Below are 72,089 nucleotides of genomic sequence, written 5' to 3'. Positions count from 1 at the left end.
AATTTCACCAGAAAAAGGTCACAATTTCACAAGAAAAACTTGTGAAATTGTCGTAATTTTATTCAACGCAAGTAAACATTTTACAAGAAAAACTGAACATTTGTGCAATATCATGATAAAAGTTGGAATTTGACTCAGTAACCGTCGCAATTTTACAAGAAAAAGCTTAAAATTTTGGCAATTTTATGGAAAGAGTCACAATTTTATAGGAAAACTTTAAAAAGTTGGCAATATTGTAAAAATAATCGGAATTTTACTTGGCAAAATTATGACAAAAGTCACAATTTTACTAAAAAAAGGTTCCCTATTTTACAAGAACAACAAAAAAATGGCAATATTGTGATAAAAGTCAAAATTTTACATGACAAATGTCACCATTTTGCATTAAAAAGTAACTAATTTACATGAAAAAGTTATAATTTTACGAGAAAATATTGCAATTTTACAGAAACAGAAAGAAAATGAGAAATTGTTCCCAATTTTAAAAGACAAAAGTCGACACATTGTGAGAAAAAGACAGCTTTTTGTTAATTTTTTAATGTATTTATTTTTTGGTTTATAATTGGTTTTTAATCTTCATTATTTACTTCAAGTTACTACAGTATGTCTCTATATACATAATTTTGGCCAAAGGGGGTGCATTTTAATTTCTTACACACACTTATTATTACATATGTTGACCAGAGGGGGAGCACTTTTAAAACCGACACACAGTCAGTTTGAAAAATCCCTCCTTTTTGGGACCACCCTCATTTTGATCAATTTCACCACCAGGGAGCAAATGAGACATTCTCTATTATATGCAATGGTTTTCCGTATTGGGACCATGATTTATGTCCTAACTTGTCCACCGGTCCTCATATGGAAGCTATTTTTCCTTGTTGATGTCTCAAGAAGGGTGTAAATACAAGAACACACACACACACACACCGTACAAGACTGTACTTAACACGCTGTTCTTGACTCACGCCTCAGCTGCTTTGAGATGAATCGGAGAAACATTCCACAGCGTGGCGTTCCCAATGACCATCACTGACGCCATAAACAAGCCTTACAGTGACCTTTGACCCCAGGTCAGGTCACAGAGGCTTTGCTCGGAAACTTGAACGACACCCCCTGTTTTGTTCAAATCAAACATAAAGTCTAAAGCTAGGATCACAATCTTTCCAAAGTACAACTCCTCCTGTTCATCCTCTACAACTGTGACGTGTTTATAGAACATTTACAACTAAAATAGTGAAAAACTGCTAGCAAGAGGCAGCAAGTACGAGCGATTCATCTAGTGCTCTTCAAGGACCACCCACAATGCTCCATTTAAATGTTGTGACCTGCGCATTAGCCATACATCATTGTTACTGTAGGAGCTAACCAAGAGGAACTACTTTTCTGGCGTCGTGGCACACAACCTTGTTTACACTGCTCTTTAGACTACTAGTGAGTAGCCAGTTACTCACTAGCTCTAGCTGCTAATAACATTGGTTGTGACCCTCGTAAAACACAGTAGAAGGACCTTGGGCTGCTCCTACTGCTGCTGTCCCAGCAGGCCCAAGACATTGATACACCGTTGATTATACGTACATGTCCTTTAAATCTGACTTTGAAACATCCATCCATTTTCTACCGCTTGTCCCTCTCGGGGTCACAACGTTGCAAAATAGTTGTATTAGTAAATTGAGGCAATGTTGATGTCTAACGTTGGATCCACGTTGTTTGTTGAGAAATGACCAAATTTCAATGGTCAAATCAACGTCACAACACAACATTGATTAAACGTTGTCAAAAAGCCTGTTGTTTCAATATTGTAATTGTGTTGTAGAATATTGGTTGTTAAATTACTACATTTCAATGGTCAAATCAACGTCAGATCCAAACATTGATTAAACGTCGTCAAAAAACATGTTGTTTCAACGTTGTGTTTATATTGTATAATATTTGTTGGAAAATGACCAAATTTCAATGGTCAAAAGATCAGAACGCAACATTGATTAAATGTCGTCAAAAAGCATGTTGTTTCAACGTTGAATTTGCGTCGTAGAATATTGGTTGTTAATTGACCACATTTCAATGGTCAAATCAACATCAGAACCCAACATTGATTACACATTGTCAAAAAGCATGTTGTTTCAACGTTGTGTTTGCATTGTAAAATATTGGTCGTGAAATGACCAAATTTTAATGGTCAAATCAACGTCACAATCCAACATTGATTAAACGTCGTCAAAAAGCATGTTGTTTCGACGTTGTATTTGTGTTGTAGAATGTTGGTTGTTAAATGACCGAATTTCAAAGGTCAAATCAACGTCAGAACCCAACATTGATTAAACGTCGTCAAAAAGCATGTTGTTTCAACGTTGTGTTTATGTTGTAGAATATTGGTTGGAAAATGACCAAATTTTAATGGTCAAATCAACGTCGTCAAAAATCATGTTGTTTCAACAGCGTATTTGTGTTGTAGAACGGAGGTTACCGGTACCGGTCCGTGGATCGATTGGTACCGGGCTGCACAATAATTTTTTTTTTATTAAATCAACATAAAAAACACAAGATACACTTACAATTAGTGCACCAGCCCAAAAAACCTCCCTCCCCCACTCATTCACACAAAAGGGTTGTTTCTTTCTGTTATTAATATTGTGGTTCCTACATTATATATCAATATAGATCAATACAGTCTGCAAGGGATACAGTCTGTAAGCACACATGATTGTATTTTTTTTATAACAAAAAAATAAAAATTAAAAAAAATAAAAATACCAAATTTTAATGGTCAAATCAACGTCGTCAAAAATCATGTTGTTTCAACAGTTGTATTTGTGTTATAGAATATTGGTTGTTAAATGACCAAATTTTAATTATCAAATCAACGTCAGAACCCAACATAGATTAAACGTCATCAAAAAGCATGTTGTTTCAACGTTGTATTTGTGTTGTAGAATATTGGTTGGGAAATGACCAAAAGTCTATGGTCAAAACAACATCAGAACCCAACATTGATTAAGCGTCGTCAAAAATCATGTTGTTCCAACATAGATTAAATGTCGTCAAAAATCCTGTTTCAACGGTGTATTTGTGTTGAAGAATATTGGTTGGGAAATTACCAAAATTCAATGGTCAAATCAACATCAGAACCCAACATTGATTAAGCGTCGTCAAAAAGCATGTTGTTTCAACGTTGTATTTGTGTTGTAAAATATTGGTTGTGAAATGACCAATTTCAATGGTCAAAACAACATCAGAACCCAACATTGATTAAACGTCGTCAAAAATCATGTTGTTCCAACGCTGTGTTTGTGTTGTAGAATATTGGTTGGGAAATGACCAAAATTCAATGGTCAAATCAACGTCAAAACCCAACATTGATTAAACGTCGTCAAAAAGTATGTTGTTGGTATTGACACCAGGACTGTTTAATCCTATTCAAGAGTGGCCCAGTGGTAAAGACTCTTGAATAGGATTAAACAGTCCTGGTGTCAATACCAGACGGTTTGACAGCATTTTTTATTATTATCAAAAAAAAGGAATAAATGAAAGCGCGCACAGTGGCGGAGAATAAACTATGAAACCAAAAGACTATAACAAAAAAGTACAAACAAAAAACACGCACAATGGTGGAGAACAAACTATGAAACCAAAAAGACTATAAATATGGAACAAAAACTTACTTGGCTTGGACAAAAGTCGTTGCTTGAGGAATTGACATGAAAAGAAGTATCAGGCATGAACAGAGCATAAATGTGTTGAGGTCGTCAGGACGAACAACAGAAAATGAATGAACTTAAATACTATGGACATGATTAGTGAAAGCAGGTGCGTGACTCAAAACGTGAAACAGGTGCGTGACGTGACAGGTGAAAACTAATGGTTGCTATGGTGACAAACAAGAGTGCACAATGAGTCCAAACGTGGAACAGGTGAAACTAATGGGTAATCATGCAAACAAGACAAGGGAGTGAAAAGCCAGAAACTAAACAAAACATGACTTAGAACAAAACATGATTACACAGACATGACAATCAGAACCCAACATTGATTAAGCGTCGTCAAAAATCATGTTGTTTCAACGTTGTATTTGTGTTGTAGAATATTGGTTGGGAAATGACCAAAATTCAATGTTCAAAACAACATCAGAACCCAACATTGATTAAACATTGTCAAAAAGCATGTTGTTGCAACGTTGTATTTGTGTTGAAGAATATTGGTTGGAAAATGACCAAAATTTCCATGGTCAAAACAACATCAGAACGCAACATTGATTATATGTCGTCAAAAATCATGTTGTTTCAACGTTGTATTTGTGTTGTAGAATATTGGTTGGGAAATGACCAAAATTCTATGGTCGAATCAATATCAGAACCCACCATTGATTACACATTGTTAAAAAGCATGTTGTTTCAACATTGTATTTGTGTTATAGAATATTGGTTGGAAAATGACCAAAGTTCAATGGTCAAATCTACATCAGAACCCAACATTGACTAAACGTCGTCAAAAATCATGTTGTTCCAACGTTGTATTTGTGTTGTAGAATATTGGTTGGAAAATGACCAAATTTCAGTGGTCAAATCAACATCAGTTACCCGACATTGATTACACGTTGTCAAAAATCATGTTGTTACAACGTTGCATTTGTGTTTTACAATATTGGTTGGAAAATGACCAAAATTCAATGGTCAAATCAACATCAGAACCCAACATTGATTAAGCGTCGTCAAAAATCATGTTGTTCCAACGTTGTATTTGTGTTGTAGAATATTGGTTGGTAAATGGTCAAATCAACGTCAAACCCAACATTGATTAAACATCGTCAAAAAGCACGTTGTTTCAACATTGTATTTGCGTCTTAGAATATTGGTTGTTAATTGACCAAATTTCAGTGGTCAAATCAACATCAGAACCCAACATTGATTAAACGTCCTCAAAAAGCATGTTGTTTAACGTTGTATTTGCATTGTAAAATATTGGTTGTGAAATGACCAAATTCAATGGTCAAAACAACATCAGAACCCAACATTGATTAAGCGTCGTCAAAAATCATGTTGTTCCAACGTTGTATTTGTGTTGTAGAATATTGGTTGGAAAATGACCAAAATTATATGGTCAAATCAACATCAGAACCCAACATTGATTACACGACGTCAAAAAGCATGTTGTTTCAACGTTCAAACTACATGAATATATTTATTAAATACAACAACACGTCCAACTCAAGTCGCCAAGACGGCAAATGGCGGGCTGATGGATCTTTTAGCGGGCTTTCATCCTTTAGCGTCCAACCAAGCGTCACCAGGTTAAAGGTCGGACCCACCTTCAGACCAGCGCTAAAATCCCCTGGCATCCCCTCTTCTGGTCTGTATTTACTGTCAACACTCCAGAAGACCTATTGTGTTAATTCTGTCCGCTCTCCAAGTAAAAGCATCGCTGGGCCGATCGCTTTGAAACTGGATGCAGTTGTCATGGCGTGAAAGTGAGACGCTGAGTGTTTGCACTTAAGGGGTGTCGGCACCTTAACGGACCACAACTCTCAAGTCTGCCGTTTGTCAGCAATATTTTGAATCTGAGCAACTGTTAAGACGGGATTCGAACTAATGCCTTGCTGCAAATAAATACAAGTTGAAACCATAAGTTACAATGGTACGCCGAATAGTAACGCTCGTGGGTATATTTGGGTTACTGAAAGTTAGTATACAGATGAAATATTTCTGGTTTACTTGGGTGATCTATTGTGGCTTCTAATAGAAGCAATTTATTTTTTCACAATTATTACATATGCAAATTATTAAATTCCTTGTAGAAATGTAATTAAGAGTTCATTGCAGTACCGCCAAAATGACTGTTGGACTAGGGCAGGGTTTCGGCAACCTTTACCACTCAAAGAACCATTTTGACCCATTTCACAAATTAAAGAAAACAATGGGAGCCACAAAACTCTTGAAATTTAAAATGAAATAACACTGCATACAAAGTTTTTTTTTTGCTTTGTGCTATGTATAAACCAGGTGTCTCAGACACGCGGCCCGCACTTTAATATGAAAATGTATTGTTAGTGCGGCCCGCGAGTTTTATATGAATGGCGCTACCCCCGCTACCACCAACCCCCCCCCCCCCCCTCCGTGCGTCGGTTGAGGTGGGCGGGGTTGGGGGCGGCAGGGTTTGGTGGTAGCGGGGGTGTATAATGTATCCCGGAAGAGTTATGGATGCATGGGATTCTGGGTATTTGTTCTGTTGTGTTTATGTTGTGTTACGGTGCGGATATTCTCCCGAAATGTGTTTGTCATTTTTGTTTGGTGTGGGTTCACAGTGTGGCGCATATTTGTAACAGTGTTAAAGTTGTTTATACGGCCACTAGAGATGCGCGGTTTGCGGGCACAACCGCGGAGTCCGCGGATTATCCGCGGATCGGGCGGATGAAATTAAAAAAAATTAGATTTTATCCGCGGGTCGGGTCGGGCAGTTGAAATAAAAAAAAAAAAAGATTTTAAATAGATTCAGGCGGGTGGCAGTTAAACCAATTGGGAAATATATATACATAGTTAAATGTTGTTACCCACATACGAAAAACGAGCAGGCACCTGCAGCATATGCCACAACAGAAGAAAAAAAGAAAGAAGAGATGGACACTTTTACGGAGCGGAGAAGGGACGCCTCGCCGGGGTCCGGGACCGAGGCTCCTTCCCCCGAGAGGGCCCCACCGGGAGCCGTAGCTGAGGCGATCCGCGAGAAGGGCCCGACGCACGTCCAGGGTCACCACCGCGCCCACCGCACCGACACCCCGCCTCGTCCGCCTTCGCCGTGGCCGGGGGCTCGTAACAGGGGTCACTCCGCGCGCTCTGCGCGCGCAGCTTACCTGCCCGCCACCCCTGTTGCCGGGGGCGCGTAACAGGGGTCACTCCACGCGCAGTGCGCTCACGAAAGGGGTGGGGCTCACCCTGGTTGATATAGACAGCAGGACGGTGGCCATGGAAGTCGGAACCCGCTAAGGAGTGTGTAACAACCCACCTGCTGAATCAACTAGCCCTGAAAATGGATGGCGCTGGAGCGTCGGGCCCATACCCGGCCGTCGCCGGCAGCGAGACGCGCTTGGAGGTGCGCTCAGCGCGGCTCCCATATGATTGCGCACTGGTGTGCGTCTGGGCCGTGACAGCTTGGCACGCGAATGTCTGTGCTGCATTGGATCAGTCTCCTTTCTTTAACAGGCAAAAGCTTTATAACCTCACATCGTCTATATTAGATATATAACAACGGGCGGGTGCGGGCGGATGCGGTTCTGATTAAATGTTAGATCGGGTGGATGGCGGATGGTTGACGACTTTCTGATGCGGTTGCGGATGAAATAATTGCCTATCCGCGCATCTCTAACGGCCACCCTCAGTGTAACCTGTATGGCTATTGACCAAGTATGCCTTGCAGTCACTTACGTGTGTAGGCCATACTTGCCAACCTTGAGACCTCCGATTTCGGGAGGTGGAGGGGGGCGTGGTTAAGAGGGGAGGAGTATATTTACAGCTAGAATTCACCAAGTCAAGTATTTCATATATATATATATATATATATATATATAAATAAGAAATACTTGACTTTCAGTGAATTCTAGCTATATATATATATATATATATATATATATATATATATATATATATATATGTGTGTGTGTCTTAATAAGGTTATCCAAAAAATAGTGCTCGATACCGTGGTAGAGCGCAATATATGTATGTGTGGGAAAAAAATCTCCTGATGATTGAGGGAACCCCTCATGAAACAGGCCTGTAGAGATGAAGTAGTCTTGTGATTTTTTCCCACACATACATATATATATATATATGTATATATATATATATATATATATAAGAGAAATACTTTAATTTCAGTGTTCATTTATTTACACATATACACACACACAACTCTCATCTACTCATTGTTGAGTTAAGGGTTGAATTGTCCATCCTTGTTCTATTCTCTGTCACTATTTTTCTAACCATGCTGAACACCCTCTCTGATGATGCATTCTGCTTCGTCTCCTTGTTGTGTGCGCAGTTGTGCACTGCACTCTCTAAAAGTCGTAGATGTTAATGTCACATATGCATGTACAGTAGATGGCAGTATTGTCCTGTTTAAGAGTGTCACAACATTGCTGTTTACGGCAGACGAACTGCTTTACGGTAGACGGAAACATGACTGCTGTAGTTGTGTGTTGTTGCCGCGCTGGGAGGACGTTAATGAAACTGCCTAACAATAAACCCACATAAGAAACCAAGAACTCGCCCTCGATCATTCTACAGTTATAACGTGATTGGGCAGGCACGCTGTTTATATTGTGGGAAAGCGGACGTGAAAACAGGCTGTCGACACGTCACTCTGGTCCGCCTGAATTTCCGGAGATTTTCGGGAGAAAATTTGTCCCGGGAGGTTTTCGGGAGAGGCGCTGAATTTCGGGAGTCTCCCGGAAAATTCGGGAGGGTTGGCAAGTATGGTGTAGGCAGAGGCAGCATACAACATGTGACTGGGCCGGCACGCAGATAGTATGGTGAAAAAGCGGACGCGACGACAGGTTATAGAGGACGCTAATAAAGGCAGTGCCATCACGGCACACCCACAATATTGTTGTCCGGTTGAAAATCGGACAATATTTGCCCCGGGAGAGGCACTGAAATCCGGAACTCTCCCGGAACAATCAGGAGGGTCGGCAAGTATGCAGCTGAGTCGCATCAGAGTGGTCAAAGAGCCGCGGGTTGCCGACCCCTGGACTAGAGGGTTAGCCATAGCCCTCTGGATCCTTGGATCAAGGTGATACAAGGATCAATAAAAAAAATGAATGCCCCTGACTCAGCCTAATGGGTGTCTAACATATCCTTGACACCGCGCTGATTACCGGCAAAGACAAATAGCGAGGAAGGCAATCTGACAGGAAATGCCAGCGGAATTCCCCAAAATGCCGCCCCCTCCCACTACTTTCCTTCGCCGTTCCCAAATCCACACGGCGCTTCAGCGCCCGGCACAATGGACGAGGCGAGAGCTATTCTGCGATCATAATGCGAGGAAACGTTACCTCAGTCCACAACTGGAGAGGCCCTGGCGGAGGGAACAATGCGGGAGGAAGACGAGGCAGGTGCCCACCTCCTGTAAAAATACACCCTCAACACACACACACACACACACACACACACACACACACACACACACACACACACACACACACACACAGAGCCATTTGCAGTAATGACATCACATTATAACGGCAACACGCAGTAACGATCATGTGGTGTAACAGTGAAAAAATTTATAGATTGTATGTTTAGATACCTCACACTGGTAACAACTATTTCTTGAATCAATGAATATATCAACTACTTTTTTTTCAATTAGTGGTGCAACACTTTTTTTTTTTTTATTAATTCCCCCCAAAATACACCAACAAATTCCTTGAATGTGGAAGCTTTAAAGGGGAACATTATCACAATTTGAGAATTGTTAAAACCATGAAAAATCAGTTCCCAGTGGCTTATTATATTTTTCGAAGTTTTTTTCAAAATTTTACCCATCACGCAATATCCCTAAAAAAAGCTTCAAAGTGCCTGATTTTAACCACCCGTCCATTTTCCTGTGACGTCACAACACAAACAAACACGGCGCATAGAACTGCAAGCTATAGCGACATTAGCTCGGATTCAGACTCGGATTTCAGCGGCTTAAGCGATTCAACAGATTACGCATGTATTGAAACGGATGGTTGTAGTGTGGAGGCAGGTAGCGAAAACGAAATTGAAGAAGAAACTGAAGCTATTGAGCCATATCGGTTTGAACCGTATGCAAGCGAAACCGACGAAAACGACACGACAGCCAGCGACACGGGAGAAAGCGAGGACGAATTCGGCGATCGCCTTCTAACCAACGATTGGTATGTGTTTGTTTGGCATTAAAGGAAACTAACAACTATGAACTAGGTTTACAGCATATGAAATACATTTGGCAACAACATGCACTTTGAGAGTGCAGACAGCCCAGTTTTAATCAATTAATATATTCTGTAGACATACCCTCATGTCAGCAGGCCAGGGAAGCTAGGGTCGATATTCTTCTCTTGATCATCTTCGGGACGGTGTGAGCCAAGACATCCAGGGGGTTTAGCTCGCTCGTCTGCGGGAACAAACTGCCGCCATTGCTTGCCGTGTTAGCGAGGTCCTTTGTCCCTGAATTGCTCACACACTCCGGCAGATTCAATGGGGGTCTGGCGGCAGATTTCTTTGACTTTATCGTTGGAAATGCATCTGCTTTGAGTGTCACAGGATATCCACACATTCTTGCCATCTCTGTCGTAGCATAGCTTTCGTCGGTAAAGTGTGCGGAACAAAGGTCCAATTTCTTGCCACTTTCGCATCTTTGGGCCACTGGTGCAACTTGAATCCGTCCCTGTTCGTGTTGTTACACCCTCCGACAACACACCGACGAGGCATGATCAACAAGTGACAAGGTACGGAAGTGACAAGTGACAAGTGACAAGGTACGGAAAACAGTCGAAAAAACGGAAAATAACAGAGCTGATTCGACTCAGTGTTTTGAGAAAATGGCGGATTGCTTCCCGATGCGACGTCACATTGTGACGTCATCGCTCCGAGAGCGAATATTAGAAAGACGTTTATTTCGCCAAAATTCACCCATTTAGAGTTCGGAAATCGGTTTAAAAAAATAGATGGTCTTTTTTCTGCAACATCAAGGTATATATTGACGCTTACATAGGTCTGGTGATAATGTTCCCCTTTAAATGCATGTTGTTTGGTCGGAGAAAACAATGAAAATGACTTTGAGACATACTTGCCAACCCTGAGACCTCCGATTTCGGGTGGTGGGGGGTGGGGGCGTGGTCGGGGGTGGGGCGGGGCGTGGTTGGGGGCGTGGTTAAGAGGGGAGGAGTATATTGACAGCTAGAATTCACCAAGTCAAGTATTTCATACAGATATATATATATATATATATATATATATATATGTATATATATATATATATAGATATCTACATCCTGAAAATATGCAAACAAAACTGTGTTTAGATAATTGATACTTCAAACTTGCATAAATAAATATTAAGGAACATAACATAACTTGGCTTCTGAGAGTTTCAAAATGTAATGAATAAAATGCTAAAGTTGTTGATAAACAAGCAATTATTTTAATAATTAAATATGGTCATTTTAAATGAATTATTATGATAATTTAAAATCAATTATTTCAAATATGTTTATTTCAATGTATAATTCTATGGCTGGATGTAATAAGGAGTCACAAAAAAATACAAATAAAAATGCAATTAATTTTGATGTTTTTAGCAAAATATAGTAGAAATGTATTTAGTTTTTTTTTTTTTAAATTAATAAATATATTTATTTTTAGGTAAAATAAACATAATAATACAATTTATCTCTAGTCTGGATGATTTAGTTCTTGTCACCCTGTTGTCCTCCCGTCATGAAAAAAGGCTGTCCTCACTCAGGTCCGCATGGAGCTGGAGGGGGCGTGGCTTCCAGCTCCGGCTGAAAATCGGGAGATTTTCGGGAGAATATTTGTCCCGGGAGGTTTTGGGGAGAGGCGCTGAATTTCGGGAGTCTCCCGGAAAATTCGGGAGGGTTGGCAAGTCAGCTTTGAGAATTGCCCTTGACGACATTTTCAAGTGCTCATGCATTACAGTGTGCTGCTGTGAAAAGCTATTTCCAAATGCAGTTTACAGAGCCGATCCAGGGGTTTTATGCTGCCAATTCCGATAATCCATTAGTGATATCGGTGTCTTATGTTGCGTTTGTTAGTGTTCTACTTTGTTTAGTGTTAGTTCTTGTCCTGCACTCTTATTTTGTTGGCACTTTGTGTTGTGTTGGTGGTTTTTTTTCGCATTTTCTGTACTGCATTTACACACCTTTACTTGACTCTTTGTCCTCTTAGACACAGCAGAAGCAAATCTTATTGGACTGCATACTGGTCCTTCCTTAATCCAGTAAGTCCACCCTCTTCCCAGTGAACGTTGGCCTCTGCCAAGGCTGCCTTTTGTCACCAGTTCCATTCATGTGTTTTATGGATAGAATTTCTAGGCGCAGTCAAGGCGTTGAGGGTGTCCCGTTTTGGGGCCTGTTGATCTAATCTCTGCTATTTGTGCTGATGGCCTCATGGAGATGTGACCTCCAGCGTTTGCTGCAACGGTTGTCAGCTTCCTAGATGAGACTCAGCACCTCCCGAATCTGTGCTCATGGTTCTCAGACGAAAAAGGGTGGAGTGAGGTCTTTCTCCAGGCGGAGGTGCTGAAGTGTTTCGGGATCTTGTCCTCAAACTAGGAAAGGGTGGAGCGTGATATCGACGGGCAGCGTCTGCAGTAATGCGGTCGCTGTACCGAACTGTCGTGGTGGAGAGAGAGTTGAGCCAAAAGGCAAAGCTCTCGATTTAGCAAAAACGCTACGTTCCTACTCTCACCTATGGCATACTTGCCAACCCTCCCGGATTTTCCGGGAGACTCCCGAAATTCAAAGCCTCTCCCGAAAACCTCCCGGGACAAATTTTCTCCTGAAAATCTCCCGAAATTCAGGCGGAGCTAGAAGCCACGCCCCCTCCAGCTCCATGCGGACCTGAGTGACGTGTCAACAGCCTGTATTCACGTCCGCTTTCCCACAACACACGTTATAACTGTAGAATGATGGAGGGCGAGTTCTTGGTTTCTTATGTGGGTTTATTGTTAGACAGTTTCATTAACGTCCTCCCAGCGCGGTAGCAACACACAACAACAGCAGTCATTTTTATTCTACCGTAAATCAGTTCGTCTGCCGTAAATGTTGTTGTAATATATTGAGTTAGAGGCAATAACCAGGCGAGGTGATGAAGTACGTCTCTTTACTGTAGACTTCAGAACAGACTCACACACTTGACGTCAGGTGCGCAACACCACGTAAATCGTTGGCCAACCAAAAACTAACCCCAGTACGCTATAGCCAACATTCACCAGGAGATGGCAACAGACAAACATAGATCACTATTACATTCCTCCCCTTTTAGAAATGGAGAAGTTCCTCAAAATAAATAAACAACCCAACCAAAAAATGCAGCAGCTCAATTAAAAAACTGTACTTAAGCCACATTCTTTTTTTTTTTTTAGTACTGAACTCTTAACCCTCATTTGTAAACAATAACATGCTTATTATACAAACAATATTTGTACACCTTTAACACAGACTTTTATACTGTCTTCAGAGATTCAGTTTTTTTGGTGGTACTCGAAACCTTTCTGGGTACCTGCGAGAGGGTGTTCAGCATGGTTAGAAAAATAGTGACAGAGAATAGAACAAGGATGGACAATTCAACCCTTAACTCAACAATGAGTAGATGAGTGTTATGTGTGTGTATATGTGTAGATAAATGAACACTGAAATTCAGGTATTTCTTTTATATATATATATATATATTAGAGATGCGCGGATAGGCAATTATTTAATCCGCAACCGCATCAGAAAGTCGTCAACCATCCGCAATCCACCCGATCTAACATTTGATCAGAACCGCATCCGCCCGCACCCGCCCGTTGTTATATATCTAATATAGACGATACAAGGCATTAGTGAGGTTATAAAGCTTTTGCCTGTTAAAGAAAGGAGACTGATCCAATGCAGCACATTCGCGTGCCACGCTGTCACGACCCAGACGCACACCAGTGCGCAATCATATGGGAGCCGCGCTGAGCGCACCTCCAAGCGCGTCTCGCTGCCGGCGACGGCCGGGTATATGGGCCCGACGCTCCAGCGCCATCCATTTTCAGGGTTAGTTGATTCGGCAGGTGGGTTGTTACACACTCCTTAGCGGGTTCCAACTTCCATGGCCACCGTCCTAGCTGCTGTCTATATCAACCAGGGTGAGCCCCACCCCTTTCGTGAGCGCACTGCGCGCGGAGTGACCCCTGTTACGAGCCCCCGGCCACGGGGGTGGCGGGCAGGTAAGCTGCTTACCTGCTGCGCGTGACGCCGGCCGCGGCGAAGGCGGACGAGGCGGGGTGTCGGTGCGGTGGGCGCGGTGGTGACCCTGGACGTGCGTCGGGCCCTTCTCGCGGATCGCCTCAGCTACGGCTCCCGGTGGGGCCCTCTCGGGGGAAGGGGCCTCGGTCCCGGACCCCGGCGAGGCGTCCCTTCTCCGCTCCATAAAAGTGTCCATCTCTTTTTTTTTTTTTCTTCTGTTGTGGCATATGCTGCAGGTGCCTGCTCGTTTTTCGTATGTGGGTAACAACATTTAACTATGTATATATATTTCCGAATTGGTTTAACTGCCACCCGCCTGAATCTATTTAAAATCTAATTTTTTTTAATAATTTGAACCACCCGACCCGACCCGACCCGCGGATAAAATCTAATTTTTTTTAAATTTCATCCGCCCGATCCGCGGATAATCCGCGGACTCCGCGGTTGTGCCCGCAAACCGCGCATCTCTAATATATATATATATATATATATATATATAATAAAATAATGATATATATATAGCTAGAATTCACTGAAAGTCAAGTATTTCTTATATATATATATATGAAATACTTGACTTGGTGAATTCTAGCTGTAAATATACTCCTCCCCTCTTAGCCACGCCCCCAACCACGCCCCCACCTCCCGAAATCGGAGGTCTCAAGGTTGGCAAGTATGACCTATGGTCACAAGCTTTGGTTAGTGACCAAAAGAGCAAAATCCCTGGTACAAACGGCCGCAATGAGTTCCCTCTATATGGCACCGTAAGACTTGGCTATTCAACTAACTAATTCTCAAAGCCACATTTCCAGAAAGCCAAGGACTGGGGGCGTGGGGCATAGTCTTCATTTCACTACTATTCTGCAGTGTTTTTTGTGTATTTCTTTTGTCTGTTACAAGTTTCTGAAGAAAAGAGCCCTGTTATGCAAAAGTATCCACTGTAGTGGATGCTCAGTTCCAGGAGGTTAAAATGTCAATGCAAGGACTCGCTAATACGTTTAGAGTGGTCCAGGTTCCTCTGTACAACAGGAGCATTCTAGTGTTTTTTAGGAATTTACGGCAAAAATATTTGTCACACAAGTTTTGAACTGAACACAAAAGACTGTCTGGTGAGATTTGGCCGCTATTGGTCGCCAGCTGAAGAGCCCTGCTCGAAGAGATAGGGTTAGGACCTTTGTGATCTAGTAGGAACCTAGAGTAGAGCCGCTGCTCCTTCAAATCAAAAGGGGCCAGTTGAGGTTGCTCCATGGTAAGGTGGTCTGAGCATGCCCAGCGGGGTGTAGGGGACCCTCAATCCGGATTTCCTCTGGGTGCTTAACAGCTGCGGATGCTTTCTGTTTCCGTTCAAGTCAACGTTTTAGTTTCCACCGCCGGTGGAACCCCAGCCGAGGAGCAGCAGGAAAGCGTCTAGCGGGGGTTGAATGAGATGTGTGTACTGTTTGTTTTTCTATTTGCAGCTAGCAACAACACAAGTTGTTGTTCTGGAAGGCAAAACGGTCGTCTTTTCCACGCGTCGAGTCAGTGCCGTCACAGATGCCCGCCTGTGGGTACTGGTGGAGGGCAAAGCTGGAGACGCTCCACGGTCTTGCCGTCCAGCAGGCGTACACGTATCTCAAATGGCGGGACCGAGTTAATTTGTTTCTGCTCCTCTGGAAGGACATACAAACTGTTGTCGGCTTTACTGCAACTCCCCTTATCTCACGATTACACACACATTTGCGAGATCTTGAAAGGTCTGCTCTGCACTAAGAAAAGCAGAAAAAATGGTTTTCGTAAAAAAAGCACCACCTGTATGGCTATACTCGACCTTTTGGAAAAGGTCAATGACTGTATTGAAGAAGGAAAATGCGGTATTGGGATTTTTTTGGATCTATCCAAGGCCTTTGACACAATAGACTTTGAGATCTTATTGTATAAGCTATATCACTATGGTGTCAGAGGGATACCTCTCGATTGGTTCCGCTCTTACCTATACGGAAGGCAGCAATGTGTATGCGTCAATGATCACAATTCACCCTGTATGACCATAAATTATGGGGTTCCCCAGGGATCCATCTTGGGGCCTCTCCTTTTTATCCTATACATAAATGATTTTGTAAACTCCTCCGAAACTTTTCATAAAATAATTTTTGCTGACGATACAAATTTGTTTACCTCACACAGGAGCCTACACCATCTACAAGTAACTGTCAATGTAGAGCTTGTGAAAGTAGATTCCTGGTTCAAATGCAATGAGCTCTCACTTAATGTAAATAAAACAAATTTGATTCTATTTCGTTCTAATAAAAACCGGACAAATACTGAGCACTGCCATATCAACATCAATGGGCAGGAAATACAGAGAGTGTACTCCACAAAATTCCTGGGGGTCATCATTGACGAATACCTCCATTTCAAATGTCACATTAGCCATCTGTTAAACAAATTATCCAAATATGTTGGCCTGTTCTTTCACCTTTGTCATTATCTTCCTCTTTATGCTCTACTCACACTATATAAAACTCTCTTTGAACCACATCTAAACTACTGTAATGTCATCTGGTGTAACACCTTCCCCACCTACCTCCACAAATTAGAATCCATGCAAAAGAAAATTATACGGGCCCTGTCATGGTCCAAGTTTAATGCCCCCACTCGACATCTATTCCATAATTATCATCTCTTAAGACTGACAGAGTTCAATATTTATCAAAATGCTTGTTTAACCTATCAAGTCATTTACAGGCTGAATTTAAGGCTCTGTAGCTTGGTTCCTATCTACCATCCCCAGCATGCCCTCAACACTCGTAACTTAGATTTGATATCAGGGAAACATCGTTTACTGGATTGTACCGCTCTAAGTGTTGTATGCAGGGGACCAAAGATTTGGAACCGGCTTAATGAGAGCCTCAAGATGCTGTATCCATTCTCCAACTTCAAAAATAAACCAAAAACGTATCTATTAACCACCTATATTTAATGCCTCATGTGGGGTAGACTACTGTTGGGTTTTGCATGGTTGAATGAATGTATGTATGTATGTGTATGCTTGCTTTAGTACTATTATCTTGTGTTAATCATATAGCGTTGTTTTTTGTTGTTGTACTTGCTACCATGTTCCATCATTCCATGTATATACTATCCTCTGGACCCCCTGTCAAAAGCTTCTTCTAGCTTATTTGGGGGACCCTTTCACGTACCAACATCTTTAAATGATGATATTTCACTACTATTGAGGCAGGTAGCGAAAACGAAATTGAAGAAGAAACTGAAGCTATTGAGCCATATCGGTTTGAACCGTATGCAAGCGAAACCGACGGAAACGACACGACAGCCAGCGACACGGGAGAAAGCGAGGACGAATTCGGCGATCGCCTTCTAACCAACGATTGGTATGTGTTTGTTTGGCATTAAAGGAAACTAACAACTATGAACTAGGTTTACAGCATATGAAATACATTTGGCAACAACATGCACTTTGAGAGTGCAGACAGCCCAGTTTTCATCAATTAATATATTCTGTAGACATACCCTCATTCGCGCTCTTTTCCTGAAAGTTGATCTGTCCAGTTTTGGAGTTGATGTCAGCAGGCCAGGGAAGCTAGGGTCGATATTCTTCTCTTGATCATCTTCGGTGGCATAAGGGACGGTGTGAGCCAAGACATCCAGGGGGTTTAGCTCGCTCGTCTGCGGGAACTAATTGCCGCCATTGCTTGCCGTGCTACCGAGGTCCTTTGTCCCTGAATTGCTCACACACTCCGGCAGATTCAATGGGGGTCTGGCGGCAGATTTCTTTGACTTTATCGTTGGAAATGCATCTGCTTTGAGTGTCGCAGGATATCCACACATTCTTGCCATCTCTGTCGTAGCATAGCTTTCGTCGGTAAAGTGTGCAGAACAAACGTCCAATTTCTTGCCACTTTCGCATCTTTGGGCCACTGGTGCAACTTGAATCTGTCCCTGTTCGTGTTGTTACACCCTCCGACAACACACCGACGAGGCATGATGTCTCCAAGGTACGGAAAACAGTCGAAAAACGGAAAATAACAGAGCTGATTTGATTTGGTGTTTGAGAAAATGGCGGATTGCTTCCCGATTCGCTCCGAGAGCGAATAATAGAAAGGCGTTTAATTCGTCAAAATTCACCCATTTAGAGTTCGGAAATCAGTTAAAAAAAATATATGGTCTTTTTTCTGCAACATCAAGGTATATATTGACGCTTACATAGGCCTGGTGATAATGTTCCCCTTTAAGGTCCCCCTCCTTGGATCATTTTTTTTACAAAGCTCTTAGCTTTGTATGGACTCATCGATCGTTTACAAACTGAGTTCGGAGAGGAAGTGACGTCAGAAAGAACGCACCACAGCCAGCTTCATAAAAGACGCTTGTGGAAATCACAAATTACTACCTTAAAGAAGGACACGCGCGATTGCATTTCATTATTTACATAATTGATTGCATTACTTTGGATACAACACATCTCAGATGTCAACAATGCAATGTTGAGCGACGGTTTTGGATAAGGCCTGGAAGAACGGCAGCCTGGTGGGATAGGTTTGTCAACGAGTGTGTTGTGCCACAGGAACGGCAAGAGAACTTTCAAATGTCCAGGTCAGCTGTGATTCTACTTAGCGAAAAACTTTGTCCATTCGTCGAAGGGGAGACGACGAGAATGCGGGCTCCCGTGGATGAAGGAGTACTACGGAAAACAGCGAATGCATTTGGACTGGCAAAGCAGACTATCAGTTATTGTCCGCGATGTATGTCGAGCGATTACTCAATGTCTAGTTTTGTATTTCATAATTATTGTGAAGCCATGAAGTGGTTGCGGCCGTTAAGTATGACCGCCAATTTCAGCTTACAAGCACAGTGTCCTGACCAGATATCTAGATCCCTAGATTGATTGTTGCAAAATGTTATTTATCACATTGTTTACTTTCACACGTCCATTAAAGATATGATTCATGTACAAACCCCGTTTCCATATGAGTTGGGAAATTGTGTTAGATGTAAATATAAACGGAATACAATGATTTGCAAATCATTTTCAACACATATTCAGTTGAATATGCTACAAAGACAACATATTTGATGTTCAAACTCATAAACATTTTTTTTTTTTGCAAATAATCATTAACTTTAGAATTTGATGCCAGCAACACTTGACAAAGAAGTTGGGAAAGGTGGCAATAAATACTGATAACGTTGAGGAATGCTCTTTAAACATTTATTTGGAACGTCCCACAGGTGAACAGGCAAATTGGGAACAGGTGGGTGCCATGATTGGGTATAAAAGTAGATTCCATGAAATGCTCAGTCATTCACAAACAAGGATGGGGCGAGGGTCACCACTTTGTCAACAAATGCGTGAGCAAATTGTTGAACAGTTTAAGAAAAACCTTTCTCAACCAACTATTGCAAGGAATTTAGGGATTTCACCATCTACGGTCCGTAATATCATCAAAGGGTTCAGAGAATCTGGAGAAATCACTGCACGTAAGCAGCTAAGCCCGTGACCTTCGATCCCTCAGGCTGTACTGCATCAACAAGTGACATCAGTGTGTAAAGGATATCACCACATGGGCTCAGGAACACTTCAGAAAACCACTGTCAGTAACTACAGTTGGTCGCTACATCTGTAAGTGCAAGTTAAAACTCTCCTATGCAAGGCGAAAACCGTTTATCAACAACACCCAGAAACGCAGTCGGCTTCACTGGGCCTGAGCTCATCTAATATGGACTGATACAAAGTGGAAAAGTGTTCTGTGGTCTGACAAGTCCACATTTCAAATTGTTTTTGGAAACTGTGGACGTCGTGTCCTCCGGACCAAAGAGGAAAAGAACCATCCGGATTGTTATAGGCGTAAAGTTGAAAAGCCAGCATCTGTGATGGAATGGGGGTGTATTAGTGCCCAAGACATGGGTAACTTACACATCTGTGAACGCACCATTAATGCTGAAAGGTACATACAGGTTTTGGAGCAACATATGTTGCCATCCAAGCAACGTTACCATGGACGCCCCTGCTTATTTCAGCAAGACAATGCCAAGCCACGTGTTACATCAACGTGGCTTCATAGTAAAAGAGTGCGGGTACTAGACTGGCCTGCCTGTAGTCTCCCATTGAATATGTGTGGCGAATTATGAAGCCTAAAATACCACAACGGAGACCCCCGGACTGTTGAACAACTTAAGCTGTACATCAAGCAAGAATGGGAAAGAATTCCACCTGAGAAGCTTCAAAAATGTGTCTCCTCGGTTCCCAAACGTTTACTGAGTGTTGTTAAAAGGAAAGGCCATGTAACACAGTGGTGAACATGCCCTTTCCCAACTACTTTGGCACGTGTTGCAGCCATGAAATTCTAAGTTAATTATTTAAAAAATAAAGTTTATGAGTTTGAACATCAAATATGTTGTCTTTGTAGTGCATTCAATTGAATATGGGTTGAAAAGGATTTGCAAATCATTGTATTCCGTTTATATTTACATCTAACACAATTTCCCAACTCATATGGAAACGGGGTTTGTATGATGGCTCAGGTGTGAATCACTACAATAGTCTAACAGCTGCTGATGGTGAGGCAAGCAAGGTTTACTGTTAAGAGAAATGTGGCAATAGGCTACATTTAAACACATGGTAAGAATATACTTCCAGGTCAGAGGTGACTATGACACGCACATTTTTTTTTACCGCGCATGCGTACTAGGTTTATGGAGGGGGGAGGAGGTCTTAAACGGTGGCATTGTGTGTGTGTGGACAAGGATATGGTTAGGTGGGATGTACCCTGGATAACCTTAGCCAGCTTAGTGTAGAAGGGGCGATGAGAAGAAGTGTCGGGAGCAGCAGGTCAAAAAGTCAAAGCAGCATGACTTCACTTTATGTTGAAGGGTGTGTACCAGGGCATTTATCGCACCGAGCATTGTTACAGTCCACTAGTCTGAGTGACAGACAGCTTGAAATGTTCCTTTGCAAATAAGGGCGGGTTCTGTGTGAGGAAATGACACTTTTTCCGAAAAAGATCTCAATCAGGCGTAGGACCTGTTGAAAGTGCGGTGCGCTGACGTCACCCGACGCTCGTCCCGACTTGGTTTTGAGTCGAATGGTGTGGTCCGACTGGTGGTCCTGATAAGCACCTGCTGTGTTCTGATTGAGCCTTGTGGACTTATGCATACCTGCCAACTTTTGAAATCAGAAAAACCTAGTAGCCAGGGTCCAGGGGCCACAGGCCCCGGTAGGTCCAGGACAAAGTCCTGGTGGGGGGTTCAGGGGGGCTTCCCGACGCAAAATGATTATTAGCATTCAGACAGGTTAAAATGTTGCTAAAACCATCACTTTTCTATCAGTCCCAGTGACTTTTCAAAACAAAAATATTACAGCAAAAATCATATGGGTTGATTGACATGTTTATTCTGTAAGCTAACTTCAATAGTTTGAAATTATTTTGACAGTTAATGCCAGTTATCCTGTCAACCTTTCACAAGACTTCAATTTGTTAATTGAAAGTATAAACAGTATAAACACTTTTTACAGTAAATAAATGGTAAAACAGTACTAAACAATTCCATTAAAAAAAAAATGTTATGATTGTAAATGTATTCAAAATCTTTTGACATTAACTTTATATGTTGAAACTTTCAACAACTTGAAAGAATAATATTTTTGAGAGTATTTGGTTCAAATTACACAATATAAATAAGACATGTCATTATTGATATTGCAGACATTATTGTAACAAGAAACTTCAGGTCGAAATTTTGGTTTATGAAAGAAATATAAATAAATATAAATATAAAACTTCATGACGACATTTTTCAAATTACCCGGTAATAAAGAGTAATAGAAGAGTATGATAGTTATATGTTACTTGTTTTGAACATGTTATCGTTATCACAAATAAAAAGATATACTGTACACAGAAATTATTTTTGATTTGATTTATTGTTTATGTAATAAAAGATTTACTTAAAATTGTATGTTTGGTGAGTTTTTTTATGCTACGAACTGTACTTACCGGCGATGTAAACCGAAGGAGACATTTGGGCGACGAAAAACGTTGAAAGTTTTCCACTTGTATCGCTAGCAACGGCATTAGACTTGTGTTTTTTTGTCCCAACGTGGTCTTTTACATCGCTAATTCCTCCGTGTCCGATCGAAAAATCTTGTCTGCACAAGGTGCAATTCGCGTAGTTTTCACCCTTTTTGGAACGGATAATTATTCCCGGATAGGCTTTTGAATATTCTTCACGGAATGACTGCAGTTTTCTTTTCGGTTTAAGACTCGTTTGCGATTTTTCTCCGCCTGATTCCATGATCGTTCGCTCGTTTGGAAACAATGGCAACTGGTGCCTCGTGCTTGGCAGCGGTGCTATAAATAGCCTCGCGCATGGCATTCGGAATGGCTCGATAGGAAGTTACGGGAAGCAGTGTCGATTGTCATTGTTGTTACGCGATTTCGTGAATAAAACTTTTTTTTTAATATTTTTTTTTAATTAATGAAAAACCGTATTTTTTATCACTGCAACCGTAACCCGGAATAGGTTGATGAAAACCGTACTAATTACGGGAAAACCGGAGTAGTTGGCAGGTATGACTTATGTAACGATAATTACAGAACACGTTTTGGAGAAATGTGACTCACGCCTACGAGCTGGACAGAGAGAAGGGGGAGGCAGTAACAGGACAATATTCCTGTTTTCCACAGGATTGCAATTTATCTGTGAAGCTCCCAGATGATATCACCATTTCCTTTGCATTCTTGCATTGTGATGTTTACAGACGTGAGCATAATATAAAAAGCAAAACAAATATGTTTACAAGGACAGGATTTACTTTCTTCCGCACTTGTCATGGTGAAGCCGTCTGGATGAAAACCAAGGCTTCCCGTCCAACCTGATGGAGCTTCAGAGGTGCTGCGAGGAGGAATGAGAGAAAGTGCCCAAAGATAGGTGTGCCAAGCTTGTGGCATCGTATTCAAAAAGACTTGAGGCTGGAATCGCTGCCAAAGGTGCATCAACAACGCCCCGAGCAATGGCTGTGAATACTTATGTCCATGTGTTTTTTTAGTTTGAATAAATTTGAAAAAAATAAATAAACAATCACATTGTCATTATGGAGTATTGTGTGTCGAATTTTGAGGAATAAGGCTGTAACATAACAAAATGTGGAAATAGTAGGGGTGTATCGGTACGTGTATTTGTATTGAACCGTTTCGGTACGGGGGTTCTGGTTCGGTTTCGAGTTTCCACACGGACATATTAAGTAGCGAAAACGCACGTTGTGTAAACAATGCACACCGAGGCACAACACCCGGCATGCTAGCAGCTAACGGGCTACGATAGACTGACCATACGTCCTCTTTTCACCGGACATGTCCTCTTTTGCGGAGCTGTCAGGGCGGAGTTTCTTAAATGCCTCAAATGTCCGGTATTTTGAGTTAAGGTTGCGTGTATTTTCAATGTACGTTTAGGGTTAAGAAGGGGTTAAAAACAAAACAAATTGTGCGAGCACCAGCATTGGTGAGGGAGGGGCAGAGACAGAGAGGGAGAGAGAGAGAGTTATGATAAACGCGCATGCGTCGCCAGGCTCTGCTTTTTATCCATAGATTTATCACATTTAATTTTTTATTATTATTATTTATTATTATTGGGCGGTATAGCTCGGTTGGTAGAGCGGCCGTGCCAGCAACTTGAGGGTTGCAGGTTCGATCCCCACTTCCGCCATCCTAGTCACTGCCGTTGTGTCCTTGGGCAAGACACTTTTTTTTTTTTTTTTTTCTTTAGTTTATTTCGAACATGAACACACTTACATCATAATACATCACACAATTTCATATCATTTCATTTTACATCATGCCCGAAAAGGAGTAGGAAGAAGCAAAGCTTATTTAATCCTACCCCTTTCCCACTTCAAAGTGTTTACAAATATATAGAATCATTTACTGACCTTTTTATATAATAAAATAACATCTATGAATTAGTATACAACAGTTTTGTAATATGTAATTAATTAATTAATTCAGTCATTATTAACATACTGAGATGAAGAATATCTTATTTTCAATAAGGTTGAAAGTATTTCTCATAATTCTTCTTTTTTGTACTCTGTAAGCACTATTATTTTGAACAACCTCTTAAACTGGATCATATCAGTACAATTTTTAACTTCTTTACTTAATCCATTCCATAATTTAATTCCACATACTGATATGCTAAAAGTTCTAAGTGTTGTACGTGCATATAAATGTTTTAAATTATTTTTTCCTCTAAGGTTATATTTCTCCTCTTTAGTTGAGAAGAATTGTTGTACATTCTTTGGTAGCTCAAACCACCTGCTCCCAGTGCCACCCACACTGATTTAAATGTAACTTAGATATTGGGTTTCACTATGTAAAGCGCTCTGAGTCACTTGAGAAAAAGCGCTATATAAATGTAATTCACTTCACTTCACTTATCTATAGCAGGGGTGTCAAAAGTGTGCCCCGGAGGCCATTTGCGGCCCGCAGCTAATGTTTTAAAGGCACATTCTAAAAATACTATTAAAATAAACAAAAACATCAAAAGTGAAATAAAAAAGCTTAAAGGTTAAATGTAATTTAGAAAAAGCTGCAATGTTGACTAATAAAACAAAGCAGTTTTTTTTTCTTTCAAATGTTATTGCTCAAAACATAATATTGAATCAAAATCAATGTTATTATGAATTATTGACCTATCCACGGTCCCCATTACTTCACATCAAATAATCCAGTAAGAAAAATATTTTTGGTGGAAGATTTTGCAAATTTGGTAAATAAATAACTAGGGATGTCCGATAATGGCTTTTTGCTGATATCCCAGTGTTTCCCACACATTCATTTATTTGTGGCGGCCCGCCACGAAAGAATTATGTCCGCCACAAATGGATTTTTCGGCTTTTGACTCGCTCGACCGCTCATAAAAGCAATGGGACTGTCTGTGAATGTTGCTTGTAGTTACACCTCCGGTGCAGTAGGTGGCGGTATGCATTGTAACTCCGCCAATTGCACTTAATTCACCTGGTGGGCCAGAAGAAGAAGAAGAAGAGGGACGGACGGACGGGACCAAAATACTCGCCGACTACTTTTCATAATGATGGCGCTTCCTACGTTTCTACCTCAAACGTCCAAAAGCTGCTGAAAGCCTTGATCCAGGATGCCATGGGGAAAAAAACTTAAATGGTGCCTTTTGGCGACAGTTAGCAGCTTGGTGGCTCATAGCCGGCTAGCTAACGCTTGCTAGCGTGGTAGCATTGCTTCATTTTTACAGGTGTTATAGGTAGATAGGTTATAGCTGCATCGCTCGCGGCTCGTCACATATTTAATGTTAATCCGCGATTTCACCGAGCGTTTCACTGACGGTTTCGCCTGACGCTGTTTGACTCGGTCACCTGTTTTCATACCGACGAGCTAACGTGTCCAGGTTATAACCCTGTTGTCAATAAACACACATGGACTGAAGCTAAATTGTCCACTGTCCACTGCAGCATGTGAATGCAATGAAAAGAATAAAATCTGAGCCAACCAGCTGTTAAAATGTTGTCCAGGTTAATGTTTTATTAAAGGCCCTTCATTTCAAGATTTCAACTGTGATTGGGCTTTAAACAGGTGGATGACCTGTTCAGATGGGTGTAACTCCTACTGGTCAAATAATGTGAAATAGCATTTAATTTTACATGTATGCAATGCCATTTAAATGTAATTATAGATAATAATAATAAATACTGTGTAGTGTTGTAAATAGTCAACGGGAAGGATTCTAGTAATATATAAGCCATGAGCACTACACAGCCAGAAAAAAACCTAGGCAGGACAAGTAAAAATATTGGGGCAAGTAGATTTGAGAAGTCGGGCAAGTAGAAAAAAACCTTAACGTTGAACCCTGCATGTGTTGAGCTGCTGGTTAGACGGCACTGTACATAGAGCGCTTCTGCTCCTTAGTAATAAATTCTAATGTTGGATGTTCACTCCTTCACACAGATGAGTATAGAAAAATATTTTCAACGGCCGAAAAGGGCTGGACTTGGAGAGGAGGTAGGCCTACAGTCTGGACCACAGGTGCGACCTGTTCAGCAGGAGGAGGAGGAGGAGGTTGACTGACTGTGGCAGGACACCTCTGCCTCTGTTTCACTTCATGTTGCTGGTAAATAATATGGTTGTAGTAGTAGGCTAAAGTTAAATTATTTAGTATTCACTAATTAAAGGGGCAGAGCTTTAAGAGACATTTTAGCTTTTATATTTTATAAGATATATTTTTTGTAAGAACCACAATTAATAAATATATTTCAGTGAATCACTAATTGTTCAAATCTGTATATAAATATGTACATAAAATGTTGTAATTATATTCCAACTCCGCGTTCTTCTTGGTCATCGCCGCTGCCCCCCCCCGCCGACCACACCACCACAAATAGATGCCTATCCTGTGGGAAACACTGTATCCGATATTCCGATATTGTCCAACTCTTTAATTACCGATACCGATATCAACCGATACATGCAGTCGTGGAATTAACACATTATTATGCCTAATTTGGACAAGCAGGTATGGTGAAGATAAGGTACTTTTAAAAAAAATTAATAAAATAAGATAAATAAATTAAAAACATTTTTCTTGAATAAAAAAGAAAGTAAAACAATATAAAAACAGTTACATAGAAACTAGTAATTAATGAAAATTAGTAAAATTAACTGTTAAAGGTTAGTACTATTAGTGGACCAGCAGCACGCACAATCATGTGTGCTTACGGACTGTATCCCTTGCAGACTGTATTGATATATATTGATATATAACGTAGGAACTAGAATAGTAATAACAGAAAGAAACAACCCTTTTGTGTGAATGAGTGTGAATGGGGGAGGGAGGTTTTTTGGGTTGGTGCACTAATTGTAAGTGTATCATGTTTTTGTTATGTTGATTTAATAAAAAAAACAACAACAAAAAAACGATACCGATAATAAAAAAAACGATACCGATAATTTCCGATATTACATTTTAACGCATTTATCGATAATATCGGCAGGTCGATATTATCGGACATCTCTATAAATAAACCAAACATTTATACTTTGTTGTTTTCTTACTGTACCGAAAATTAACCGAACCGTGACCTCTAAACCGAGGTACGTACTGAACCAAAATTTTTGTGTACCGTTACACCCCTAGGAAACAGTGAAGAACTGTGAATACTTTCTGGATGCACTGTATGAAGCAGTTTTTGCTGTTGTTTAGGTATTGTGTACTATTGATTTTGCTACGCTCAAACAGTTGTAATTATAGAAAATAAGGAACAAGTTTACATATTTTGTTGATATTGTTAAACTGCATTTTGTACTCACTATAATACCGTATTTTTCGGACTATAAGTCGCTCCGGAGTATAGTCAAAAATGCACAATAAAGAAGCAAAAAAACACATATACGTCGCACTGGAGTATAAGTCGCATTTTTGGGGGAAGTTTATTTGATAAAATCCAACACCAAGAATAGACAATTGAAAGGCAATTTAAAATAAATAAAGAATAGTGAACAACAGGCTGAATAAGTGTACGTTATATGAGGCATAAATAACCAACTGAGAACGTGCCTGGTATGTTAACGTAACATATTATGGTAAGAGTCATTCATGCTAAACGTTTACCAAACAATCTGTCACTCCCGATCGCTAAATCCGATGAAATCTTCCTCCTCGGTGTCGCTCCTGGTATGCGCCGCTAGCGTCCATTCTTTCTGCTGCTCGATCGCCGTTTTCTGGTGCATATTTCACTACGTCCAGCTTGTAATCTGCAGTATATGATTTCCTTTTCGGTGCCATTTTAGTTCAGCCCTTCTCAGTTTTTATAAGTTACCGCCAATGTTGCTGTGATCTATTTTAATAGCTCCGACAGTAGCGTATAGCATATAGCAGTTAGCATTCCAAAACCCACAATGCACTTCTGCCATGACCCGCCCCCGCCGAATTCTTATTGGTTGGCGTGTGAGTGACGATTGCTGACGTGTGTGTGACGATTGCGGACATTTTCTTCGTCGTTCACGCGAATTAGATAAATAATATTATTTGATATTTTACAATAATGTGTTAATAATTTCACACATAAGTCGCTCCGGAGTATACGTCGCACCTACGGCCAAACTATGAAAAAAACCTCGACTTATAGTCCGAAAAATACGGTACATATGATCGGTATCGTTATTGCAGTGAAGTGCAGTCAGGGGAGGCAGGTGAGGCGGGGCCTCGCGTGCCATCATGGAAAGAAAAAAAATGTAAAAAGAAAACAAATTAATTAAATTGTTATATGCATCCAGTGATTATACTATAAAGTTATTTTCCATTTAACTTCACCAGTTTTAGATTATTTTTATTCAAAATCGCTGAACTTTCACATTTGCCGTTCAAATACTGAGAAGAGACGGTGCTGTGATCAGCAGCCAGTTGAGCCTCAACATGGATTGCGCAATGACTCGGCTAACTGCTGGCCTGCTGTGCAGTGAGACCGTATTGCTATATGAATTATATTATACATTTCCATAGTTTAGTTAGCTGAGGTATATAATGTACTGTGTGTTTTGTCAACAACTGTATGTGTGTAACATATTTCTTGTGCTGAGCAATCATAAAACGGCTGCGAAGACGCACTGGCTGAGGCTCGCAGTAATCCCGCCTCATGGTGGTAGAGGGCGCTAGTGATCCCAGCGATCATTTTTGCGACTACTCGGCTGCAGAATAAGTGACAACAAGCAGCAACAGTTAGCAGCGATCATTTATTTTTTCCTCTCGCCTGGACTTTTAACATGGAGGATTACATATCTAAAATAAAACAAGTTTTCTAAACTGGACTTTCAATCCAAGCAGGAGGTAATAATTAAAGGAAGATCTCCATCGAGACAGAGAGACTTCTAAAACTGAAGAAAGATAAGGAAGACTTCTATAAACAAGTTATCGATGCTTTTGTTTAGAAGGAGCGGCGCATGGACTTCATTTATAAGTAAAGGTAAGACCATATTAACGTTTTTTTAATTAAATGTGCTTTTTTGTGTGCTACAGTTTGTATGTGTAAAGTTAAAGTTAAGTTAAAGTACCAATGATTGTCACACACACTAGGTGTGGTGAAATTTGTCCTCTGCATTTGACCCATCCCCTTGTTCACCCCCTGGGAGGTGAGGGGAGCAGTGGGCAGCAGTGGTGCCGCGCCCGGGAATCATTTTTGGTGATTTAACCCCCAATTCCAAGCCTTGATGCTGAGTGCCAAGCAGGGAAGAATGCTGGTATGAGCTTTTAAACATAACCCGTTAACTGCTGCCAATCAAATGGTGAATAAGATACTCTTTAGGGTTCATATGTTTGTAAATCTGACTGTGATGAAGTCAGTGCCTCACCAGCCATCAACCTCACCGCACGTCACTGCGGTATTGGTATCAGCCGACTACTCACTCGCGGAGGATGGCATCGGAATTGGAACATCCTACGAAGGCACTCTGAGCAGAAGTGTACATTCATTATTTCCCTCCCAACTGTGGTGATCGTTAGCCGGGAGGCGACATCATCAACCTGGTCCGTTAAGCACCGGGTCCGCTTGGCTCCCAGAACCAAATTAGAGAGGTTGAGCTGCGAGGGGAACATGTTCCAGCAGGTCGAGGCACCCTGTGATTGGGGGCTGTTGAAAAAAAGCTTGGTCAGGGTTTCTGCTCGATTGCTTTCTAGTTGAGAGGACAAGAAACTCCCAGGAGGACCACCAGGACCCTGAGCCAAGGGTCATCCCCAGGAGAACTGGGTCTATATCCAGATAAGGATTAGGGGTTGCTCGGGTAATTCTTGACTTGTTAAGATGATGAATACAGTTTGTTGCTTGACAATCCTGGAATCTTTTTAGCGTGAGGAAGGGTGGGGGGGGGGAGTGTTAATGGGAACCTGAGCAGAGCACAGGGGTGTGTGGGGGGGGGGGGGGGGGGGGGAGTGTCTGGTCCATCTTTTGTGAAGAAGCTCTTCAAAGCGTTGGCCCTCTTGTTTGTCCACCGGGACTCTTTGTAACGCTATCCTCCACTGTCATTTTGTCCTTTTATTTTTAGGCAGGGCTATTATTGCAGCCATCGGCACCATACGCCCCCCTCCCTGCGCCTCGGGCTTTGTGCGTCTGCTCCGGGTCAGGCCTGAACTTTTTTTTTTTCCCCTTCTTTCGCCTCTTTTCTTCTGCTCCCTCGCAAGCGGACCGGACGACCATATTGGACCGGCGCTAAGTCCTGGACTGCGTGGGATTGTTGGAGGAGGGGGGCTGAGGGTCTGCCGGTCTTGGGTCCACACCGTCAAAACACGACGGAACTCACTCAACTATCCCATAATATGCAACGATTTGACCACTAAAACAACAGCAGACAACACAACCACATTAGCTAGTCAGACGCACAGAGGATCATGTTCCCTTAAGAGCTCGCTGGCTCATTAAAAATTGAGCTACACCTCCCTTGTTACACCTGCTCAAAACAATTAGGGCCAATCAGCAGCTTTGTTGCAGCGTCGACCCGGCAACAGCGTGAGCCACTTGTGTTAATGGAATTAGCCGCCAACGTTAGGCGCTACAGTAGGAAAGGGATTCATACGGCCCCATTCTACGCGGTTTACCTGACATATGAAACGTGACGAATCAGGGGAGTGCACCATCCACTTTTGAATATCTTAAAATGTGTTTTGTGGCGTCAGGTGCTATGTAGAGTGGCGCTTTCCATCATTTTCAGCAGACTGAATTGCAAAATGATGAAAACTCCCTCTTCCTCTCACACGAGACCGACCCAAGAATGGGGTCATATGAATGCCTTCCGTACTGTAGGGGTGGGCGTTAACATTTTAACCGATATTGGTGCTTTGAAAACAGGGTCAGTGCTTAAACAGTAGGGGTGTCAAAAAAATGTTTTAATTTTTTTAATTAATCGCGATTCTTACATGTAACGATTCTTAATCGATTAAAAAATCGATTTAAAATGTTTTTTGTTTTTTTTCTAGTGTCCAGCCACTTTATTAAATGTTTGGGTAAAATTTTATCAAACAAAACCATATTTATTTTAAGTAATATACACACTTATCAGAGTTGTTTATGAAGGAATATAGTTAATCATAGAACTGGGACCCAATGTTCTTTAAAAAGGTATTGATTTTTCAATCGAGAATCGACTCTGAATCGAATCGTTACCGACAAGAATTGAATCGAATCGAATCGTGTGAAGCCCAAAGACTCGCAGCCCAAATCGGGACTTAACATTTTTTAAACATGCACATTTTTGACAAAAAAGGGCTTTTTATTTGCATGGATTTTATGTGTCATTCAAGTTAAACATCCATCCAACCATCCATTTTCTACCGCTTGTCCCTTTCGGGGTCGCGGGGGGTGCTGGAGCCTATCTTAGCTGCATTCGGGCGGAAGGCGGTGTACATTCTTTAAACAGATTAGTAATTTAAATATTTCAATGATATAAATTAAGTACACACCAAAAACAATACATTCAAAAAAAAGAAATCCGCCATAAATTGTCATAATTATTGCATACAGAACATGGGAAGTGGCCAAAAAAGCGAGTAACTTGAGTTGGGATGTTCGATGCTCATAAATCTGGGTGTTCCTGAATGCAGCCTCGCTTTACCATTACAGTCATTGGTGCATAATTAGGAAGTGCTGTGGTGGTGTTGTTGATTTGACTCGCCCTCTTCTAATGGCGACAGAGCCAAAACCAAACAAAAAATGACCAAAAAGGCCAAAGGGAAAGTGATGAAGAAAATTAAACCATATGTCTGACCGACAGTGCTTAGAGCATGGGTGTACAGACTACAGCCCGTTGGCGTCTTTAATTTGGCCCGAGAGACAGCACGAGTTCAATAATCAATGGCGGAGAGCAATATATTTTGCCATCTAGTGGCCAATGAAAGTACCTCAACCATTAGTTCCACAAAGCATTCACTTATATGACTCAATCCGAACAACATTCTCTAGTCATAAAAAAAAAAATCAACTAGCACAAAATGTCAACAAACAGTCACACACAACACAACGTGCTCATTGAACTTTGTGGATATTATTAAAAAAATCAACATAAAAAAACAATGAAAATTACACCCATTTAAATCCATTACAAGGGATGATGGGAAAAATGCAAAGCACTCTCTCCACACTTATACTTACCCATGTTTGGTGCATTTTATCTGCTTGATATTTCTGATTGATTACAAAACTTTAAGGAGGTCGTCACGGAAGTAAACAAGGTAAGAGTTGCCATCATGTCTCCACCTCGTCGCTGCCACCACAGCCTGGGGGGCCAATAGACTACAGACTGCGGTGAAGTAGGCCGGCTTCGTCGCATGAAGAAGCCTACAACTTTTGCTTCTGTTTTCCGCTCCGTTTGCTGAATGGCGATATACCATGTACATACCTGCCAACTATTGAAATCAGAAAAACCTAGTAGCCAGGGTCCAGGGGCCGCAGGCCCCGGTAGGTCCAGGACAAAGTCCTGGTGGGGGGTTCCGCCCCCCGACGCAAAATGATTATTAGCATTCAGACAGGTTAAAATGTTGCTAAAACCATCACTTTTCTATCAGTCACAGTGACTTTTCAAAACAAAAATATTACAGCAAAAATCATATGGGTTGATTGACATGTTTATTCTGTAAGCTAACTTCAATAGTTTGAAATTATTTTGACAGTTAATGCCAGTTATCCTGTCAACCTTTCACAAGACTCCAATTTGTTAATTGAAAGTATAAACAGTATAAACAGTTTTTACAGTAAACAAATGGTAAAACAGTACTAAACAATTCCATTAAAAAAAAAATTGGTGTCATTAACTTTCTGTCCAAGCTTGTATAATCTACTGCCTTGTTCAATTGTAAAAAATATTCTGTGCCTAAAATTCACATTTCTATCACATTATCATACTGTAAACATGGTAAGCTAACTTCATTAAAATTAATAGTCCTGTCAATAGCATGGAATTACAATTCAAATGTAGTTTTTTTGTAAGCCTTTCAAAATAATTCAAAATATGAAAAATTAATGAAAATTAATTTAAGCCATCAGACACTTGAAAAGTGGCACATCACATCTCTAATGTAATCATTTTCACTTGTCAACAGAAATAGCACTGCAAAAATATTAAGGACATACTTCTGTATTTTGGTAGTTATGCTGTCAACATTTAACAAGATTTCTTCAACTTGGACTTGAAAGCATAAATAGTATAAACACTTTTAACAGTATAACAGTACTAAACAATTCCAATAGATAACATTGGTGTCATTACCTTTTTGTGGCTAAAATCCAAATTTATTCTAGTCCATGCTCAATTGTTGCCTCCGTAAATAAAACTTCGGCATTTATCACATCCAAAGAATCTGTTTGGGCGACGAAAAACGTTGAAAGTTTTCCACTTGTATCGCTAGCAACGGCATTAGACTTGTGTTTTTTTGTCCCAACGTGGTCTTTTACATCGCTAATTCCTCCGTGTCCGATCGAAAAATCTTGTCTGCACAAGGTGCAATTGGCGTAGTTTTCACCCTTTTTGGAACGGATAATTATTCCCGGATAGGCTTTTGAATATTCTTCACGGAATGACTGCAGTTTTCTTTTCGGTTTAAGAATCGTTTGCGATTTTTCTCCGGCTGATTCCATGATCGTTCGCTCGTTTGGAAACAATGGCAACTGGTGCCTCGTGCTTGGCAGCGGTGCTATAAATAGCCTCGCGCATGGCATTCGGAATGGCTCGATAGGAAGTTACGGGAAGCAGTGTCGATTGTCATTGTTGTTACGTGATTTCGTGAATAAAACTTAAAAAAAAAAAAAAAAAATGTAATTAATGAAAAACCGTATTTTTTATCACTGCAACCGTAACCCGGAATAGGTTGATGAAAACCGTACTAATTACGGGAAAACCGGAGTAGTTGGCAGGTATGCATGTATATCTCGATATTTTTTCCCGTAAAGTAAAAACAAAACAGTCCTGGTTACCTGAGATACTAAGTGCGTCATTAGTAATTTACAAAATAATGACAAAATAATGGCTTACTAAGTCAAAATAATGACTTACAAAGTCAAATTAATGACTTACTTGTAAGTAAGCGTTTGAGAAAAAGAGTTAAAAGTGGGGCCACATGCAGACATATGTACAACTCATCATGCTTAATTTATTACAGCATTTGGGAAGCCTGTAGTTGTTTTTTATTATGTAAACGTTATATTTTTTATCAACATGTGATAGCAGGGACCCTGCCATTCAAAACTAGGCTGCTACATTACTAATGATTAATGTAACTATAGCTGAAAAAAATGGTACAATAGCAATAGGAGAGACTATTCGCGCTGCGGGAAACCCTGTATGTATATAAATATATATATATATATATATATACATATACATCTAAATGTTTAAAGCCCAATGCGACTCCCAGTCAAAAAGTTTGGACACCCCTGGCTTAGAGTAAGAGGCAGTGTAGTTCCTTATCTAATGACCTATTTTCAACTTCGGTCGTAAATTGCGTTGCCATGGTTACACAAAACTTTACCAAACGTAACAGTGCTCTTGTCCTCCCCATCGAGACCTATCCACCGATACAACATAAGTGGAGGTTGGCGGCAGAAAAGGGCCCAGAACACGCTGTGAAGGCATCACGACACGATGCAGAAATATCCTAACACTCTTTCAGTGTTGTACTGTAAATCCGTCCTACGTTCCAAGTGTTCTCCGGTCTTTCAGGTGTGTGTGGTAGAGCGACGCCCGAGGCCTGACGACTACTTTCTGCGCGTGTGTTGAAATACTGTTCGGCTGTGAGCGCTTGTGTTGTGTGTTACCGCAGCTGCCCCAGACTGCAACGTCTTTACACCCCCTCCCCCCAACACACACACACCAAAACACACACATATGCACACACACACACAGACACCACTTGACCCCCTCAGCCAAAACACTTGTGCGCGTCACTTGAGCAGGGCAGACACTTCCCGTGCATATTGAATTTTACGAGCAAATGAAGATAATGTTTGTTTTGCTTTGAAACGACTCAGCGTCTCGTTAAGAAACGTTCCTGATTACTGTAATATAATCAAGAAACTGGTATCATTTCATATCGCGATTATCTTTAGAAACAATCAGCTTTTTTTCTTTAAAAACAACACACTTTAGGTTTAGGAGCAACAGTGAACACTAGACATCAGGGGTGTGAATCTTTGGGCACCGAACGATTGGAATCCTTGGGTGACGATTCTCGTATCAACACGATTCTTGATTCAAACCGATTCTCGCAATGTATCATTTGGTATAATAACTATCAGGAAACGTTTTTAAAACAGTTTACAGGTTAGAAAAAGGCCTGAAAACGTATTTTTTTTAAACTGATTGTGGAGGTTGCCCTCCAGAGGGTTCTTTGGACCACCAAACACCGACATGAGAGCCTGGTTCAGGTTCACAATACAGTTTTATTTTTCCAATGAAGTCTCTGTGTTGCTTTTCAGCAATTGTCTTTTTGTGGCTGTCCGTCTGGCTCTCGCTCTCCCCGAGCTCCAACCTCTCCCGGTTGCTGCTTATACAGAGCGACAAGGTGATTACCGTATTTTCCGCACTATTAGCCGCACCTAAAAACCACAAATTTTCTCAAAAGCTGACAGTGCGGCTTATAACCTGGTGTGCTTTATATATGGATTAATATTAAGATTCATTTTCATAAAGTTTAGGTCTCGCAACTACGGTAAACAGCCGCCATCTTTTTTCCCCGTAGAAGAGGAAGCGCTTCTTCTTCTACGGTAAGCAACCGCCAAGGTAAGCACCCGCCCCCATAGAAGAGGAAGCGCTTCTTCTTCTACTGTAAGCAACCACCAAGGTAAGCACCCACCCCCGTAGAAGAAGAAGCGCGCGGATATTACGTTTCATTTCATTTGTGTGTTTACATCTGTAAAGACCACAAAATGGCTCCTATTAAGAGACACGCGTACAACGCAGAATTCAAACTCAAGGCAATAAGTCACGCAGTAGAACACGGAAATAGAGCAGCAGCAAGAGAATTGAACATAAATGAATCAATGGTGCGTAGGTAGAGGAAGCAACAAGATGACCTGCGCCACTAAGACAGGGAGACAGCGCCGGACGACATACGCCAACATCTGCCAGTGGATTGTAAATGCCTGGGCGGATATATCGGTCTCAACTGTGGTCCGAGCTTTCCGGAAGGCAGGATTCACGGAACTGCTGGACAACAACAGCAACAACATTGACTCTGATGACTTCGACGAGACGGAGCCGGCCATTTTGGATGCCGTTTTCGCCCAACTTTTTAATTCAGACACTGAAGAAGAATTCGAGGGATTTATGGATGAGGAATAACTTCAGAAAGTGAGCTTTAAATGTTTATTTTGTGTGTTGTGTGACATTAACGTTCGAGCAACGTTGAGTTATTGATGTTGCTATTGCTCTGCACTAATTTGAGTGTTACTATTTTTGTGATTGCACATTTGCACATTACATTTTGGGGGTGAACAGAGTTGTTAGAACGCTGGTTTGTAATATATTATTAAAGTTTGACTGACCTATCTGACTGTTTTTTTGACATTACCTTTAGCGCAGCGTAGGCGCGGCTTATAACCCGGGGCGGCTTATAGGTGAACAAAGTTTTGAAATATGCCATTCATTGAAGGTGCGGCTAATAACCCGGGGCGGCTTATAGTGCGGAAAATACGGTAGATGACAAGGCCCACATCTGCCATCTACGCACCTGTCGCTGACTTCGAGGCCGGTCCTGGCACACCCCGTTCCGCTGCAGACCCGCAGGCCACACCCCCCTCCACACTGATTTTTTTTTTGGATGAATAAGGATCGCAATTTGGATGTGAATTAATTGCCGCACTTAAAATCCTTTTTTTCCAGACTACAAGGCGTATTTACAATCCCGTGAAAATTATCTTAAAGGGGAACATTATCACAATTTCAGAAGGGTTAAAACTATTAAAAATCAGTTCCCAGTGGCTTATTTTATTTTTCTAAGTTTTTTTCAAAATTTTACCCATCACGCAATATCCCTTAAAAAAAGCTTCAAAGTGCCTGATTTTAACCATCGTTATATACACCCGTCCATTTTCCTGTGACGTCACATAGTGATGCCAACACAAACAAACATGGCGCATAGAACAGCAAGCTATAGCGACATTAGCTCGGATTCAGACTCGGATTTCAGCGGCTTATGCGATTCAACAGATTACGCATGTATTGAAACGGATGGTTGTAGTGTGGAGGCAGGTAGCGAAAACAAAATTGAAGAAGAAACTGAAGCTATTGAGCCTTGAACCGTATGCAAGCGAAACCGACGAAAACGACATGACAGCCAGCAACACGGGAGAAAGCGAGGACGAATTCGGCGATCGCCTTCTAACCAACGATTGGTATGTGTTTGTTTGGCATTAAAGGAAACTAACAACTATGAACTAGGTTTACAGCATATGAAATACATTTGGCAACAACATGCACTTTGAGAGTGCAGACAGCCCAATTTTCATCAATTAATATATTCTGGAGACATACCCTCATGTCAGCAGGCCAGAGAAGCTAGGGTCGATATTCTTCTCTTGATCATCTTCGGTGGCATAAGGTACGGTGTGAGCCAGGACATCCAGGGGGTTTAGCTCGCTCGTCTGCGGGAACAAACTGCCGCCATTGCTTGCCGTGCTACCGAGGTCCTTTGTCCCTGAATTGCTCACACACTCCGGCAGATTCAATGGGGGTCTGGCGGCAGATTTCTTTGACTTTATCGTTGGAAATGCATCTGCTTTGAGTGTCGCAGGATATCCACACATTCTTGCCATCTCTGTCGTAGCATAGCTTTCGTCGGTAAAGTGTGCGGAACAAACGTCCAATTTCTTGCCACTTTCGCATCTTTGGGCCACTGGTGCAACTTGAATCCGTCCCTGTTCGTGTTGTTACACCCTCCGACAACACACCGACGAGGCATGATGTCTCCAAGGTACGGAAAACAGTCGAAAAAACGGAAAATAACAGAGTTGATTTGACTCTGTGTTTGAGAAAATGGCGGATTGCTTCCCGATGTGACGTCACAATGCTCCGAGAGCGAATAATAGAAAGGCGTTTAATTCGCCAAAATTCACCCATTTAGAGTTCGGAAATCGGTTAAAAAAATATATGGTCTTTTTTCTGCAACATCAAGGTATATATTGACGCTTACATAGGTCTGGTGATAATGTTCCCCTTTAAAATTGTAGATGTCAAAAGAAGCTGTCACTCTGTATGATCATAGACAATTTCGATAATCATGTTGATTTTGATCACCCAGTAAACAAGTGAATGAAAGGCAATAGCCATACATGTCACACTAAGGGTGGCCGTATAAACAACGGCAACACTGTCATAAATATGTGCCATACTGTGAAACCACACTAAACAACAATGACAAACACATTTCGGGAGAATATTTGCACCGCAACACAACATAAACACGACAGAACAAATACCCAGAGTTCCCTGCAGTACCAACTCTTCCGGGACGCTACACTAGTTTATTTGGTACATGGTGTAATGATAAGTGTGACCAGTAGGTGGCAGTCAAACATAAGAGATAAGTCTCGAGTAAACAACACCAACATTTTAAATGTTCCATTAAAAATATAGAATATATATAGTGCCATTTTTAATATAAAGTAGTGTAAAGTTCTTAAGTATATCTGTCAGTAAACTCGCCATGAAAGCGCTAAAACATACCGGCATAGTGCGTTTACATTATTCACCCAAAGAACTTTAGTTATTAGAGTTCCGGTCGGACAGTTTTTCACATTTTCGGCCTTGTTGTTGTTTATGGACGAGGGGCCGGATAAAACCTGTTCCCGGACCTGATCCGGCACTCGGGCCGTACGTTTGACACCCCTGGGTTACACCTAAAATCTTGAGCCCCGTTGACTTTGTATTGAAGTGGTTGACCATAAGTTTGTGCATTTTCACCGGGTTAAAAAAAAAATCATAACTTTCTCAATATTTATCACAGGAAAATTATACCTACCGTATTTTTCGGAGTGTAAGTCGCTCCGGAGTATAAGTCGCACCGGCCGAAAATGCATAATAAAGAAGGAAAAAACATATATAAGTCGCACTGGAGTGTAAGTCGCATTTTTTGGGGAAATTCATTTGATAAAACCCAACACCAAGAATAGACATTCGAAAGGCAATTTAAAATAAATAAAGAATAGTGAACAACAGGCTGAATAAGTGTACGTTATATGAGGCATAAATAACCAACTGGTATGTTAACGTAACATATTATGGTAAGAGTCATTCAAATAACTATAACATATAGAATATGCTATACGTTTACCAAACAATCTGTCACTCCTAATCGCTAAATCCCATGAAATCTTATACGTCTAGTCTCTTACGTGAATGAGCTAAATAATATTATTTGATATTTTACGGTAATAATTTCACACATAAGTCGCTCCTGAGTATAAGTCGCACCCCCGGCCAAACTATGAAAAAAACTGCGACTTATAGTCCGAAAAATACGGTACAAAGATACAAATAATTGCTATTGCGACCTCTAGTGGACACATTTAGAACAGCTGTTTCTTTCATTCAAAAGTTTCGGCTCATTTTCTTACTTAGCAAACTCATCCCGCGGGCCGGATAAAACCTGTTCGCGGACCTGATCCGGCACTCGAGCCGTATGTTTGATACCCCTGGGTTACACCTAAAATCTTGAGCCCCGTTGACTTTGTATTGAAGAGGTTGACCATAAGTTAGTGCATTTTAACCGGGTTAAAAAAAAAATCATAACTTTCTCAATATTTATCACAGGAAAATTATACCTACCGTATTTTTCGGAGTGTAAGTCGCTCCGGAGTATAAGTCGCACCTGCCGAAAATGCATAATAAAGAAGGAAAAAAACATACAAAAGTCGCACTGGAGTATAAGTGGCATTTTTTGGGGAAATTCATTTGATAAAACCCAACACCAAGAATTGACATTCGAAAGGCAATTTAAAATAAATAAAGAATAGTGAACAACAGGCTGAATAAGTGTACGTTATATGAGGCATTAATAACCAACTGGTATGTTAACGTAACATATTATGTTAAGAGTCATTCAAATAACTATAACATATAGAACATGCTATACGTTTACCAAACAATTTGTCACTCCTAATCGCTAAATCCCATGAAATCTTATACGTCTAGTCTCTTACGTCAATGAGCTAAATAATATTATTTGATATTTTACGCTAATGTGTTAATAATTTCACACATAAGTCGCTCCTGAGTATAAGTCGCACCCCCGGCCAAACTACGAAAAAAACTGCGACTTATAGTCCGAAAAATACGGTACAAAGATACAAATAATTGCTATTGCGACCTCTAGTGGACACATTTAGAACAGCTGATTCGTTCATTCAAAAGTTTCGGCTCATTTTTATACTTAGCAAACTCATCCCGCGGGCCGGATAAAACCTGTTCGCGGACCTGATCCGGCACTCGGGCCGTACGTTTGACACCCCTGGGTTACACCTAAAATCTTGAGCCCCGTTGACTTTGTATTGAAGAGGTTGACCACCATACTTGCCAACCTTGAGACCTCCGATTTCGGGAGGTGGGGGGTGGGGGCGTGGTCGGGAGTGGGGTAGGGCGTGGTTAAGAGGGGAGGAGTATATTGACAGCTAGGATTCACCAAGTCAAGTATTATATATATATATATATATATATATATATATATATATATATATATATATATATATATATATATATATATCTACATCCTGAAAATATGCAAACAAAACTTTGTTTAGATAATTGATACTTCAAACCTGCATAAATAAATCTTAAGGAATATAACATAACTTGGCTTCTGAGAGCTTCAAAATGTAATGAATAAAATGCTAAAGTTGTTGATAAACAAGCAATTATTTTAATAATTAAATATGGTCATTTTAAATGAATTATTATGATAATTTAGAATAAATTATTTCAAATATGTTTATTTTAATGTATAATTATATGGCTGGATGTAATAAGGAGTCAGAAAAAAATACAAATAAAAATACAATTAATTTTGATGTTTTTAGCAAAATATAGTAAAAATTTATTTATTTTTTTTAATTAATAAATATATTTATTTTTAGGTAAGATAAACATAATAATACAATTTATCTCTCGTCTGGATGATTTAGTTCTTGTCACCCTGTTGTCCTAAAAAAGGCTGTCCTCACTCAGGTCCGCCTGAAAATCGGGAGATTTTAGGGAGAATATTTGTCCCGGGAGGTTTTCGGGAGAGGCGCTGGATTTCGCTAGTCTCCCGTAAAATTCGGGAGGGTTGGCAAGTGTGTTGACCACAAATTAGTGTATTTTCACTGGGTTAAAAAAACCCTCATAACTTTCTCAATATTTATCACAGGAAAATCATGCCTATATCACTGGAATCAAATAACTGTCTGATAATACTGGTTTTATTTAAATTGATAAACAACTTGAGGGTTCCAGGTTCGATTCCCGCCATCCTAGTCCCTGCCGTTGTGTCCTTGGGCAAGACACTTTATCCACCTGCTCCCAGTGCCACCCACACTGGTTTAAATGTAACTTAGATATTGTGTTTCACTATGTAAAAACGCTACATAAAAATAATTCACAATAATTCAAAGACACTCGTAAACGCGTTAGCATACTAGCTAATGCTAACGACGCTAGCTTCGTCAGTTTAAGATAGTGCGTACAAAATATGGATGAAAACGCTCCTACAGACATCGCAAATGGGACGGTTTAGTAAGTAAGAATGGCTTCAGTTAAAATGTGAAACTTACAAACGTTGCTTGGAGGGATGAATGAAGAATATTTTCGAGCAAAATAGCGACGGACGGCTATTTCCGGTTTAGGGCTTCCCAACCGGAAGTACATTTTCCACCTGCAATACCTGCAGTAAGCCAACTCATCCAAAAGATGGCGCCACAGCGCAAACGATAACACAGCTTTTTAGGTGTATTTTCAAAATGTAGGCAACAAGTAGCGGCTTATAGTCCGGAGTTTACGGTAATAGAATAAATGAACAAATTAAAACGATGGTCTGACAAAATACAGACTATCTTTGAATCTCAGTAAAACTAAAATAAGGCTATTTGGTAACAGTAGAAAAGAGCATCGCACACAAATACAAATAGGGGTAAGAGAAACTAGATTTTTGAGAGTAATATTGAACGATAAAATGATCTGGAAGTCTCATATAAAAATATACAACATAAAAAAAAAATATCACATTTTATTTTAACATTCTCAAAATTGGTACAGTAAAAAAGTAAAAGATGTATTACTCTTATGTTGAACTTGTTCAAAAAGCAAACAAAAAGCATAATGCTTATTGATATATACATATATATATATATATATATATATATATATATATATATATATATATATATATATATATATATATATATATATATATATATGTATATGCACATATATGTATATATTTACATACATATATACATACATGTGTATATACATACTGTATATATATGCATACATACTAGAGATGCGCGGATAGGCAATTATTTCATCCGCAACCGCATCACAAAAGTCGTCAACCATCCGCATCCACCCGAACTAACATTTAATCAAAACCGCACCCGCCCGCACCCGCCCGCTGTTATATATCTAATATAGACGATGCAAGGCATTAGTGAGGTTATAAAGCTTTTGCCTGTTAAAGAAAGGAGACTGATCCAATGCAGCAGAGACATTCAATGCGTGCCACGCTGTCACGGCTCAGACGCACACCAGTGCGCAATCATCTGGGAGCCGCGCTGAGCGCACCTCCAAGCGCGCTCGCGCCACTCAAACTGCTGCAGGCAGCTGCGTTCTATCTTGTTTTAACATCCTGTGGCACTCTTCTGGGATCACGGCGGACGAAACTGCTCATGCTCAGGGTGTTTGTGGAGATTCGGGGTTTTGCACAAATGTGATGCACCATGTTAGATGTCCCGGTTTTGTGACTGTCGTAGACATAAACAGCGTCGCAGCTCTTGCAAATCACGTAGCCAGCATTACTATCATCCTGATTTACAACCTCATAAAAACGAGTCCACGCTGAACTTTTCTGGCCTTTTTTTCCCCTGGTCTTTAGTATTCCCTTTTTTAGTTTGTCGCGTACCACGTTTGCTGCCGGCGTTGCCATCTCTTTTTTTTTTCTTCTTCTGTTGTGGCATATGCTGCAGGTGCCTGCTCGTTTTTCGTATGTGGGTAACAACATTTAACTATGTATATATATTTCCGAATTGGTTTAACTGCCACCCGCCTGAATCTATTTAAAATCTAATTTTTTTTTATTTCAACCGCCCGACCCGACCCGCGGATAAAATCTAATTTTTTTTAATTTCAACCGCCCGACCCGCGGATAATCCGCGGACTCCGCGGTTGTGTCCGCAAACCGCGCATCTCTAATACATACATACATATATACACATATATACATATACTGTATATCTACATATGTACACATATATATATATACATATACATACATATATACATCTATGGATCCACGACATTAAACAATTTATCATATATTGACCTATTGGATTATTTTTAGCATTTGTATTGCACAAAATGCAACAAAGAGATCCCCTTCCTTTATTTTTTATTACTCCAAAACCCTCACTAGAAACAGTTTGGATTTACTGAGTCGACGTTGGAGACCAACTGTAGCGCCTGTGAGAAGGACAGGAGGGGTGAAAGGTCAGGGCCCTAAATGACCTCAGAGTGGACCCTAGCCGAGGCCTTGAACTGTTGTAATGCTCTTTTAAAAACTATGTGCCGTAAAAGCGGATGGAAAAAGAAAAAGCAGGACGGTTGTGAGAAAGAAAATGAGGAAAAAGGAGTCCCATGTAGGATGGAAGGAAGGAAGGAAAGAGGAAGTGTGTAGGGGATAGGAAATAGGTTTTGCACATTTGAGCCAATCACATTTAAGTTGAAAACACAATCTGCTCTCTATGGAAATAACATAAATAGAAATAATCTGTTCCAGAAATGGTTTTGTGTTTGTCTTTTTTGACACTTTTTAAATGTTTGATTCTGCAGACAAAACCTAAGTGGGTGCTAAAAAGGTCGTGAGTTCAAACCCCGGCCGAGTCATACCATAGACCAGGGGTGCTCACACTTTTTCTGCAGGCGAGCTACTTTTCAATTGATCAAGTCGTGGGGATCTACCTCATTCATATATATCATTTACATTTACTTATTTATGACATATATGTTTTTGTTAACAAGTTAAAGGTGTTTAATGATAATGCAAGCATGTTTAACACATATTGTTAATATTGTTAAAAAATTAAAGGTGTTTAATGATAATACAAGTATGTTTAATACATATAGTTAATATTGTTAACAAGTAAAAGGTGTTTAAAGATAATGCAAGCATGTTTAACACATATAGTTAATATTGTTAAAAAATTAAAGGTGTTTAATGATAATACAAGCATGTTTAATACATATAGTTAATATTGTTAACAAGTTAAAGGTGTTTAAAGATAATACAAGCATGTTTAACACATAGTTAATTATATTGTTAAAAAAAATAAAGGTGTTTAATGATAATACAAGAATGTTTAATACATATAGTTAATATTGTTAATAAGTTAAAGGTGTTTAAAGATAATACAAGCATGTTTAACACATATAGTTAATATTGTTAATAAGTTAAAGGTGTTTAAAGATAATACAAGCATGTTTAACACATATAGATTCCTTTCTTTCATGAAGACAAGAATATAAGTTGGTGTATTACCTGATTCTGATGACTTGCATTGATTGGAATCAGACAGTGGTGCTGATAAGGTCCGCATTTTCGAATGGAGGAGAAAAAAAGTCCTCCTTTCTGTCCAATACCACATGAAAGTGGTTGGTTTTTGGCATCTTATTTTTCCAGCTTCCGTACTCCTTTGTATGCACTTTACAAGAAATACATTGTCGGCAAACTCCGTAGCTTGCTAGCTTGTGCACGCCAGCTTTCTGAGACTCCTATTTTGTTAGCGCAACTGTGCAACTGTGCAGTCGGTCTTTGGAGTTTTGACGACAGGTACGGCGCCAGAGTCTGTTGAAATAAAGTGTTTCTCGCCTTCCAGTCGGTAATTTTAATGAGCTGGCAGCAGCCAGCGTCATCTCAGAAGACCCTCGGGTGCCGTGAATGTCAATCAAGTGACGAAAGTGACGTCATAGTGAAGATTTATGATCGCTCATTTTTAGGACTATTTTTTTAATGCCTGGCTGGTGATCGACTGACACACCCTCCGAGATCGACCGGTAGCTCGCGATCGACGTAATGAGCACCCCTGCCATAGACTATAAAAAATGGGACCCATTACCTCCATGCATGTCACTCAGCATCAAGGGTTGGAATTGGGGGTTAAATCACCAGAATGATTCCCGAGCGCGGCCACCGCTGCTGCTCACTGTTCCCCTCACTTCCCAGGGGGTGAAATAAGGGGATGGGTCAAAATGCAAAGGGTAATTTCAGCACACCTAGTGTGTGTGTGACTAGGGATGATGTTCGAAACCGGTTCTCCCGGTTGTTCGATAAGAAAAGAACCGTTCGATAAGAAAAGAACCGATTCCATGGACTCGAATCCCTTTTTGAGAACCGGTTCCCGTTATCGAGGCCACTATAGTAAAGACAAAGAGTTGGTTCTTTATTCGAATCCCTGGGAACGAATCCCGTCCCACAAGAAATGCCCTGTGGGACATCACAGGAAATGACATAGCTCAGTCATCAGTCACACAAGCAGCAAAAATAATGGACCGGAAAAAAACGCCTCAAGGCACATGGCTATTCACTTATAGTGATCACAGAGACAGGTTGTTTTTGTGTTACTGTATATATTTGTTTTTCTGAAAAATCCCACTTAATATACTTTGGGTAACAACAGTCAATATTTATTTATTTTATTTTTTTAGGGGGGTAACACTCAAAATGTATTTATTTATTTTTTTCTTATAAAATAAAAATGAGCTTTTGTTAAACCAAATATTGTTGTTTTTTTCATATACAACAACCTATCTGGATTCGATAAGAGAATCGATAAGGAATCGGTTCGATAAGAGGATTCGATAATGGGCTCGAACTCGATAATTCCTTATCAAACATCATCCCTATGTGTGACTATCAGTGGTACTTTAACTTTAATTTTATATACCTGGGGCGGCATAGCTCGGTTGGTAGAGCGGCCGTGCCAGCAACTTGAGGGTTCCGGGTTCGATCCCCGCTTCCGCCATCCTAGTCCCTGCCATTGTGTCCTTGGGCAAGACACTTTACCCACCTGCTCCCAGTGCCACCCACACTGGTTTAAATGTAACTTAGATATTGGCTTTCACAATGTAAAACCTCTTTGAGTCACTAGAGAAAAAGCGCTATATAAATATAATTCACTTCACTAAATACATGCTGACCCAGCAACCTTACAAAAAATAAATAAAAAAAATAGGTGGGTGCTAAATAAAGCAACCTTAATTTGAGTTTGTCCACAGAGAATGGGACTCCGCTTCAAACCCGTAGTCAATGGCGCCCCCTGGTGGAGAAGCAATAAAGGCCAACATATATCAGCCAATCAGATGCTTTCATACTGAGCACTATACTGAAGAGGAGTGGAGGACTCCAGACCGAGACCACCTTTTTTTTTTTTTTCTTTACAGGAAGTCTGGAGGCGGAGCTAAACGCTCCAAAATGTAAGAGACATCACAGAGGCGAGGCGGTGCCACTGTTTGATCCTTGAGCGAGGAGGACCCTTACCAGACAAGCAAGTAGACCGCCTGACACTTGAAGTGGCGAGGCGACACTAGCGGAGTGATGAATGGCCGGGCTGACACGGCCCCTCCCAGATGATCACCTGTTCTCTTAGTCACAGGGAGGGGGGCCACTGTGTGTTTGTGTGTGTGTGTGTGTGTGTGTGTGTGTGTGTGTAGCAACAGACTGATCTGTCTCCCCCATGTGGACAATCTCAACATCGTCAAGACCTATCATTCACAATCCTTGTTTATTTTATTTTTTTGCACCATGACTAGGGAAGGTTGTTTGCATTCGGCCATATAACTAGATCACTGGTTCTTAACCTGGGTTCGATCGAACCCTAGGGGTTCTGTGAGTCGGCCTCAGGGGTCAAGACACACCCGACTCATCGTGTAAATAAAAACCTCTCTATCGGCGTATTATGGATACCCCCAAAAAATGTTCCCTCTAATTTTCCATATGCTTGAGCAAACGCAAAAACTCCTCAGTGGAGCACACGTGAGCGACGTCAGACGTGCACATGCACTGTGGCCACACCTGCAGCACACCAGTCCCAAACCTGACTAAATAACAAGTTAAATGTTTTATTATTATGATCATTATAGTCATTATAATCCAAGAGATTATTTTCTAATATAAGTGTTTTGGCCCACTTACAATGACAATAACAAAAAAATATTGTTTTTCATGTAGTATTCCATTTCTGGGTGAGGGTCCTGCTTTGGGCAGCACGGTGGAAGAGGGGTTAGTGCATCTGCCTCACAATACGAAGGTCCTGAGTAGTCTTGGGTTCAATCCCGGGCTCGGGATCTTTCTGTGTGGAGTTTGCATGTCCTCCCCGTGACTGCGTGGGTTCCCTCCGGGTACTCCGGCTTCCTCCCACTTCCAAAGACATGCACCTGGGGATAGGTTGATTGGCAACACTAAATTGGCCCTAGTGTGTGAATGTGACTGTGAATGTTGTCTGTCTATCTGTGTTAACCCTGCGATAAGGTGGCGACTTGTCCAGGATGTACCCCGCCTTCCGCCCGATTGTAGCTGATATAGGCTCCAGCGCCCCCCGCGACCCCAAAAGGGAATAAGCGGTAGAAAATGGATGGGGATGGATGGTCCTGCTTTGGAAATAATTTGTACCCCTTTCAGATATCGCATTTAGTTCCCACTAAAACATTCACATGTTGCACAATGAGATGTAAACATGGGATCATGTGTACATTCCTGTAACTTTCTGTTTGTAAAATATATCTTTTTTGTATTTCTTTAATATAATAACTAAAGATGTCCAATAAATGCTTTAAAATGTAATATCGGAAATTATCGGTATCATTTTTTTTATTATCGGTATCGGGTTTTTTAATTTTTTTTTAATTTTTTTTATTAAATCAACATAAAAACACAAGATACACTTACAATTAGTGCACCAACCCAAAAAACCTCCCTGCCCCATTTACACTCATTCACACTCATTCACTCAAAAGGGTTGTTTCTTTCTGTTATTAATATTGTGGTTCCTACATTATATATCAATATATATCAATACAGTCTGCAAGGGATACAGTCCGTAAGCACACATGATACTGGTCCACTAATAGTAATAACCTTTAACAGTTAATTTTACTCATTTTCATTCATTACTAGTTTCTATGTAACTGTTTTTATATTGTTTTACTTTCTTTTTTATTCAGTTATTATTAATTAACTTATCTTATTTTATTTTACGGATTTTTTTTTTTAAAAAGGACCTTATCTTCACCATACCTGGTTGTCCAAATTAGGTATAATAATGTGTTAATTCCACGACTGTATACATCGGTATCGGTAATTTAGAGTTGGAAAATATCGGAATATCGGATATCGACAAAGAAGCCATTATCGGACATCCCTAATAATAACATAATTTCATGATTAATATTTACAAATGAAGATAAAATTAAGAAAAAAACATTGTATTTTTCACTAAAGAAGGGTTCGGTGAATGCGCATATGAAACTGGTGTGGTTCGGTACCTCCAACGAGGTTAAGAACCACTGAACTAGATGAACATCCATTACTTTCTTGTGTTTCAAGTACACGGGCCAGACGTGGCCGTCAAACAGGCCAGGGGGGTCTGGTACCGTGTTCGACTAATCGGACCATCTAGTACCTGGTTCCATCCGAAGTGTCCCCCAGGACAGCAGGCTCGAGGATGCAGTTTTATCTGGTAAAGCGTGTGACCGAGTGGTCATACACTTGAACTACTTATGTTTACCACCAGGTGGCGATAAAGCAGAGGCATGCGAATTGACTTTGAAAATGAATTGGAATCTCATTGCTTTTGCCAAACTCCAGTTTGGACACCCACCTGATTGAACTCTATTGAGTCCAGTTTTCATTGAGCAGTATTTGCTTTATATCTGTACTTTACTGTAATGTTAAGATTATTTCCTGTTTTATTATTATTTATTTTCTTTTGTTTTCAACATGTCCAAAAAAAACCCTGCTAAACCATCTAACAAAGTATTAATAATAAATATAATTTTCCGAATATTTCAATGGTGTCAATATCATTAAATGCATTTGAAAAACAAAAACTGATGAATCAAACAATCAATCAATGTTTATTTATATAGCCCTAAATCACAAGTGTCTCAAAGGGCTGCACAAGCCACAACGACATCCTCGGTACAGAGCCCACATAAGGGCAAGGAAAAACTCACCCCAGTGGGACGTCGATGTGAATGACTATGAGAAACCTTGGAGAGGACCGCATATGTAGGTAAATCCCCCCCCCCTCGAGGGGAGACCGAATGCAATGGATGTCGAGTGGGTCTGACATAATATTGTGAGAGTCCAGTCCATAGTGGATCCAACATAATAGTAAGAGTCCAGTCCATAGTGGGGCCAGCAGGACACCATCCCGAGCGGAGACGAGTCAGCAGCGCAGACTCTGGACAGCCAGCACTTCATCCATGGCCTTCGGACCTGTGCCCCCCCCCCCCCCTCCACAAGGGAGAGGGGAGCAGAGTAGAAAAGAAAAGAAACGGCAGATCAACTGGTCTAAAAGAGGGGTCTATTTAAAGGCTAGAGTATACAAATGAGTTTTAAGATGGGACTTAAATGCTTCTACTGAGGTAGCATCTCTAATTGTTACCGGGAGGGCATTCCATAGTACTGGAGCCCCAATAGAAAACACTCTGTAGCCCGCAGACTTTTTATGGGCTCTGGGAATCACTAATAAGCCGGAGTTCTTTGAACGCAGATTTCTTGCCGGGACATATGGTACAATGCAATCGACAAGATAGGATGGAGCTAGACCGTGTAGTATTTTATACGTAAGTAGTAAAACCTTAAAGTCACATCTTAAGTGCACAGGAAGCCAGTGCAGGTGAGCCAGTATAGGCGTAATATGATCAAACTTTCTTGTTCTTGTCAAAAGTCTAGCAGCCGCATTTTGTACCAACTGTAATCTTTTAATGCTAGACATAGGGAGACCCGAAAATAATACGTTACAGTAGTCAAGACGAGACGTAACGAACGCATGAATAATAATCTCAGCGTCGCTAGTGGATAAAATAGAACGAATTTTAGCGATATTACGGAGATGAAAGAAGGCCGTTTTAGTAACACTCTTAATGTGTGACTCAAAGGAGAGAGTTGGGTGGAAGATAATACCCAGATTCTTTACTGATTCGCCTTGTGTAATTGTTTGGTTGTCAAATGTTAAGGTGGTGTTATTAAATAAATGTCGGTGTTTAGCAGGACCGATAATCAGCATTTCCGTTTTCTTGGCGTTGAGTTGCAAGAAGTTAGCGGACATCCATTGTTTAATTTCATTAAGACACGCCTCCAGCTGACTACAATCCGGCGTGTTGGTCAGCTTTAGGGGCATGTAGAGTTGGCTGTCATCAGCATAACAATGAAAGCTAACACCGTATTTGCGTATGATGTCGCCTAGCGGCAGCATGTAAAAACTAAAGAGTGCAGGGCCAAGAACCGAACCCTTAGGAACTCCGCACGTTACCTTAACATAGTCCGAGGTCACATTATTATGGGAGACGCACTGCATCCTGTCAGTAAGATAAGAGTTAAACCACGACAAGGCTAAGTCTGACATACCAATACGTGTTTTGATACACTCTAATAAAATGTTATGATCGACGGTATCGAAAGCAGCGCTAAGATCAAGAAGCAGCAACATAGATGACGCATCAGAATCCATCGTTAGCAGTAGATCATTAGTCATTTTTGCGAGGGCTGTCTCCGTAGAGTGATTTGCCCTGAAACCGGATTGAAAAGGTTCACAGAGATTGTTAGACACTAAGTGTTCATTTAGCTGCTGGGTGACAATTTTTTCGAGGATTTTCAAAATAAAGGGAAGGTGGGACACCGGTCGGTAGTTTACCATGAGGTCAGGATCGAGGTTAGGTCTTTTGAGCAGAGGATGAATAACCGCTTTCTTGAATGCTAGTGGAACAGTGCCAGAGGAAAGTGATAAGTTTATAATATTGGACTCAAACAACGCTAATTGCCAACAAGTACAATTGTTTAGTCATTGCCTTTCTTTTATTATTAATGTCTTTCATTTAATACTGACATATTATTATTGAATGACACAATATACAACAGCATTCCTCACAAATAAGGATACAGGAAACTAAAATGGATTTACATTACAAAAGACGCATCCATAAAATCACATATTTATGATTGTCTGTCTGACTAATCATTTTATGTTATAACTTCAGCCTCCGTCAGAGCTGTCGTAGCTTCCGGGTGTGACGTGTCTAACGAAGGCTGAAGTGTCAGCCTAAACTGTCAGCAGGCAAGACACCTTTCTTACACAACATGATTTGTCTGAACACAAGAATTTTGAACATAGTGTAGCTCCATGTAAAATCTTTCTGTAGGAGCAACATGTCTCCAAATCCATCACGGACAATCTTCAGTCGCAGACATACTTGCCAACCTTGAGACCTCCGATTTCGGGAGGTGGGGGGGTTGGGGGCGTGGTTACGAGGGGAGGAGTATATTTACAGCTAGAATTCACCAACTCGAGTATTTCATATATATATATATATATATATATATATATATATATATATATATATATATATATATATATATATATATATATATATATATATATATATATATATATATACACACACACATAACACTCATCTACTCATTGTTGTACTTGAAAGTACAATGCAATACAATTCCGGGGCAATGGCACCTATCAAATACACAGTAATGAAAACACAGTTGTTCTACTAACTGTACTGTGTGTTATGAGAGTAGAGTATGTGTGTGTGTGGCCCTTTAATAGGTGACAGCATGTGAGGTGAGTGACGTCAGTGAGTGTGTGGGCGAGAGAAGAGAGGGAGCGGGGTAGCGTGAGTGCGGGAGGGACTAGTTGGTTTTGTGTTGGATTGGCGGTGTGCAAGCAATCAATAAAGCAAGATTTGCAACTAATCACTGAACTCATCATTCACCCTAAAGTCGTCCGCTGTGGAGATCCACAAAGGGTGTCGCACAGAGAATTCATCAGGGACAGATAGTGCTGGCGGCGGTGTTCCCTCCAGCTCCGATTTTCGTGAGAAAATTTCTTCAAGGAGAGGCGCCGAATTTCGGGAGTCTCCTGGAAAATCCAGGAGGGTTGCCAAGTATATGCTTGTTAGTACAAAGCAGTTACATTTAACACATGCAAGTCTTGAACACTCACTGGATTCTTCAGATGCTGCTCTCCTCTGCTTAGCTTCTGTCTGAGTTCTGGATCGCTGGTGTTTGGGTTTGGAATCACAGCACTTTGGGACACCAAGGCCTTAATTTTTTCCAACTTGGTGAGTGGGAGGTTGTCCAGATGCTTGTCCATGTCCAGCACAGGTCCTGGGACCAGCTTGGGCTCTTCGGGCAGCTTCTGGGCTCTGGCCCTCATTTCCTTGTAGTTCTTCAAGAAGGAAACATTGTCAGCTGTTAGCAGCTTCTCTGTGCTGATAATCACGCCTTGGTAAGCTTCCATGTCGCTGCTGAGACCCTCAATCTTCTCTTTCATTGTCTGACTCTTGCTTTGCTCTTCTTCTCTCACAACTGACAATCTAGCCTCTTCCTCCTCCTCCAGAAAGTTGTAAAGCTCCTTAAAAGTCTCCTTAATCTTGCTTTCAGCCTGCTGCTTCTGGACCTGGATGTGTTCTGCTTGTTGACAGACGTCTTCTTTAACTTCGGTAAACATTTTCAGTCTTTTTGTCATGGCTTGCAGGACTTTCTCTAGATCTTCTCTGTTTGCCTTTGCAGCTTCGTCGATAGGAGAGAATTTGTGATTCGTGTGGATTTTTGCATGTCTGCAAACGAGGCACACAGGCTGCTGATGGTCCAAACAGAACAGTTTCAGTTTCTCCTTGTGCAACTTGCACTCTTCGTCAGTGTCCATGGAAGACGCTGCAAAAGCTTCACACACGTCCCTCAAGGCCAAGTTCAGAGGTAAATCCATGGAGTTGCACTCCGTCCTACAGAGTGGACAAGAACGGTCCTTTTTCTCCTTCCACCATTGCTCCACACAGGAGCGACAGAAGCTGTGGTTGCAAGGCAGCATGACAGGGTCTTTGAAGACGTCCAAACAGGCAGGACATTGGAGAGCTTCATGGCAAGCCATTTTTCCACTGAAGACACCAGCTCCTTCCAGAAGCTTCAAACTTTTACTCAAAGCAACTGCTTGAGTTCATCCACCTCCCAGTCGAAAAGAGCCAAGTGCACTTCCTGCTGTATAACATGACTGATATCGTTACGCAGGTGACAAAGTGCAACATGTCGTCATTGAAGGGAGTGTTGCTACAAGGTGACTGTTATGTCCGCACCAACTTGAACATGTCCGAATAACAGGCTCACAGGTCGTTGGGTCTTCCTGACATCACCCTCTTCATATCAAACATGAACATGTAGGAAGGTGTGTGACCTCCAGCTGGAGAACTGTGCTCTTGAATCCAACTTCCTGCCAACCACTGTTGATCCCGCAAGAATGACCAGATAGGATAGAGTCAAATTACTCTAAGGCAGTGTTTTTTTTTGATTGATTGAAACTTTTATTAGTAGATTGCACAGTACAGTACATATTCCGTGCAATTGACCACTACATGGTAACACCCGAATAAGTTCTTCAACTTGTTTAAGTCGGGGTCCACGTTAATCAATTCATGGTACAAATATATACTATCATCATAATACAGTCATCACACAAGTTAATCATCAGATTGAATTATTTACATTATTTACAATATTTACAATCCGGGGGGTGGGATGAGGAGGGTTTAGTTGATATCAGCACTTCAGTCATCAACAATTGAATGGACATTGAAACAGTGTAGGTCTGACTTGGTAGGATATGTACAGCGAGCAGTGAACATAGTGAGTTCAGAAAGCAAAGGAACAAGTATATACATTTGATTATTTACATTTGGTTATTTACAATCCGGGGAGGTGGGATGTGGAGGGGGGAGGGTGAAGGAGGATAGAGATGCCCTTTCTTTTACACCTGTTGGGAGTGCATTCCATATTGATGTGGCATAGAAGGAGAATGAGTTAAGACCTTTGTTAGATCGGAATCTGGGTTTAACGTGGTTTGTGGAGCTCCTCTTGGTTTTGTGGTTATGTCGGTCATTTACGTTATGGAAGTAGTTTGACATGTACTTCGGTATCAGGGAGGTGTAGCGGATTTTATAGACTAGGCTCAGTGCAAGTTGTTTGACTCTGTCCTCCACCCTGAGCCAGCCCACTTTGGAGAAGTGGGTTGGAGTGAGGTGTGATCTGGGGTGGAGGTCTAGAAGTAATCTGACTAGCTTGTTCTGGGATGTTTGGAGTCTAGATTTGAGTTCTTGTTCTTAACCTTGTTGGAGGTACCGAACCCCACCAGTTTCATATGCGCATTCACCGAACCCTTCTTTAGTGAAAAATAAAATGTTGGGTTTTTTTTCAAATTCAAGACAAAGTTATATGTTTTTGGTAACACTTTAGTATGGGGAACATATTCTAAGTAACAAAGACTTAATTTAGAGTTATTTGGTTAGGGTTAGGGTTAGGGTTAGGGTTAGTGTCATGACTTGATCCTGGGTGTTTGCTTTTCCGGGATGCAACGGAAAGTTGGCTCGGGCGAGACGGGAATGTAAGTATATATTTATTTAATTTGATCAAAAAAAAGTACAAACGAAAGGCGCGCACAATGGCGGAGAACAAACTATGAAACCAAAATGACTATAAACCTGGAACAAAAACTTACTTTGGCATGGGACATGAAGCATGATCTAAGAGGATGAAGAGTGTGTAGAGTAGAGATGCGCAGTTTGCGGACACAACCGCGGAGTCCGCGGATTATCCGCGGATCGGGCGGTTGAAATAAAAATAAAAAAAAAACAGATTTTATCCGCGGGTCGGGTCGGGCGGTTGAAATTTAAAAAAATTAGATTTTAAATAGATTCAGGCGGGTGGCAGTTAAACCAATTCGGAAATATATATACATAGTTAAATGTTGTTACCCACATACGAAAAACGAGCAGGCACCTGCTGCATATGCCACAACAGAAGAAGAAAAAAAAAAGAGATGGACACTTTTACGGAGCGGAGAAGGGACGCCTCGCCGGGGTCCGGGACCGAGGCCCCTTCCCCCGAGAGGGCCCCACCGGGAGCCGTAGCTGAGGCGATCCGCGAGAAGGGCCCGACGCACGTCCAGGGTCACCACCGCGCCCACCGCACCGACACCCCGCCTCGTCCACCTTCGCCGCGGCCGGCGTCACGCGCAGCAGGTAAGCAGCTTACCTGCCCGCCACACCCATGGCCGGGGACTCGTAACAGGGGTCACTCCGCGCGCTCCGCCCGCGCAGCTTACCTGCCCGCCACCCCCGTTGCCGGGGGCGCGTAACAGGGGTCACTCCGCGCGCAGTGCGCTCACGAAAGGGTTGGGGCTCACCCTGGTGAGCCGAATGGGCCACTTTTAGTAAGCAGAACTGGCGCTGCGGGATGAACCGAACGCCGGGTTAAGGCGCCCGATGCCGACGCTCATCAGACCCCAGAAAAGGTGTTGGTTGATATAGACAGCAGGAAGGTGGCCATGGAAGTCGGAACCCGCTAAGGAGTGTGTAACAACCCACCTGCCGAATCAACTAGCCCTGAAAATGGATGGCGCTGGAGCGTCGGGCCCATACCCGGCCGTCGCCGGCAGCGAGAGCCGCGAGGGCTAGGCCGCGACGAGTAGGATGGCCGCCGCGGTGCGCGCTGAAGCCTCGGGCGCGAGCCCGGGTGGAGCCGCCGCGGGTGCGAAGGACATCGCACCTCCACGCGCTTGGAGGTGCGCTCAGCGCGGCTCCCAGATGATTGCGCACTGGTGTCTCCTTTCTTTAACAGGCAAAAGCTTTATAACCTCACTAATGCCTTGCATCGTCTATATTAGATATATAACAACGGGCGGGTGCGGGCGGGTGCAGTTCTGATTAAATGTTAGTTCGGGTGGATGCGGATGGTTGACGACTTTTGTGATGCGGTTGCGGATGAAATAATTGCCTATCCGCGCATCTCTAGTGTAGAGCATAAATGCAAGATGTCGTCAGAACGACAAACTGAAAACAATGAACTTAAATACTATAGACATGATTAGTGAAAGCAGGTGCGTGACTCAAAACGTGAAACAGGTGCGTGACGTGACAGGTGAAAACTAATGGTTGATATGGTGACAAAACAAAACAAAAGTGTACAAAAGTACAAAAACAAAACCGAACATGACTAAAACAAAACATGATCACACAGACATGACAGTTATTTGGTTAGGACCAGGGTTAGAGGGTTAGGGTTATAACAAGGCCATGCCAAATAAGGCATTAATAAGTACTTAATAATGACTAGTTAAGAGCCAATATGTTACTAATTTGCATGTTAATAAGCAACTAATTAATGGTGAATATGTTCCCCATACTAAAGTGTTACCATGTTTTTTTACTGGTGCACAAAATGAACCGTGCAAGAACATCACCTTGTTCAAACAACAAAACCAACACAGTCCATAAACTCACAACAAATTACACACCTGCAAGTCAGTCTGACTTCTGCTGTTGCCGTATCCGTAATACAACGATAGGGAGAAGTTTTTATTTACACGATGAGTCGGGTGTGTTTTGACCTCCGCCGAACCCCTGAGCCCGACTCACCGAACCCCTAGGGTTCGATCGAACCCAGGTTAAGAACCACTGCTCTAAGGTAACGGTACTCTGACTTGAGTAGAATGTTTGCGTACTCCACCCACCTCTGCAAACAAGTACTGTAGAAAGTTTAAAAAAACTCAAAATGTTGCATCTATTTCATCAAAGCAAATAAATGAGAGCAAGCAGTATTTGATAAGGTATTTTATGAAAGTGAATTACTCCCTTCTGGGATTGTACGGTATACCGGTACTAATAAATGGGGATGTCCGATAATATTGGATTGCCGATATTATCGGCCGATAAATGCTTTAAAATGTAATATCGGAAATTATCGGTATCGGTTTCAAAAAGTAACATTTATGACTTTTTAAAACGCCGCTGTGTACACGGACGTAGGGAGAAGTACAGAGCGCCAATAAACCTTAAAGGCACTTCCTTTGCGTGCCGGCCCAGTCACATAATATATGCGGCTTTTCACACACACAAGTGAATGCAAATCATACTTGGTCAATAGCCATACAGGTCACACTGAGGGTGGCCGTATAAACAACTTCAACACTGTTACAAATATGCGCCACACTGTGAACCCACACCAAACAAGAATGACAAACACATTTCGGGAGAACAACCGCACTGTAACACAACAGAAACACAACAGAACAAATACCCAGAACCCCTTGCAGCAATAACTCTTCCGGGACGCTACAATATACACCCCCCCTACCCCGCCCACCTCAACTTCCTCATGCTCTCTCAGGGAGAGCATGTCCCAAATTCCAAGCTGCTGTTTTGAGGCATGTTAAAAAAAAATAATGCATGGCAGTGCCATGTTGGCATTTTTTTTTCCATAACTTGAGTTGATTTATTTTGGAAAACCTTGTTACATTGTTTAATGCATCCAGCGGGGCATCACAACAAAATTAGGCATAATAATGTGTTAATTCCACGACTGTATATATCGGTATCGGTTGATATCGGTATCGGTAATTAAGAGTTGGACAATATCGGATATCGGCAAAAAAGCCGTTATCGGACATCTCTACTAATAAAGTACCGCGGTACTAATGAATTCAAATTGGTACTCTACTGCTTCTGAAAAATACCGGTACTTTTTATTATTTTTTTTGGGACATGACGGCGCACTGTCGTCACCTCACGAGCAGAAACGCATATTAGGCAACGCACACGTACAGAGTACTTACAAGCAGAAACAGTGTGGGATAGAAATGGGAGAATGGATGCATTTTGGCTTAAAAACTAACGATAAAGTAGAACTATAAACACTAACGCACCGCTCTGCAAGAGGTGCTTAGCTCTTGCTCTTAACGTCCATCCGCAGTCTGCAGTAGTTTAGCTACTTCTAAATCACTAATCTTTGTCTCTATGGCGACAAATAAAGTTTCTTACAGGTATCACACTGTAGGAGGATACAATTGCTAATCACTGACAACAAGCCAGCGCTCCTGAATGTAAACAAATGCCATGGATGGATCTACGCAGACATTGATTTGGAACGATACCAAGTACAAGAGCTGTACATCAATATTTGTTATTAACAGAAAATATTTTGTCATTTTTTAGTTGTTTATTAACTTAGGAAATACGTTCCTGGACATAGGAGAACTTTAATTATGACCAATGTATGACCACGTCTCTACTTGATTGTCATGTCTGTGTAATCATGTTTTGTTTTAGTCATGTTTTGTTTAGTTTAGTTATTGCACTCTTTAGTTTCTGGCTTTTCACTCCCTTGTCTTGTTCCCATGGTTACCCATTAGTTTCACCTGTTCCACGTTTGGACTCATTGTGCACTCTTGTTTGTCACCATAGCAACCCATTAGTTTTCACCTGCCCTCACGACTCACGCACCTGTCTTTAATCATGTCACTATTATTTAAGCTTCCAGTTGCCAGGCTGTCTGTCTGGCGACATCATACCCCTGACACACTCTGTTTACTTCTGCGCACTTCATGCCATGTCCAAGTAAGTTTTTGTTTATTAATGCCACAGTTAGTGTTTTTGTTTCATTGTTCACAGTTTCTGCCTTTGTGCAAGTTTTGTGTTTATAGCCAAGTTTTGTACCTCCACTGTGAGCGCCTTTTGTTTGTTTCTTTTTTTGAGTGTTAAAATTAAATATGTCTTCACCTTCACGCCATGTCTGGTCCAAATCATTTGCACCACGGGAGAACAAACCACGTCATAGTCCAAATCCTGACATTGATACTGGATCCAAAATTCGTGGTATCAGCCAAAACTTATGTAGAGTATCAAACAAAAGAAGAATAAGTGATTATTGCATTTTAACAGAAGTGTAGGTAGAACATATCAAAACATTAATGCCAAAATTGTTCTTTGGTTGCAATAAGAAACGTATGTTTGATGCATTATATGATTGTCTGTTAGAATAAAGCCCAGGATGAATTTTGTGTAGTCCCCTTTATTTTGAAAAGTATCAAAAAGTATCAAAGTACATTTTGGAATCAGGACAACCCCACCCTTGTATGTCTTGTTTTTAATCATTAATCACAAGTTATAGTGTCTTTACAGGGAAACCATAAAATTAAACTGGACTTATCACTAAATCTCTTATCGTTGACCTTTGTTGTTGTTGGGTGTGGACAAGTCGCCACCTCATCGCAGGGCCAACACAGATAGACAGACAACATTCACACACTAGGGACCATTTAGTGTTGCCAATCAATCTATCCCCAGGTGCATGTTTTTGGAGGTGGGAGGAAGCCGGAGTACCCGGAGGGAACCCACGCAGTCACGGGGGGAACATGCAAACTCCACACAGAAAGATCCCTAGCCCCTGTTCCACCGTGCTGCCCTATATGATTACATATTATTATAAAAATATAATGGGCGGGGCATTGCTCTGGTGTATCGTCAAAAATTCGTAAGACGATGGCAGCCACTCAAGGAGCCCAAAGGCTGTTCGTCACAATGGAAGGTTTGGTTCGAGCTGTGGGATCACAGACTGGGGCGATTTCTGAACTGAATCGCAAGATGGATCACATCATGGAGAAGCTTTCTGAAAGGGAAAAATTGGATATGAGAGCCAACATGGACAAATAGAACAGACAAACCATTGTAATGTCTGCTCGCGGAAAAACAAAAATCCTAATCTACGATTTGACTCCCTCGAATGGCCTTGATGCAACAACAGGAGCAGGCTGTTCGGTAAACATCCCCCGAGGACTCTCAAAGATGGACAATTTTGACCTCCCTCTCTCCTCAACGACATCTGTAAGTCGAACTTTGTTTGCATTGCATGCAGAACGGCCCCGGGCCTATGGACACAACACCACTATACCCAAAGACAATGGGCATATACACAAACACACTCCCCAACCCACACCTTCACCACCGCTTGATTCCCCTTCGGAGTGATGGACGGCTGAGTAGCAGGGCCCCAACTTCCCCGGCCCCCCACGTTGCGAGTTGTTGTGATTATATGTAACATGTTTATGTGTGCTATGGCAAATTAGTTTTTTTTCCCCTTGGACTCACTCTGGACCCCTTCCTGAGGGTCCAGCCTTTCACTGATATTTTTTATTCCCCCCCCCCCCCCTTCCCAATATCACCTTTTTCCCCACCTTTTTTAAGTGGCTGATCCGTAGGCGGTCCCGTCTTGTCTCCCTGTAACGTATGTCTGCTCTTAGTGGGACTGTGCCGAAAATGGAATTTCAGTTCTTATGTGTCTTGTACATGTTAAAGAATGGAAAATAATAAAGCATACTGAATCCTGAGAGTGTTTTGCATTTTTCGCATCATCCCTTGTAATGCATTTAAATGGGGTGTATTTTTTATTTATTTATTTTATCCTGATTGGACGTTTTTAAAAAAAATATAATATCCACAATGTTCAATGAGCATGATGTGTTATGTGTGACCATGTTTGTTTGTGTGCTGGTTGAATTTTTTTCCCGCACCATGACTAGGGAAGGTTGTTTGGATTGGGTCATATAAGTAATTAGTGGCCACTGATTTGAATTACATTTGTTGGCCACCAGGTAGAGACAAATTGGCAGGTATCAGACTGCTGATGACATCCGTATATTTTACGCCGATGGACTGTGGTGTGGAAACCCCTAAATAACACTGTTTATTTGGACACAGGTAGCAAATGAGTTGATAATGGAGCCACTTCAAAGTAAAAACCCACATACATAGTACGATAACAAAACAAAACCTCTCGGTTCCCCTCTTTAAAAAGGGGAACCGGAGGGTGTGTTCTAACTATCGTGGGATCACACTCCTCAGCCTTCCCGGTAAGGTCTATTCAGGTGTACTGGAGAGGAGGCTACGCCGGATAGTCGAACCTCGGATTCAGGAGGAGCAGTGTGGTTTTCGTCCTGGTCGTGGAACTGTGGACCAGCTCTATACTCTCGGCAGGGTCCTTGAGGGTGCATGGGAGTTTGCCCAACCAGTCTACATGTGCTTTGTGGACTTGGAGAAGGCATTCGACCGTGTCCCTCGGGAAGTCCTGTGGGGAGTGCTCAGAGAGTATGGGGTTTCGGACTGTCTGATTGTGGCGGTCCGCTCCCTGTATGATCAGTGTCAGAGCTTGGTTCGCATTGCCGGCAGTAAGTCGGACACGTTTCCGGTGAGGGTTGGACTCCGCCAAGGCTGCCCTTTGTCACCGATTCTGTTCATAACTTTTATGGACAGAATTTCTAGGCGCAGTCAAGGCGTTGAGGGGATCCGGTTTGGTGGCTGCAGGATTAGGTCTCTGCTTTTTGCAGATGATTTGGTCCTGATGGCTTCATCTGGCCAGGATCTTCAGCTCTCGCTGGATCGGTTCGCAGCTGAGTGTGAAGCGACTGGGATGAGAATCAGCACCTCCAAGTCCGAGTCCATGGTTCTCGCCCGGAAAAGGGTGGAGTGCCATCTCCGGGTTGGGGAGGAGATCTTGCCCCAAGTGGAGGAGTTCAAGTACCTCGGAGTCTTGTTCACGAGTGAGGGAAGAGTGGATCGTGAGATCGACAGGCGGATCGGTGCGGCATCTTCAGTAATGCGGACGCTGTATCGATCCGTTGTGGTGAAGAAGGAGCTGAGCCGGAAGGCAAAGCTCTCAATTTACCGGTCGATCTACGTTCCCATCCTCACCTATGGTCATGAGCTTTGGGTTATGACCGAAAGGACAAGATCACGGGTACAAGCGGCCGAAATGAGTTTCCTCCGCCGGGTGGCGGGGCTCTCCCTTAGAGATAGGGTGAGAAGCTCTGTCATCCGGGGGGAGCTCAAAGTAAAGCCGCTGCTCCTCCACATCGAGAGGAGCCAGATGAGGTGGTTCGGGCATCTGGTCAGGATGCCACCCGAGCGCCTCCCTAAGGAGGTGTTTAGGGCATGTCCGACCGGTAGGAGGCCACGAGGAAGACCCAGGACACGTTGGGAAGACTATGTCTCCCGGCTGGCCTGGGAACGCCTCGGGATCCCCCGGGAGGAGCTGGACGAAGTGGCTGGGGAGAGGGAAGTTTGGGCTTCCCTGCTTAGGCTGCTGCCCCCGCGACCCGACCTCGGATAAGCGGAAGAAGATGGATGGATGGATGGAACAAAACGAGAGCACATAATACATAGGTTCTTTTTTAGCAAAAAAGTAAGGTTGGGCTTTGTTGAACTGAGAAGTCATCAATTTCACGTAAAACTGGTCACTATCTTAATTTTCCTGACAACAACCGCATGGGAATGTTCCTTATCCATCACAGTTTGGACAATTTGCTCTTATTGGAGTGAACATTAGCCATTTGGAACGCATTCTGTTACATGCAGTTTACATTGGCTTGACAACATATTTATACACTCAAATAAACATGATACATACATTATTTATCTTGTTCCGACCATAAACATAAATATATGTTAGTGGGATTTTATGTGAAAGACCGACATGATTCATTTTCTTTCTTTCTTTCATTTATTTTAATTCACCAATAATTTGTGTGTGTATTCAGTCTCTTTTCTCGGCGTGCGACCATTTGGTTTAATAAAGTTGTCTGATGATAGCTGAATGATGGACTGTTGAGCTGATTACCGAAGTCCACATTTGTGTAATCTAATCTCAGTGTGAATAAAGATGTTCCGTGATATTAAGAGAATATCAGGGTGTATGATCATGAAGTCAAAAGAACATGTCAGACAGATAATTAATTGATAATGTTGTGGAAAAGTTTGAAGGGTACACCGCAAAAAGTCAGTGTTCAAAAACAAGAAAAACAAAAACAAAAATTAGGTGTATTTTACTTGAACTAAGCAAAATTATTTGCCAATAGAACAAGAAAATTTGGCTTGTCAAGACTTTCCAAAACAAGTAAAATTAGCTAACCTCAATGAACCCAAAAATACCTTAAAATAAGTATATTCTCACTAATAACAAGTGCACTTTTCTTGATAGAAAAAAAAGATATGAGACCTTTTTTCTCAATATGTTGAAAAATATTCTTAAATGAAGTAAATGCTAGTGCCATTGTCTTGACATAACAATATACGCTCGGCATTATATTTCTTGAAACCAGCAAACTTATACTAAAAACTAGTTTATTTTTCTTAATGGAAAGGCAACAAGGCTTGTTACTCTCGGGGTCTCCAAATCATATTGTCTAAAAATGCATTTTTCCATTGATAACATGACATCATTGCGCCAAGTGCGTGCTCTTTCAGTCAATTAGTGCGCGAGGAATATATATATACTATATACATATATATATATATACACACACACATATATATATATATATATATATATATATATATATATATATATATATATATATATATGAGTTGGGAAATTGTGTTAGATGTAAATATAAACGGAATACAATGATTTGCAAATCCTTTTCAACCCATATTCAGTTGAATGCACTACAAAGACAACATATTTGGTGTTCAAACTCATAAACTTTATTTTTTGTTTGCAAAAAATAATTAACTTAGAATTTCATGGCTGCAACACGTGACAAAGTAGTTGGGAAAGGGCATGTTCACCACTGTGTTACATGGCCTTTCCTTTTAACAACACTCAGTAAACGTTTGGGAACTGAGGAGACACATTTTTGAAGCTTCTCAGGTGGAATTCTTTCCCATTCTTGCTTGATGTACAGCTTAAGTTGTTCAACAGTCCGGGGGTCTCCATTGTGGTATTTTAGGCTTCATAATGCGCCACACATTTTCAATGGGAGACTACAGGCAGGCCAGTCTAGTACCCGCCAAGCCACGTTGATGTAACACGTGGCTTGGCATTGTCTTGCTGAAATAAGCAGGGGCGTCCATGGTAATGTTGCTTGGATGGCAACATATGTTGCTCCAAAACCTGTATGTACCTTTCAGCATTAATGGCGCCTTCACAGATGTGTAAGTTACCCATGTCTTGGGCACTAATACACCCCCATACCATCACACAAGCTGGCTTTTACACTTTGCGCCTATAACAATCCGGATGGTTCTTTTCCTCTTTGGTCCGGAGGACACGACGTCCACAGTTTCCAAAAACAATTTGAAATGTGGACTCGTCAGACCACAGAACACTTTTCCACTTTGTATCAGTCCATCTTAGATGAGCTCAGGCCCAGCGAAGCCGACGGCGTTTCTGGGTGTTGTTGATAAACGGTTTTCGCCTTGCATAGGAGAGTTTTAACTTGCACTTACAGATGTAGCGACCAACTGTAGTTACTGACAGTGGGTTTCTGAAGTGTTCCTGAGCCCATGTGGTGATATCCTTTACACACTGATGTCGCTTGTTGATGCAGTACAGCCTGAGGGATCGAAGGTCACGGGCTTAGCTGCTTACGTGCAGTGATTTCTCCAGATTCTCTGAACCCTTTGATGATATCACGGAGCTTAGATGGTGAAATCCCTAAATTCCTTGTAATAGCTGGTTGAGAAAGGTTTTTCTTAAACTGTTCAATAATTTGCTGACGCATTTGTTGACAAAGTGGTGACCCTCGCCCCATCCTTGTTTGTGAATGACTGAGCATTTCATGGAATCTACTTTTATACCCAATCATGGCACCCACCTGTTCCCAATTAGCCTGCACACCTGTGGGATGTTCCAAATAAGTGTTTGATGAGCATTCCTCAACTTTATCAGTATTTATTGCCACCTTTCCCAACTTCTTTGTCACGTGTTGCTGGCATCAAATTCTAAAGTTAATGATTATTTGCACAAAAAAAAAAGTTTATCAGTTTGAACATCAAATATGTTGTCTTTGTAGCATATTCAACTGAATATTGTTGTCTTATTCTACGTCCATCATCTGGGCATCAATTTTGTGTGTGGCTATTTTTACTAACAATGTATTTTATAACTTCGTTTTTTGTATACTTTCCTATTCCAGAATATTCAATCATTACAATCACACACAATAACAAGCCTGAAATGAAGCAAATATACCTTGTGTTTCAAGGCCTCGCTTTAATGTGACGCAGTATCCCTTTATGGACAGCAGAGGGCGACATTGTATAGGACTTTATTGATCCCACAGGGGGGAATTGTTACTGCGTAATGTAGGGGTGTCCAAACTTTTTCCACTGAGGGCCGCACACTGAAAAATCAAAGCAAGCGAGACCATTTTGATATTTTTTATTTTAAAACGCAATACAATATATGCATAAAAAAATATACATTTAGGCCTCCACTCAGGCTTGATATGAAAAATGTGTCATTATTCAGTATTATCATACTTGCCAACCCTCCCGAATTTTCCAGGAGACTCCCGAAATTCAGCGCCTCTCCCGAAAACCTCCCGGGACAAATATTCTCCCGAAAAATATCCCGATTTTCAGCCGTAGCTGGAAGCCACGCCCCCTCCAGCTCCATGCGGACCTGAGTGAGGACAGCCTTTTTTCATGACGGGAGGACAACAGGGTGACAAGAATTAAATCATCCGGACTAGAGATAAATTGTATTATTATGTTTATCTTACCTAAAAATAAATATATTTATTAATTTTAAAAAAACCTAAATACATTTTTACTATATTTTGCTAAAACATCAAAATTAATTGTATTTTTATTTGTATTTTTTCCTGACTACTTACTACATCCAGCCATAGAATTATACATTAAAATAAACATATTTGAAATAATTGATTTTAAATTATCATAATAATTCATTTAAAATGACCATATTTAATTATTAAAATAATTGCTTGTTTATCAACAACTTTAGCATTTTATTCATTACATTTTGAAACTCTCAGAAGCCAAGTTATGTTATATTCCTTAATATTTATTTATGCAAGTTTGAAGTAACAATTATCTAAACACAGTTTTGTTTGCATATTTTCAGGATGTAGATATATATATATATATATATATATATATGTATGAAATACTTGACTTGCTGAATTCTAGCTGTCAATATACTCCTCCCCTCTTAACCACGCCCTCAACCACGCCCCGCCCCGCCCCCGACCACGCCCCCCACCTCCCGAAATCGGAGGTCTCAAGGTTGGCAAGTATGAGTATTATTATTATTATTATTCAAGGCTTAAATCTCTAGATCAACATTGGGTCTATCCGTCAATATAAAGTTTTTAAAGATTTAAGTTGTATGCTCTTTTTTATTATTTATGGGAAAAAAACACAAAATATGCAATATTTTCACCCATAACATTTTTAAATGGAATATATTACAGATTATATAATAATTGGAGCCTTAAAAAAGGTCATAACAACATAGATTTGAATTCTTTTTTTTTTTTGAGCAATGACACTTAAAAAAAAAAAAAGAAAAAAAAAATCACACTAAAATTATTGGGGATCCAAAAGGGTCCTACTCATTAAAGTGTTAAAAAATAAATGTGAGGTTTCCCCCCTGTGGTGGGTTCTCCTGGCTGACAGATCTCCAGGAGCCCGCTAGAAAGTTTGAATAAAGTCATTTTATTTTGCAATATACGTTTGTCTCTGGGCTTGTGTCTCTCCCTGGCTCCAACTCCAACCACGTGTCTCGTGCCGGCTGCTGCTAATAAGGGCGACAGTGTTGTGTTTGTTGTCTTCTCCCTGCCTTCTCTATTGGTTTGTCAGTTTCTTTCCCCAGTCTTTTGTCCCCAACGAGGCACACCTGCTGCTAATCACTTCCCGGTAGCATTTAAGCGCGTCTCCACCAGCTGGTCCCTGCCGGTTATTGTTCCTGAACTCCGCTCTGACATGTGCTACCTTGATTCTGCTTCCCTGGTATGTTGCCTTCGCATATTCTTGTAATATTGACCTCGTTGTGTTTTTGTTTTCCTAGCCACCTTGTTTTGAGAGGACTAGTTTTGCCATGCTGTGTGCGTCCTGGCCTTTGCTCCGCCAACCTCTGAAAGAGACTACTAGTGATGGGTTGATGAGGCGTCATGAAGCGTTTCGACACATTGCAAAACTGTATTGATACTGTGTCGATACTGTGTCACTAAATACTGACATCTGCTGGACATTAAAAATCCCTACAGGCAACCTATGGACCGACTCAACTGACACTGATTTTATGCCCTAGTACAGGGGTCACCAACCTTTTTGAAACCAAAAACTACTTCTTGGGTACTGATTAATGCGAAGGGCTACCAGTTTGATACACACTTAAATAAATAAATATATTGTCATTTGTAAGTTACACGTAAGTGTGATTTAAACAAGAATAGCTAAATAAATAAATTTATATATAAAAAAAATGGGTATTTCTGTCTGTCATTCCGTCGTACATTTTTTTTCCCTTTTACGGAAGGTTTTTTGTAGAGAATAAATGATGAAAAAAACCCTTAATTGAATGGTTTAAAAGAGGAGAAAACAAGAAAAAATTTAAAATAAAATTTTGAAACATAGTTTATCTTCAATTTCGACTCTTTAAAATTCAAAATTCAACCGACAAAAAGAAGAGAAAAACTAGCTAATTTGAATCTTTTTGAAAAAATTAAAAAACGAATTTATGGAACATCATTAGTAATTTTTCCTGATTAAGATACATTTTAGAATTTTGATGACATGTTTTAAATTGGTTAAAATCCAATCTGGACTTTGTTAGAATATTCAACAAATTGGACCAAGCTATATTTCTAACAAAGACAAATCAGTATTTCTTCCAGATTTTCCAGAAGAAAATTTTTAAAATAAATTCAAAATACTTTGAAATAAGATTTAATTTTGATTCTACAGATTTTCTAGATTTGCCAGAATATTTTTTTTGAATTTTAATCATAGTAAGTTTGAAGAAATATTTCACAAATATTCTTCGTCAAAAAAACAGAAGCTAAAATATTTATTATTCTTTACAATAAAAAATAAATAAATTTACTTGAACATTGATTTAAATTGTCAGGAAAGAAGAGGAAGAAATTTAAAAGGTAAAAAGGCATGTTTGTTTAAAAATCCTAAAATCATTTTTAAGGTTGTATTTTTTCTCTAAAATTGTATTTCTAAAAGTAATAAGAAGCAAAGTAAAAAAATAAGTGAATTTATTTAAACAAGTGAAGACCCATCCATCCATCCATTTTCTACCGCTTATTCCAAGTGAAGACCAAGTCTTTAAAATATTTTCTTGGATTTTCAAATTCTATTTGAGTTTTGTCTCTTTTAGAATTAAAAATGTCGAGCAAAGCGAGACCAGCTTGCTAGTAAATAAATACAATTTAAAAAATAGAGGCAGCTCACTGGTAAGTGCTGCTCTTTGAGCTATTTTTAGAACAGGCGAGCGGGCGACTGATCTGGTCCTTACGGGCTACCTGGTGACCGCGGGCACCGCGTTGGTGACCCCTGCCCTAGTATATACAATAATAATATAAACCAAGTCATTGTATTTCATTTAGGATTATTTTATATCTTCATTTAAATAAAAATATATTTTTATCTTTTTTAAATACAGTCAATAAATAATGTGAACATGTATCATAACATGGAAATCTAAGAGAACGTGTTGTGGATGATTGTGGACTGGGAATTTTTTTAATTTTATTTTTTTACACATTTTTATAAAAAAAATCCGACGTATTACATTTTAGGCGATTTCTCTTCTTAGTTATTATTTCTCCGGCTGTAGAAAAGAGCCGCTCACAGGCACAGAGGAGGCGTCAGTGCGACACAGTTCGCGTATCGGTCACGTGACCAAAACAGCTCATGATCGGTCACGTGACTTTCTAAAAGCGGTACGCGCACCGACACAGGGTTTTGCTCTATGAGCTCGACGCATGCGCCGATGCATCGGTGTTGCCGGACACATCACTAGAGACTACTTTTGTTATATTTCCCATGGTGTGCACTTTTGCCCCATCACCCTTAGTTACCATTTTGGACTTATTAAATATTTTCATTTTTTATCGCATACCTTGCCTCCATTCTCTGCATCCACCCTTGAACTCAATCCTAACAGACAGGTGATTAGATAACAAACCCCAGCTGGGCAATCTACTCACCTGCCGCTGTCTTCGAGGCCGGTCCTTACACACCCCACTTTGAATAAATATACGTCCTATCCGGCTGCTATTTTTTTTACTTTTTTTTTTTTTTAATACGCCATTTTATTTGTAGTCCTTACGTCATGATGTGTGACCCCTACAGGCAGAAGTTGGTATTTTCTCTTGTAGTTTTTTAATGTTTTTTTGTAGTTAGTAGTAAAGTTAAAGTACCAATGATTGTCACAGTAATAAGTAACATCTAATGAGGGGGGAATGATGTAAAAAAACAGGGCGTGGCCTAAATGTACCATCTATTCGGGGCATATAGTGGGCGTGGCCTAAGCCAGAATTAAAACCGTAAGTAAATATACGTCCTATATATATATATTTTTTTTTTAAATCCGCCATTTTATTTGTAGTCCTTACGTCAAGATGTGTGACCCCTACAGGCAGAAGTTGGTATTTTCTCTTGTAGATTTTTAATGTGTTCGCCATCTTTTTTGTAGTTAGTAGTAATAAGTAACATCTAATAAGGGGGGCTAGCGGATGTTTGAGGGGGGAATGACGTAGCGCGTGTGTGTGTGTGTGTGTGTGTTTGTGTATTAGCGTGTATATTAATATTTGTGTGTGGTGGTGTGCATTCTTATGTATTAGTCTGTATTTTAGTATTTGTGTGTATTATTGCATATTTGTGTGTACTTGTGTGTGTATTTGTGTGTATGAGGGTGTATATTAATTTGTATTTGTGTGTATATTAGTATTTGTGTGTATATTAGTGTGTATTGGTGTGAATTATTGTGCGTTATTGCGTATTCGTGTGTATGATTGTGTGTATATGAGTATTTGTGTGTATGAGTGTGTATATTAGTATTTGTGTGTATATTAGTGTGTATTGGGGTGCATTCTTGTGTATGAGTGTGTATATTAGTATTTGTGTGTATGAGTGTGTATATTAGTGTGTATTGTTGTGTATATTAGTTTGTATTGGGGTGCATTCTTGTGTATTAGTGTGTAGGCCCACAGACCACGCCCCCCTCCACGATAAATTATCTTTTTTTTTTTTACTGTTTACTTTTAATACAATAATCTCAAGATCAACTTCCGATCTATCCGTCAATTATAAGTTGTATTGTTGTTTATGTTTTTTGTTGTTGTTTGTTTTAGGCCCTTCTTTAAAAAAAAAAAAAACAGCTTAGTTTTTTATATGGCAAACACAAAATATGCAACATTTTCCCCAAAGAATATCTCAAAGTGGAATATTTAATGTGACGTAATTGGAGCCTTGAACTTAGATCCTAGGCTTCTGTGTGCTACAGCTTCCAATTAAATCCAAAACAGTTTGTTTCGGCCCAGTAAAAAGACGCAAGTTTACCGGTAGCCTCTTCGATCTTTTTCCTTTTCCCCCATGCGTTTTAGTCCAATGATTTAGCATGCCATGTGGCTGTCCTGCTGCCATCAGCTGCTCCGCAAGACCACTGGACAAAGTCCTGAGCAGATCACCGGAACACTCACTTTCACGCACAGCATAAAAGATTTGTTGGACAAAACGAGACAAAGAAGGAGTGTGCATGTAAACAAATGATAAATGTGTTATGGTTATGGGAGGGAGTTGACGGCACATACACAAGGGGGAAGTATAACTCTATGTTTAATTATATATATATATATATGTATAAACTAGGCTAGAGAATGGAGTGTGACAAAACCCAAAGGGTGTAGGGTGTAAGACTATGTGTAGGAATTAATTGCTGAGTGTTTACCAGAAGTGCTGACTCGAGAGGAGGAACCAGGCATGAAGGCAGTCCGTGGGGTAGGCAGATGATCCAGGGCGAGAGAGAGGCGTCAGAGTCCGTGTCCATGCCAGGGGTCGAGGATCGAGGGTGGCAGTCCAAAGTCCAAAAGGGAAGTCGAGGCACACAGCTCGATCACACGGGCAGATTGCTGGGGAAGAACAATGAAGCACGGAGGGGAAAACGCAGAGAGAGAGCATAAAGCTGGGTTATAGGCTTACGGTGCAGAAGACTAAGTTCCGGCGAGGATCCTTGGGTCCACTGGTCTAAATACAGCTCGCCCTCATCAGTCCCAGGTGTTCTTGATTGCTGATCGCCCACAGCCTTGTTGGCATGTGGACGTGATGCGGCAAACTACAGAGGTGCTGGTAGACCCAGAAAAGCGGGTTCGAGCCCACGCCGTGACAAAATGGGTTATACTTGTAAAGCGCGTTTCTACCTTCAAGGTACTCAGAGCGCTTTGACACTATTTCCACATTCATCCATTCACACACACATTCACACACTGAGGCCATGCAAGGCCCTAACCACCACCCATCAGGAGCAAGGGTGACGTGTCTTGCTCAAGGACACAACGGACGTGACTAGGTTGGTGGAAGGTGGAGGATCGAACCAGGAACCCTCAGGTTGACTAGCACGGCCACTCTCCCAACCTCCCCTTGAACTACTCAGTGGCCTAGTGGTTAGAGTGTCCGCCCTGAGATCGGTTGGTCGTGAGTTCATACCAAAGACTATAAAAAATGGGAGCCATTACCTCCCTGCTTGGCACTCAGCATCAAGGGTTGGAATTGGGGGTTAAATCACCAAAAATGATTCCCGGGCGCGGCCACCGCTGCTGCTCACTGCTCCCCTCACCTCCCAGGAGGTGATCAAGGGTGATGGGTCAAATGCAGAGAATAATTTCGCCACACCTAGTGTGTGTGTGTGACAATCATTGGTACTTTAACTTTAACTACGATGAGTTCAAGGATCGCTGAAATGAGTAGGACAAAACGGTGCTCGTCAAATCCTCTCATCAGTGAAGCAT

The 72,089-nt window shown here is 41.0% G+C and overlaps 1 protein-coding gene across 1 annotated transcript; it reads right to left on the bottom strand.

Moving 5' to 3' along the window:
- Positions 1–15,499: 15,499 nt before the first annotated feature.
- On the bottom strand, positions 15,500–53,375 carry LOC140679831 (E3 ubiquitin-protein ligase TRIM35-like). The gene is made up of 2 exons (XM_072916124.1): positions 52,449–53,375; positions 15,500–15,664 (listed from the first exon to the last, which is right to left on the bottom strand). The coding sequence occupies exons 1-2, from the start codon at positions 53,373–53,375 to the stop codon at positions 15,500–15,502; spliced, it is 1,092 nt and encodes a 363-aa protein (XP_072772225.1).
- Positions 53,376–72,089: the final 18,714 nt, after the last annotated feature.

The sequence above is a fragment of the Nerophis lumbriciformis genome, linkage group LG26 (assembly GCF_033978685.3).
Source record: "Nerophis lumbriciformis linkage group LG26, RoL_Nlum_v2.1, whole genome shotgun sequence".
Lineage (NCBI taxonomy): Eukaryota > Metazoa > Chordata > Actinopteri > Syngnathiformes > Syngnathidae > Nerophis > Nerophis lumbriciformis.
The sequence above is the reverse complement of the archived record's forward strand: the minus strand, read 5'-3'. Positions and strand labels throughout refer to the sequence as shown.

Excerpts from the sequence above, each read along its gene's own strand:
- LOC140679831 (XM_072916124.1), bottom strand. The coding sequence starts at position 53,375 with ATGGCTTGCCATGAAGCTCTCCAATGTCCTGCCTGTTTGGACGTCTTC. Across the intron at positions 15,665-52,448 it reads AGCAGCATCTGAAGAATCCA|GGGAGTTGCAGTAAAGCCGA; the intron begins GTGAGTGTTCAA and ends TCGTGAGATAAG.